Source organism: Gallinula chloropus, assembly GCF_964237585.1.
Source record: "Gallinula chloropus genome assembly, chromosome: 16".
Classification (NCBI taxonomy): Eukaryota; Metazoa; Chordata; class Aves; order Gruiformes; family Rallidae; genus Gallinula; species Gallinula chloropus.
In genome coordinates, this window is record NC_140101.1 from 11099358 (window position 1) to 11153682 (window position 54325).

General features: G+C 55.0%; 1 protein-coding gene across 1 annotated transcript; it reads right to left on the reverse strand.

Annotated features, from left to right (window-relative positions):
- Positions 1 to 7259: 7259 nt before the first annotated feature.
- On the reverse strand, positions 7260 to 53901 carry PLCG1 (phospholipase C gamma 1; the record flags this gene model as incomplete). The annotated part of the gene is made up of 32 exons (XM_084271525.1): positions 7260 to 7827; positions 8175 to 8362; positions 9024 to 9112; positions 9431 to 9592; positions 9771 to 9885; positions 11746 to 11894; positions 12634 to 12858; positions 13280 to 13376; positions 13912 to 14069; positions 14820 to 14889; positions 15005 to 15101; positions 15349 to 15452; positions 15839 to 15916; positions 16273 to 16453; positions 16720 to 16839; positions 17270 to 17470; positions 17766 to 17953; positions 18178 to 18279; positions 19478 to 19600; positions 20030 to 20198; positions 20616 to 20736; positions 21053 to 21138; positions 21917 to 22035; positions 22742 to 22843; positions 23884 to 23956; positions 24687 to 24709; positions 25040 to 25123; positions 25988 to 26072; positions 30622 to 30669; positions 31250 to 31343; positions 32462 to 32614; positions 53700 to 53901. The coding sequence occupies 32 exons, from the start codon at positions 53899 to 53901 to the stop codon at positions 7785 to 7787; spliced, it is 3849 nt and encodes a 1282-aa protein (XP_084127651.1). The 3' UTR covers positions 7260 to 7784.
- Between the last annotated feature and the right edge of the window lie 424 nt (positions 53902 to 54325).

Sequence of the window (54325 nt, forward strand, 5' to 3'; positions counted from 1 at the left end):
GTGCCGGGCAGCTGGGATCATCTCCATCCCCACTTTACTTTGGAGCCTCCCACACACCTCTGCTACAGCTGCAGGCCTTAAAATAAATAAAACCCACTACAGTTCATTGCTCCCCTCCCCTGTCAAACTTGGAGGAGATGGAGCCCTGCCGTTCTTGCCGCTGAGGCCTGGATATGCATTGCCCAGAGTGCTTTGTTGGGCAGCAGCTGTGGCTGCAGGAGTGGGCTGGGGGGTGCTTCAGAGGGAGCGGTTTGGGGAAGGGTGGTGGACTGCATTTCAGGCATGCACCGGGGACATGGCTGTGCCCCTGTTAGCACCCTCTGAGCATGGCTTTATGCCACCCAGGTGAAGCAGTCCTATCACTCCTTATGGCTCAGAGGCTGCCTTCCCGCCCAGGTGGGGAACCTTCCTTCCCACCCAGCACCTCACCTGGATTGCAGGCCCTTGCAGTGAGCTGGAGCATCTCTGACACCTCTGTTCTTTTTCAGAAACAGACTGAACTCAAACCACCAGCCCTGGAGGATCTGCTCTTACCCTTGAGAAGAAATTTTCAGTCTTTAAGAAACCCATGGGGCCGGCCTGATCCAAACCTCAGGAGCAGGACATGGTGATAAAGCACTGCCAGAACTGAGACCTTGAGTCCAGCACACGAGAGAGCACGCATGCAAAAACTGGGCGCTTAGTGCAGAGCTCTTGGTGGCCCGGCCCAAGGAGATGGCTGAGAGCTGGCAGAGGTGTGGGGCCTCAGCTCGCACCCAGGAAATAGGATGCTCTTGTTGGCTTTCCAGTGGACAGACTTTCAGATTTCATATTCATATACCGATGCCTACAGCTGCCTATACAAGCGTAACAAATCTCAGACATTTTGTAAACAAGGTCATTGCTTCGATATGGACTATCATGGCACAGTACTTTGGCTTTTTTTTTCCTTCATCTGTCCGTTAAGGTGTTTGTTCTCTAAAGGTTGGCATGGCTGCATATATCCTCTCTGCCCGTTCTGGGCCTCAAGCTCTGGCAGTGAAGGGCTTTTTGGACACACAAGTGTGTATGTGTGTGTTAGGAAAGGTATCTGAGAAGGAAACTGCCAGTCTTGCCTTAGAGTCCAGTGGGAGTTGAGTGAGATTTTCATCCCCACGGGTGAGGTTAGATTTAGCATTGCATACTCTCCAAAAAGTAGCAGGTCCCAGACCCAGACAACACAGGAGATGGTGTCATTTGTCCCTTGCTGGCTAGAATATTTCCCCCTTGCACTCCTGGAGACTCGCTGTAGCAGGCTGTTAAATCTCTGAGTCTCCCTTTAATCACACAGAACTAGCACATCATAATTTTTCCATCCTGACCTGGAATCCTTTTCATTGTTCGGTGAGAACAAGCTGTTCTTCAGAGAACAAACGCAGAGAATATGCGGCGTTGCTGTGAGTGGTTCAAGTCATTGTTGTCTCCAAGGGATCCACGAGGCAGCAGCTCTTCTGCAATTGGGAAGTTTCCCTCTTGCAGCCCTACATGACAGATCCTCCTGCAGCAGCACTCATAATTTCAAGTGTTTGCTCCAGTCTGTCTTCTTTTGTTTCTTCTTCTTTTTCCCCAGTTCAGCCCCAATAATTCTGGCAAAACAGCAAAATAAATTACCCAGCTATCCTTCCTGCTCACTGGTACCTGTACGCTTTTAACGTGCCCATGTTGTTTTGAGTGGTTGCTGACTGATGCAACTACTTGATGATTATTATTATTTTATTTTTAAATATACTTTTCTAATAGAAAACAAGGTCTAGAAGGGAAACTCTTGAGCCAAATGCTGTGTCAGACCGGTCTGTCACCAACTAATCAAATCTCAGTTCGAAATTGGTTCCATGTCTTACCTTCACTTTCACTCCTGGAAGGCTTTTCCAGAACTTCCCGTTTTTGAATTGTTAGAAACTTTATTTAAATTTCTAGTTTGAATTAATTCATGGCTGGTTCATTCCTGGTTTGTTTTGGAGCCAACATTGTCCTTTAACTTAAATCGTTTTGGGTGTTTATCCACTGATGTATTTATGGAGAGTAGTCATAGCTCCTTATTTTTGCCAAGCTAACTCGGCCAAGCTTTTTCAGTAGAAGGTTTTTATTTAGTGAGACCTTTTTAATGTGGGAGACACTATTGTTGGTGGGAAATGATATTTATTAGAAGGGTGGGTAGCAAGCCCCAAAGGGTTGGATCCAGAGATTTAGAAAAAAATCTCATTTAAAACCAAAAAAGGTCTTTCAGAACCTCTTCCAAAGCTGGTGTGTGCTCTCTACCTTTAACGCCCCTTGCTTTTCCAGTTCTTTCTTTGTCCCTTCTTTATGAGGCCGCCTTGCTGAGCTGTGAGGAAGGATTTTATGTGCTCAGTGCTCTGCAGAAGAGAGGAGGCTTCTTCTTGCCCGGCAGGACGTGCCTACGTGGTTGATGCCTTACTCCTGAGCTCACGTAGCTCTGGTGAGTTCATGGTGTAATCCCAGAGCCCAGCCTGAGCAGCTGCTTCAGAAGGAGATGACCTGCACCCTAAAGAGACCTGGAGCACCCTGCTGACACTAGGCTCCCTAAATTTCTTTCTCTTTTGAAGCACTATTGCTGCTCATGCCGTGGTTGGAGGCACAACCAGCTGTCATCCCACCTCAGCCTCGTGCCTGCTCAGTCGGGCAGCATCCCCACAGCTCTCCTCTCACAGAGCAGGGGCGGCTGCGCTATGAAGACAGCCAGAGCCTCAAGGGGTTCAACCCTCACGGGTGCAATCCCACTCACCCCGAAATGTCACAGGTGAGGGGAGAATCTGGGTGGTTCTAGAGCTGGAGGTGGTTGATCTGGGAGTCATGTGGCTCGAGAGTGTGGGTGTATGTACGGTGTTACCTTCAGAGAACAAATACAGGTAGGTCATTTACTCTCTAGTGTCTATGTACGTGCAGGTTTATTTAAGTACACATATATACAGTTCAGATACGCCGTTGATTCTTTATTGCATTAAGAGGTACATTACAAATGTACACTTTTACTAACTACTTGCTATATAATTATGTTGGAAGTGTAGTTTGCCCATTCGAGGTGATTTTCTGTGGGATTTTTTTGGTGTACACTTAAAGGCCAATGGCTGTTTGGAAGAGTGATCCCCACTCCATCTACAGAAATGCTTAAGGACTACGTTATGAACCGGTCCCTTCGAACCATTTTTCCATGCACTAGCTGAATTGTTTTGCACTTGGATGGTATTCGGCCAGTTTTCCAGAAAAAAATTGAAGTCTTGTGAGCTTGAGGGAGAATTTCCCGGTGTACACAGAAAAACCAGCCTTGAGGGCTGGAAGCTGCTGAGGTTTCTGAGCTTTGTCTCCACGCATTCATACAAGCACAGCAGGAGTTTTCTTTCTTTTGGGTCGGAGGAATTTTCAAAAGTGGTTCCATGCAGACTCCCCTCAGATGCAGCGACCGGGCTGGCAATCCCCATTGCGTGGGGAGGGGAAGATTTAGAGACAAAAAAAAGTGAAAAAGAAATTGAGTTCCCTTTGTAACTCCCACATTCCCTGTTATCTGTGTTGGGTTTTTTTATTTTAAGTTGGCTTGAAATCTCCGTGGAAGTATAAACTGGAGATTTTTGAGGGTTTAGCTCCAAGGTCCTGTTTCCCTGTCCCATCGTTTTTGGAGCTGAGGAGGAGCAGGTGTCATCTCCAAACACTCAGGGTTTGGCGCAGGATGTTAAAATATGTTTGTATCTGAAACCGAAAGGAATAATGGAGAGGTGGCTTGACAGTCCCAGCAGCAGCTCTTCTGGTGTTAAGAGGAAGCGTCACCACAGCTCTACGCAGCGTGTGAATATTTATCATCAGCAAATGGAAGCTGACTGACTTGACTTGAAAGGAGGGGTGTAAGATAGAGGCCGCGTAGCCAGCCTAGGTAAGGAAGGGAAATTAAAGTCTTTGCCTCCATCCGCTGTGTGCGAGCCTGGGCTTGACAGGCACAGCAGTAACCATCGTTTTTAATCCACGTGAATCTTGTTACTTGTGTCTCTGAGGCTGCTTAGATTAAGGGTACAATCCAATTGCTTAATAAACTGAAACCCTGAGCTGGGCTGTATCTGGCTGCTGGTTCTCCCGATGCAGGGAACAGAGTTACTGTATTCATTATGAGCAGGCCCTGCCGTGAGGTTTTGGGGCACGGCTCTGTGTTTCATTTGGGTAGCTTATTTTTCAGCTCCTTAATTAGCATCCTGGAAATAATTCTTTTTATTTAATTAATTACTTTTTTAAAGCCGAACACTAAACAAACCGGGAATGACAGGCTCCGATTTCCACTCGAGCGCTGCCGCACGTCAGGTGCGCTGCCGCGGCGAGAGGAACGGGGCACGAGGGCTCGCTTGGATGCATGGCACAGAGCTCCAGCTGCAGGTATGGAGCACGGCTGCACGTCCCCTTCCTGCCTGGGGCTTGCACTTGTCACCGTGAGAAGTCACCAGCAACAGCAGGAGCTGCGATGAGACACCTCGTAGTCAGCCCACGCAGAACCTTCACCTGCCCGGGCGATGCTCGCACAGAGCCTGGAGCTGTAAGATACCCGTTTGGTTCATTTTCTAGGTGTTCCCTGTCTGTTCAGGAGGAAAAGGAGGATGCAGAAGGCTGGTGTTCCATTTAGGGTTTTGTGTGTGTTTAGGTGTAATTTCTTTTTTTTTAAAGGAAAAGCAACAATTTTTGGTCACAGGTAGCAGTGGTGTACACTGTCTTCCCTGCAGCCCCTCTCTCAGAGATATTACAGAGGCAACCTGATTGGAAGGTGATGTTTGGAAGTTGGGTCACTGGGAATCAGAAGAGAGATGATGATTTTTTTTTTTTTCAGCACTTAGGCACAAATTAGAAAGTTAACATGATGCTGCACCTTCCTGACAAATTGTTTAGTGTTTAAAACGCTTGTAAATGTCTCTCTCTTGTTGCCCAGATAATTTTGGCTTTGCTCTTTTCAAATCAACCCGTGGCTTGATACAATTCAGCTCACTGCAGTATCCTCTGCTGTCATTTCTCAGTTGATCACAGAACCAGCCGGGTAAGATCAGGCAGCACAGTTGGAGGGGGATGAGACACTTGCAAGCTATACCTTTATTATTATTAGATTTTTTTTTTGCCAGTTTAGTTTCTGCTGTATGTTTTACTGCCAGATTGGCATTGCAAACCTTTAAAGCAGAGCGAGGGAGCTCTGTGTACCTGAGCAGTGATTTATTTTTCAGTTCTGTTATTGCCTGTTCCAGTAAGAACGCTCCGTTGGCTGATGCTGGCTGTATCTTGATGGCATAATTAAAGCCACTTTTTCCCCCCTGTACTGATGGAGGGTGATAATTAGGACTCTTGCTTACTGGTGCTAGAGAAGGTTGGGCTAGGAATCCATGGCATAGAAAACTTCTTGCTAAAAATTGCACTTTTCTCTCTGCCCCATCTGGCTCGTGGTGGTGTTATGGGTACGTGGCTGTGATTCCCCTTGCACATACTAACATTGCACTAAAAGAGAGACTTTGGGAACAGCGTGTTGATCACTTTGTTTCTCAGCAGACCACAAAGTCAGCCTAATGGGGTCTCTTTTTTTTTTTTTCTTTTTTTTTTTTAATTATTGTTATTTAGAAATCATGCTGGTGCTGAATGACCTGGAATTTTTGCTTGGATTTATCCAAAGGAAAATGTAATTGTAGCTGCAACGGGACCTTTCATAAGGGTTGGCCGTGCAGCTAGGGAGCAGAGCAAGGGCTCTGCTGTGTAAACTGTCTTTGTACCGGGGAGGTGTGGGGGGTTCCAGTGGGGTTATTACTGTGTTTTTTTTAAGACCACAATTTTAGATGGTCACCTTGGCAATCGTGTGAGACAGGAAATAGTTTTTACTTTTGGTAAAGGTTTTAAAGAGAAAAAAACAAACACAAACAAAGTGAAGCTGCCTGTGATTGTGGGCTGTGGCTATTACTAGGGCTAGGGTAGCTTGTACCTGCTATGGACCTTACCTGCTCTTATTCTGAGGGCAAGAACTCCCTGTAGCAACAATGCCACTTCTGAGAAGTGAACGGCAAGTTTCCCTTCCTTTTGTATATGTGGATGTGAGGGTGGGCGAGGGGAAGAGCTTGCTTGTACAGTTTGTTGAAATGAAACCAGACATTTTTGGTTGTTCCTAAATAAAGAGCGTAAAAGACGAACCTGAGTTTACTGGTGATTGATTGCACTCAGTGTTAGGGAAGCCCATGGTGGTTCCTGGTGCTACCAGGGCACAGTGGTGAGAACTGGGGGCAGGGGTGGCTGGGCACTGCACCCCACCTGCATGGTTGGGCATGAGGAGCACTCGCTCACATAGACTCATAGAATCAGACTGATCTGGGTTGGAAGGAACCCCAATGATCACAGAGTTCCAACCCCCTGCCACAGGCAGAGACACCAACCTCCAGGCCTGGAGCTACACAAGGTTGCCCAGGGCTCCATCCAACCTGGCCTTGAACACCCCCAGGGATGGGGCATCCACCCCCTCTCTGGGCAGCCCGTTCCAGCCACTCACTTCTCTCTCTGTAAAAAAACTTCCCCCTAATACCCCATCTAAACCTCTCCTCCTTTAGCTTCAATCCATTCCCCCATGTCCTGCCATTATCTACCCTTTTAAAAAGCTGATTCCCCTTCTGTTTTTATGCTCCCTTCAGGGACTGGAAGGCTGCAATGAGGTCTCCCCACAGCCTTCTCTTCTCCAGGCTGAGCAAGCCCAGCTCCCCCAGCCTCTCTTCGTAAGGGAAGCGCTCCAGCCCTCTGATCATCTTCATGGTGTCCTCTGAACCCTCTCCAACAGTTCTTGTATTGGGGGCCCCAGATCTGGACACAGGACTTAAGCTGGGGCCTCACAAAGGCAGAGTAGAAAGGGACAATCCCCTCCCTGTCCACGCTGGCCACCCCTCTTCTGACGGAAGAACCGCCTCTGCTTTAGAAGCACAATGACTTACCTGTGCAACCCAGCACCGTGCTGGAGCCAAATCTCCCCATCCCAGGATCCCTCCTGCAGCCTGGAGTTGCTGCTTGTCCCCAGGCAGGTTCAGAAAAGCACAGGCAGCTCGTTTCTGAGCGAACAACGTTAAACCTGGGGGCTGCTCCTGGTTATTTTTTTCCCCTGAGTAGCCACAACCTCCCTCCAAGGCAGGAGGGAGCAGCGCAGCCTGCAGCCGCACTCCTCAATGCAGCACTGGCTGCCGGTAGGGGTGGGGGGGAGGCCCCAAACAGGCAGACACCCCAGCCAAGACGCACTGTAATACTGATAGTTTTATTACTGTTTAAAGCTATACATGTACGTAGATGCAATGCTGCAAGGATGGAGGTACCTGCTGCCTCGGGTCACGTTAAGTCCCCGGTGCGCTGGGAAAGGGTACAGCAGAGGATGGCTGCAGAGGGCAGCCGGGCAGGAGCAGGATCTCCAGGAATACAGGCAGAGCAGCGATACAGAGGGCTGGCTGGGCGGTGTTTGGGTCTCGTTCCTCGCCTTTACAGACAGTTCATGTCCCACCTGGGCTGCTGGCAGGCTGGGCGCAGCGATGGGTGTCGTTAAGGGCTCGGCGGTGAAGGTTGATGGGTGTCTGAGGTTGGGTAGGAGGGTTTTTTCCCCCTCCTCACTGTTTGTGTTTGTTTTTTTTTTAGTTCTCCGCTGGAACACCCTTCAGCAGAGAAACTGGAAAAGCTGCCTGAAAGTAGGCCATAGCAGTGCCGTTTCCATAGAAACCAGTTCACAGCGTGCTGTGAGATTCACAAGCACTGGAGGTGCTTTCACCCACCGAGATGGGCTACAGCCGGTTGTCCCCGTTGACCCGGGTCCTCCGCAGTACCCTGCAGCGGGACACAGAGAGAGGGGACAAGGTCAGGGTCACCAGGCAATGCTCCACTGGCAAAACCGCCCCGGGGAGGAGAGATGGGGGGCGTGCTCAGCCTAGGGTGAAGTGCCACTGGCTGCAGGGCGGCAGCTCCTTGTCCCACCCTACTCCCACAGACCCCAAAGCAGTGAATTCCCCAAAGAGCAGCACAACTGTAATGCTGAAATTCAGGGTTTCCGTGCAGGGAACAAGGCTGCAGCGCTGCTCTGGGTCAGTGGAAGGCTGCATTTCCCTGCCTCCACCAAGGAAACTAAAACCAGGGGTGGTCTCATGCTGTGAAAAGCTCAACAAGCACTGGCCTACCTTCGGTCCCGGCTCTCAAAGTGGTCAGCTAGCTGCTCCTGAGACACACGGAAGTCCTCAAAGGGCTGCTGGTACCGTGAGTCGCAGGACCCCTCTCTGCCTCTGCTCGCCAGCAGCTGACTGGAAGCATCCCCAGCTCGGTCCCGTAGGGTTGAAGCACCGAAGAAGTTTATTTCACCATTTTCCTGCTTGCATCAGAAGAAAAAGTACAGTGGTAAAGGGCTGGGGCTTTCCAAGTGTGTGTCTTCTAGTAAAGCGTCCTGGTGCAGGGCCCGGCTCTCTTGGAAGCTGCTACACAGGGTGCTCAGGGCTCATGGGGTCTCAGGGTTTGCAAGGTGCAGCTGCTCTGTCTTTACCTAAACCATCACTGGTTCCCACCAGCATCCTTTCAAATGTGGAAATCAAAGAAATCAGCCCTGCCCTCGACTTATGCCAACAGGGATGGCCCTGAAGCAGCTGGGCTCCAGAATCCCAAGCTAAAATGTCCCTGGAGCCTGGACAGGAACTAGGATGGAGAAAATCTGCCTCCTTCAGCCTTTGCTAAAGGGATTTCCAAGCAAGTAAATATCACAGAGCCCAGGCAGGACCCTGCATGAAATGCCCTGAATCGCTGCAGGAGGCAAGCCCAGCACTTGCCATCCCAGCAGTCTGCTGTGCATCGCTCCAGAGCAGCACTGGAAACTCAGCTGTCCCGCAGATGATGCTGAGTGTCGCTGTACTGCCGCACTGGGGTGCAGAGCTGTGCCGCTGTGGGGGCGAGTGGAACAGGACAGCGGGCAGCACGGGGCAGAGCAGGCCTTTGCCCCTCAGCCCTGTGGCACAGCCACCCCCTGTGTGACCCAGCCTCACCTTGCTAGGAAAAATTTCTATCCTGACGAGCAAGGAAGCCAGCTCCAGGTTCTCACTGTAGTTGTTCTTCAGGGGTACAGCACGCAAACCTATGGCAGAGACAGTCCCGGCGTCACTCCTGGCACAGGCAGTGACACGTCAGTCCCCTGGCACAGACATCAAGGGGTCTTTTCCAACCCCCCCAGCTACCCTCACGTGGCAGTTGGCCCCAAGGGATGTCACCAAATGGCTTCTTCTTTCCTTTACCTGGTTAGGAATGGGACCTGCCATGGGAACAGGAAGGACTGAGCCATCCTGGGGACTGACGTGTCCTCCTGTGAGACGTCGTGCCTCCCTGGCCAGTGATGCGAAGAGCGAACTGGTGAGGACCACCCTGCCACCCCTCCCTGCTTCTCCATGACCTTTACCTGTCTTCAAGCCTTTCACCAGGAAGGTGGCCTGAGCCAGGAAGTTCTCATCACTGAACATGTCCTCCTCATATACCACGAAGCGGAGGAAGGCGAAGTCAGGGTTGCTGACCTGAAAGCGTAATGGCTTCGGGGTCCAGAGGGGGTTCAGGCCGTTGTCCGCTAGTCACAAAACAGCTCTGTCAGCAGGCAGCCCCCACTGCACCCTGTGTCCTGTCGCCACCCCTCACAGCTGATGCTGGTAGCCAGCATCCCAGGCAGCCCCCACCCAGGGCCAGGCTCGCACCACAGTCAGGAGCGGCCGAGTGACTCTCTCCCTTCCCTTCACTACCCCACTCACCCACGATCTCGGTTTTCTGCTTGGCGTTGTCATACTCAGCCCCAGACAGCTCCACCTCCACAAAAGGACAAACAATCCCTCTTCCATTTTTGGGGAGGTGCCGGGCCCCCAGAACCTGGGCAGAGAGCAGGAGACACTTGGTAAGAGGTGGGAGCAAAGGAAAAAATGATGTGGTGGCATACAAAGCCATTTTCATCCCAAGTAAATCACCCTGGCTCTACAAATTGGAGAGAGAAGAGACCCTGACAGCCAGCCCAGCCCACCCTGCCTCTGAGCTCCCACCCCTGGAAGCTGCTGTGGTGTTACCCATCACCAGTTTGACTTGTAAACCATGAAAAAAAGGCAGCTGAACTGCCTCAGGTTCCTGCCTGCCACCCACACAGCCAGGCCTGGGACCACAGCATCCCTCATCCAGCTGGCCACAGCAGAGCTGGGCTGCCGAGCCGAGCTGCTCACCCTGCCTGGAGAGCTACGCTGGATCCCCCCCCCCTTCTTTCCCAAACTTCTCAGCACACCCAGCTTGTCATGAGGAAGGAAAGGAGCTGCTCTCCGCTGCTGCTCTGCTCTGTTCGTAGCACAGCCTGTCCTCAAGTGACAACCTGCTTCCTTGCAGGAGAAAGAAATCCCAGCTCCCCCTTGCCAGTGGCCATATGTCCCTCCAGCGTGCTGTCGGCACGCTGCTGCTGCAGGGGAAGGATGCGCTGCCAACGCTGGATCATGTGCTTTGAGTCATGCTGGGTTCGAGGCGGCTTCTCCATCCGTGAAAGCTGCCTTTGGTGGGGACATCGGGCAGTTTGGCCAGAGGACAAAAGGCTGAGCCCATCTCTTAAAGGAGACGGTGACAGACTATGGCACAGCGACTCTTGATGCCTGGTGGCTGCAGCTGCACCTTGGGATGCAGGGAGAGTTTGGAAAACAGATGGTGCAGGGAAACGGTGCCAGGGATTTTTAGGGAGACAGTGGATATGGGGTTGATGGTGCAGATGGGACATGATGGGGGGGTGTCCCCCCTGCCCCGAGCAAGGCAGTGGCTGGCTGAGGTGGGATCACTCCGAAACGGAGGTGACCTCAGAGGAGCTGCAGTTTGTGAATGTTGTGAGAAATCTGTGAGGACCTAAAAGCTGGATCCCTGCTGCCTCCTCCTCAAGGTCTGCTTGAGACCAAGGGACTTGCAGAGGATGCTGCTGATCCACAGATGCTCCGCTCAGCTCCAAGACCACTAGGCATGCCTGTACCAGCTAGTGGGACAGTCACAGCTCCAAACATGAGAGCCATCTGGCTTGACACAGCCGTGCCCTCCCCATCCCTCCAGAAGCTTTGTCTGTTGAGTTGTCCCATAACCCTGTAGAGCTGCTGATGTGCAGCTCCAGGAGCTGACTTGAGAAAGGTCCAGCCCCAGTCTCCCCCATCCAGGAAGAAAGTGATTCAACAAGCATCTACAGTCCATCCACTGATGCCCCCCACCAGCAGACCCCCATCTTGTCATCACCAACAGTGCAACACAGAAATGCTCTGACCTTGAGCATCTTCCTGAGAGGGAAAGGGCCACACAAGGTTGGTGATGTTGAGCCTGGAGCAACTTGGGGACAAGGCAGAACTCTTGTGTTACCCCACTGGGAACCATCCTGGGCCCCAGCAGTGTCGGGCAAACTCTAGGGTCAGGGATGCCACCTGCCAGCACTGGGCCCTGGACAGGAGAGGTCCTGGGGGGGAGCATCCAGGGATGCTCCTGCTACCCCTCTCCAGGTGCCCAGGGAGGTCGGTGGTGCTTTCCTCACCAGCACCCATGGGTCTCCCCCTTTGGCAAGGTCTCTCAAGCCCACACTGCAGGACAGCTATTACACAAGGGCTGAGGAACTCCTGCTGATGAAGAGCAGCTGCAGACACAGACCAGAAACCCAGAAAAAAACATGCCATCACCCCAAGGTGGGTTTGAAAGCCTGGGTCTGACTCCAGGCTGGGAGGAGATACTGACCTCAACGGAGATAGTGAGCGGCTCCACCCCCCGCAGCGTGCTCTTGTCGAAGGGGTCAAAGATGTCATCCCTCATGTTGGTCGGCTGCAAGACGTACCCACACTGGCCACTGGACATGAACAAGGCCTGGTTCATCTGCATGGGCTTGTCTGGAGAGCACAGGCAGGAGATGGAAGGGAGAACACCCTGTGCCCTTTCCACAAACCACCTGCGTTACCAGTGCCTTGTGTGCAGCCCTTTGCAAGGGGAGCTGGCCCATCCCTTGGCAACACCTCGTGTGCCATGGCCTCAACACAGCCCGTGCACATGCTGGGGCCACGGGGTGACCTTCTCACGCACAACCTGCCCACCTCCCCAGTGCTTCATGGGACACCCCTTTCTTTTCCTCCCTCTACTTTCCACTTTCCTTGTACTGGCTCTGGCATTTGCCAAACCACCCAGTAAGATGCTTGAATTCACCAAAGGAATGAAAAAACCCCCAGCAGGTACTTTTCTGGTGGGTTGGTGAGCTGAGTGGGCTCACAGAGGGGTTTGGCAAGGGCCAGGGAACGTGATCAGAGCAGTGAGATTGATGCTGCATCTGGCTGGTGTTCCGAGACTGGGGCTGCACTGTGGTACCTCCCTCCCCTGCCCACCCTGCGTCCAACTCTGTCTCATCCTGTCCCCATGGCACCACAGTCTCCTGGCCTGGCCCAATCGAGGCCCCCAGAGCACATTACCCCCACAGCAACCACATGCCCGGACATGAACATCAGGTCCTGCTCCCTGCACTGGGTGCAGAGGCTGCGGAGCCCCTCCTAGACCCCCATCTGCCAGGACCAGGCATGGGTAGTACCCAGGCAGGGGGTACCCAGGAGCCTGCCCTCCTTCCCTGCACCCTGCCCTCACCTGGGGTTTGGAAGTTGAGTGCTACCAGCTGGCTGCCACAGATCCACATGGGCAGGGGGTCGTAGTTGGAGGAGTCCAGGCGCTGCCCCTTGGGGTAGATGCGGGAGAGCTGCAGGCGGTTGTACTGCAGGAACTTCTTGCCTTTGATCTTGTTGACATACTTCTCCGCCTTGGTCTCGGGGAAGGAGGACATGTCTCGGTAACAAGCCCTCTCTGTGCCGATCTCTGTGGGGAGAGAGCACAGTTTAAGCCAGGAGCACATTCCCTTTCCAGACACTTCAACCATCCTGAGCCCCCTTCTGGGGCCATGCTCTCAGCTCAGCCACCCTCTGCTTGTGCAGACCCTGCTCTGCCTGATGCCTCTGCTGGGTGCCCAACACAGATGGCTGAAAGGACCAAAACTGCCCGATGACTGGGCATGGTGCTCCCCAGCCCCACTGCTTTGGCAGCTGCTTTGGATGGTGACACATTCCAGCAACAGCAGGATGGGGAAAGGAACGTCCATCTCTCTGGAGAAGGACGTTTCCAGAGCTCCAATGCTCCAGCTCGCTTGGAGATCCAGCCAGGCAGCACCTCGGGGCACAGTGTGGGCTCTGTAATGCCACGGTGACTGCTGGCAGTGGCCACCAGCCTGGCAGATGCTCACTCTCTTCATCGAAGGGCACAGGTCGGCAATATACCACCAGCTCCGAAAGCTCCAGGGCAATCTTCTTCCTCCTCTCCATCATCTTCCCTTCGGAAAGCTGCCACAAGAGGGACAAAGAGGCATCAGGGCCAGGTGGGAACAGTGGAATTGGATAGTTCAGCTCACCAATTGCAGTCATCGGCCACGCTGGCCTGATGTTGCCACTCCTACCCATGCCATGGGAACCACTAGCAGGTCTGCATGGAGGGACACCACAAAAGTGCTCATGGGTGGGGCCCTACCTTCTGCCTGCAGCTGGACTGGCACTGGTACCAGCACAGTGCAGCTGTGGCCTTGTAGCTGAGCCTTGCCACCCTCCATGGATGAAGATCCCCCACCTCCCGAGGCTGCAACACCCTCCTGATGGACCGATCTTCTCAGATGTCCATCTTGAACCTCTCAAGCCACCATGCACGGCCACCACCCCTTGCTAAATTGCCAAAAGTTTACTCTGGGGCTTCATCACCTGCTGTGGCAGTCATCACAGGCTGCCATCTCACCACCCATCCCCAGCCTCCACCTACTCCCTGGCTCCTGGAAAGTCCGGGACTCAGAAGGAGAGGTCTCCCTTGCCAAGGGCTCTCCAGACTCACCCGTGCGTCAGCCGTCTGTGCTGCCTCCCGGATCTTCTTCACCCAGTCCAGCATGTCCTCCTCTGTGTCTGCAGCCACGTCAAGGGAGAAGCGTGACACCGAGGCCATGCTAATGGAGAAGACGAAGGGGCGGTTGTTCTTCCTCTCGGGGCGGACGGCTGCGTGGAGAGGGAGCAGAGGGCAAGGTCACAAGCAGATGCTGAGCCAAGTCCTTCACACCTCAGAGGGAGGAAGGGAGAGGACAGGTGCTGAGGGAATCTCAAGGCTGCCCTGGGACTTCTCAGCTAAGAGGAGAAGCTCCGTTTCTGCTCATTGGAGGCAACAGATGGAGCCCAGGAAGTGATAGGTGAGGATGCAGAGTGTATCCTGAGGGGGCCTGGAAGCCTCTTGGGGCCTTTGTAATCCCCTCTTTCCCCCATTCCTACATCTGGCACCCTGGAGTGTCCAGGTGGGAACAGCCACCTGGGTCACAGCATCCTCTGGGCACTGCGGAGCTGAGGGGGAAGCAAAGAGCTGCAGATCGGATTCAGCTCAGCCGGTGCCCAGGAACCCCAGAACCTGGGGCTGTCCTCCCTTCACAAAGGAGGACAAATCCTTATGGAAAAGGACTCTACAAAATCGGCCTGAGCTCCCTTGTCTGAGCGCAGGTTCAAGGAGGGCTGGAGCAGCTCCTTGCCACGACCTCAGCTGTACTCGGGATGCAGGAATGTCCCCAAACCCCTGGCATCCTGTGCTGGGACCAGCAGCGGAGCGTGTCACCGCATGGCCAGCACACACCGCCGATACACACCCACTCACGGCAGGCACAGGGGTGCCTACAGACAGATGGACACCGAAGCCCTTTGGCCCAGAAGACCTGCAAGCAGCTGTAAGACCCCCTCACTCCCCCATCCCTCCCTGGCACTCACCAATCTGACAGGAGGGCACATCCAGGACACCTCCAAGCAGGTCTCCCAGGGGGCTGTTCTCATCCAGCTGCTGCTGGGAATGAAGCACAGGAATGAAGCTGGGCATGGCCCTGGGCAGAGGGGCTGAGCATGGGGGGCTGCACACATGCACCACCCCTTCTTGCTCTGCTCGGGCACAAGCTCACCTCCCGCTCTGGCTCCAGACTGACAGGACAAGTATATTCCTCAACATAGTTGGAAGGGAACCACAGTTGCTTCTTGCCACCATAATCTCCTCTCCACCTGGAAGAGAGGGAAGAGGCAGCATCAGTACCCACCATAGGATCCCAGAAGATCCTCTCTGGGGGTCACGGGCAACAGGCAGCTCCTCCACCGGCTGCTTTTAAAGTTCATGAGGCTTCAGGGCTGCGCAGTTTGCGGACAATCCCAGAAAGGACCCAACCCTAGAAGGACACCCCTTTGTACAGATGATGACACCATGGTTTGACTGTGTCCCTGAGGGAAAAAAGGGGCTCGGGGACATACTCACCAGCCTCCTTCCTGTTTCTCCACATTCTGGATGATGGCATTTTTGGTGAAGGTGAGCTCGTCCTCCCGCTGTGCCTTGTAGTCAAACAGGGCTTTGACTGCACACTGCAATGAGGAGGGGTCCCGTGAGGCTGGACAGTGGAAGGTCACACGGACAACAAGCCCAGGGACATGACAGGTCACCTCCCACTGCAGATGTGTGTGCTGGGGGGGCTGTGAGGCACATTGTGTGCAGGCAGCCTCCACCCCTGCAGCCAGAAGCTGCCAGACCCTAGTGACCCTTGAAGAATGAACGAAGGTCCCTGTTTACACCAAAGCAGAGGTCACCAGTCTGGTATGACCCCGCACAGGCACCCTCCTCTGGGCCAGAGTCATGGCTGAGTTTGGTTTGGAGAGCTCAGGACAAGAGGCAGCCCAGGCTGGGAAGGCTTAGAGCATGTCTTCCTGCCCCGAGGCCCTGTGGTTCTTCGTTTCAAGCAGTGAGAGCGTACCTTGAAGGTGGGCATGGGGTTGGCTTCCACGTAGAACCCGGGGTGTCGTCCCTCATAAAGGGCTCCGTAGTCTGGCTCCTACAGAAACAAAGGTGAAGTTTGTGGTGACCACAGTGGTGACAAGTGTGGCTCCGCAGGAGAACAGTGCCCCACCTTGGGGGAGGTAGGGAGAATGCCCCAGGGAAGACACGGGGCCAAAGATGATGCTGCATACAGCAAAGATGCCCAAGCCCAGGCTCCCCGCTGACCTGGGTCAGTGGGACTGCAATAAATCTCACTCAAGCCAGTGAGTGTTCCCAACAGGGCACGAAGCCCTGCGAGGTGTGACCTGTGAAGTAGAGATGACTCACACGCCACCACTTCAGGGCACCAGCTTAAAACAGACCTGTCCATCATCCTTTGGCTTAGCTCTTCCAACGGCCGTCCACACTCACCGCTGTCCCTATCTTCTCAAGTGTCTCCTCGTTGATGGGGTACCTCAGCTTCATCTTGCGGTACAGTGGGTGCTTTTCATAGTAGCTGATCAAGTCCACGAGGCTCTCGAAGTCAGTGTTGCCGAGCAGCAGGGTCTGGCCCTCCTGCTGCACTCGGCAGTGTTTGATCTTCCCTTCGGCCCTGGCAGGTGGAAAGACAGAGAGAAGCCACTTGGTACCTGGGTCTCCACCAAGATAAAGACAAAAGGTGTCCCCTGGGCTGGCTGCTGAGCACAGCCATCTCCTGTCAGGAGATGGGAGGAGGCTGTCCTAAAGGATCTCAGGGACTGAAGGTTTATCCAGGGCCTCCCAGGATGGAGAAAAGCTCTGGGAGGGCTCACGTCAGGCTCACAGCCCCTCTTCTGCTCTGCAGCACCCCAGGCCACCACCCTTCTCCCAGGGACGTACCGGAAGGAGATGGCATAGGAGCTGGGCTCGCTCCTCTTGCGCACCAGGAAGGCTCCGTCGCGTGGCACCCTCATCAGCATGTGCTCGGCTTGGGTCCGGGTGAGGTTGGCGTGGTACCACCTTTCAGGAAAGACATGTCACCCTGTACATCCAGCCCGCCCCACGCCTCTGCCACACAGTTTCCCCTCCAGCTCATAAAAGACTGCCTGAGTCCTCAGGAGGAGGACAAGGAGCAGAGGCCATCATATACATAACACTGCAACAGGGCTGTTTTCTCCTTCCCATGGGACAGGGGGTAACAGAGCTGTTTGGTGACATGCAGCATGGGTGAGGGCAGCCCAGCCAAGCCCAGTACCTCCTTTCTCAGCTTCCAAGACAACCAGCTCCACCAGCAATGACGCTGGCCAGCATGACTGCTGTGACACAGAGAGCAAGAAGGGACTGGAGAGCCACAGGAGGGAAGGAACGACTGCAGAGAGACCTGGGAGAGTTTCCCATGGGGACCCAACTGCCAGTGGACATCACCCACCCATCCCAAACACGCACTCACTCTTTGCTCTCATGGGCATTGGTCTGCGGCACTGGCTCTGTCAACCTCATCTCAAACTCGTTGCACCTCAGCGGCACATCCTGGTAGTGGGTGATGAGGTCGTAGAGGCTGTCGAACACCAGGTTATCCGTCAGGAAGAACTTGGGGCTGCCGGCATCCTGCCGGGAGTGTATCCGGCAGTGCTGCACCTTCCCATTGCGCCTGTGGAAGAGGGAGGGGATAAACCAGCGTCACCTGTGGAGGGTTTGGATCTGCCTCAGGCACAGCTCCTGGACACAGCATTCCTCCCCCACAGGACACACATCGTGCAAGGGTACCAAGTACTTGACCCTTCCGCTCTGGGACAGTGAGTTGACATGATGCTGGGGCAAAGAGAAATGGGGGAAACCCACTGGCTGAGCATTGGGGAAAGGGACTCCACTACTAAAGACAGTGCCAGGATGAGGACCACCCCAGGAGCGACACCGAGCAGTGGGCTGGTGCCTGTGGCCCTCACCAGAAGGAGAGGGTGTAGTCTCCAACGAAGGTCTCGCTCTCTCTGACAAGGAAGGAGCCGTCGGGGGCTCCTGTCTCGATGCAGTACTCCGTCAGCAGCCGCTCCGCGATGTGCCGCCCGTCGCGTCCCGCGCCCAGCTTGCCGTGAAACCACTTCTCCGTGGAGTGAAGCTCAGTGCTGTTGCTCACCTGGCAGGGAGAAAGCCCCCCGTCTCGAGTTACTGGCGTGTGGTACCAGTCTGTGCTGCTCAAGGGTCTTCCAATCAGGACCAGGGAGTTTCCAAAGCAGCTCCCATCCTTCCCACCACAGGATCTCCCCCGGAGGTCAGCTGGCACTGGAGATGCTCAGCACCTTGGGCAGTCAAGTCTTTTCTCTATGGGACAGCTCACTGTCATACAAGGTGACAACTCACCTCCTTCTGTTCTTCCTCATCCTCATTTCCTTGGTCATTGGTTGTCTCCCCGGAGTAATAGATCTTGCTGCTGGTCAGGACAAAGTAATGTGGGTTCCACTCCTGCAAGGAAACAAACTCTGGGCAAAGGGACCCCCTGAGGAAGCCCCAAGCTGGCCCACCACCCATCTGTGGGATCTTCCCTTCTTGATCAGCACAAGCAGGTTTGCAAAGGACAATCACCAGCAACTCAGATTTCAGCAGAGTCGCAGAAACTTCCGAGACATCTCCCAGATTCCAAGCACAGTGTATGAGCAGCAAAAAAAAAATCCAGCATGCGATTAAGTCTGACATCCTACGGGACTGCAAAGTACTGCAAGCACCCCAAAGCACGTCTCCAGAGGAGAAGACCAAACCAAGAGCAAATCAACGCAAAAAAACCCGAATCACTCTGCATGGATCCAGCACGGGGACTGTCAGAGATGAGGGTATCAGGGCTGGTTATGCAGCTCTACCATTGAACTTCCCTAGTTTCCAGAGAAACCCTGTTTAATTTGCACGTGACACTTGGCCCGCCCAAGCAAAGCGAAGCGGCTGCAGGAGTGGCCATTCCACACAGGGTGAAAGGAAGGCTGGGCGCTTAACGAAGCGGAATGCTCGTTTAGGTGTGTTAAGCGTGTAGGCGCTTGGCAGGAGGCAGGCAGGTCTACAGATGCAGGCCATCACTAGAACTTACTGCAGCAACAGATAACAGGCTATACGGATTACAGAAGCGCAGCTGCAGTGCATCAGCCCAGTGCTCCCTCTAGCTCAGCCTTCTGCTTCTAACAAGGGCCAACAGGAGATGCCTAGGGAAGAGTACACGGCACAGCCTATAAGAAAGCTGGGGAAGAACTGTTCACAAGGGCATGTAGCAGTAGGACAAGGGATGATGGTTTTCAGCTAGAAAAGGGGGGAGATTTAGGTTGGGTATTAGGAAAAAGCTCTTCAATATGAGGGTGGTGGGTCACTGGAACAGGTTGCCCAGAGAGGTGATGGAGGCCCCATCCCTGGAGACATTCAAGGCCAGGCTTGATGGGGCTCTGAGCAACCTGTTCTAGTGAAGATGCAGGGGTTTGGACTAGATGGCCTTTAAAAGTCCCTTCCAACCCAACACATTCAATGATTCTATGATTCAGAGACTCCTGAAAAACAGGATAGCCCAACAGTCTCTTAGATCGTTTGCACCACACCCCTTCCAGCACTACACAGCTCCTGACAATTATCACGTCATTTATGGGGCTCAGAGAGTGGGGACAGGGTGACAGCAGCAAAGACTTACGTGATTAATGGGGTCTTCCAGGTAGAGGATCCCGTTCTTGATGGAGTTGCTGATGTCATTCTCTGAGTACATTACAGATGAGGGCAACTCCTCGTAAGCGCTGCCCTCTGCCAGCTTCTTGTGCTGTGGGATGAGAGCGGGGGTCAGGCACCTTGAGGGGAGCAGGCACCCAAAAAGCAGCACGGATTTCCTGGTGAACAGGAAGCTAAAACTCCAGGGCTGCTGCAGTGGGTTCCTCCAGACTAAAAGGACTGAGGTAAGAACTATGCCACAGAGATCATCAAAAGGCACTGAAGTCCCACCCTTTCTTCCTGCAGCAGAAATACCAACATCCCCCCAGCATTCAAAGAAAGCAGCACCCAGCTGCTGAGCTCACTTCCCAGCAGCTCCTCTGAAGGGAGGGAGTTCTTTGTCTCCAGTTTTTTTTAGCACCAGGTCTCCACTTCCAACTATCCCCCTCTAGGGGTAAGGAGCTGCCCTTGCTCCCACAGCCTCACCCCCACCTGCCCCCATTCCCTCCAGTCAGGAGCCCTGCTGGGGAAGGAATCTCACCTTGATGAGAATCTTCCTCTTGAGCTGGTTTGGAGAGGGAAGGCCATCGGCAGAAATATCTACTGGTTTGGTCAAGAGCATGTCCCCAAAGATCTTCTTGAAATTCTGGGCCATGTTCCTCTGCTGAGCAATGCTGCAGTGGTCCTCAATGGACAGAATGACGGGGAAACTGGGAGAGGGGAAAAGCCATCAGAACCAGGACAGTGTCAGGAAGGAACCATCTCCTTCTGAGCTCTGTTTCAAAACCTGGTCTCTGTATCCTCAAAGCACATTCACAGCAGTCTGTGCTGCCTTGAGCATTACATATCCACCCTACAGCAAGGTGTTCCCACTGCATGGAGTGGAGGACTGGCAAACTACTGGGGTTTACCCAAAGTCTTCCTCCCCACAACGTTTTTCTGGGAGAAATCTCCCCTTGGCTGGGAGACGTGATGACACACCACCTTCCCACCAGATCCCAGGCACGTGGTGTTGTGCCAGATCTCTGGATAAAGGTGGGCTTCACTTTGCCACAGCCTCAGCTTTACCCACTCTTTGCCTTCCTGGCAGCTCTGCTAGCTGAAGCCCAGGTCCCTGCAGCACTTACTCAGAGGTAACAAAGGCGTGTTCCTTGATAGTGACCAAGACGTCAGAGAACTTGATCTTGGTGGTTAAGGTGTGTCCATGGTAGATGACTGGCATGCCATCGGGACCGTCCCAGCAATCCACTGAAAGAGACCCACAGGGAGAACTTAGCCCAGAGGCTGGAATATAGGTGGGACGTGGACACGAGATGGACTGAACTAAGCAGGGAGCCACGCTGGATGGTAATAAAGGACCATCCAGATCTTTCTGAGGGACCAAAAGCTTGGGCAGGTACCGTCCAGTCCCATGAACCAAATGACCTCCACCCTTCCAGCACATCATGGTGACAGTGATGCCACTGGCACGTCACCCTCCAGCCCTGCCTCACACACGAAGCCTCCCCCGACCACTGCAAGTGATCGTGGTGACAGAGATGGAACCGCTGGCTCAGGGACTCACGTTCGATACAGCGGCATCCCATGCGCAAGCAGCGGGCGTACGCCTCCAGCGAGGACTCGCTCGAGAACTGATCCCCTGTCAGGTACCTTTCATGGAGAGAAGACATCAGCAAAGCAATGGCTCAGCGTGGGCACCTGCCTGGACATCACAGACCCACCTCCACCATGTAAAGGGTGGTGAGAGCGCCGCTCCCCCAGACCTGTCACCTTCCCAGGGCGGGGTGTTCTGCTCTGCCCCTGCTGCCAGCACTACTCTGAGGCCTAGCCCCTCGAGATGAGCCTCAGAGAGCGGCATCAGTGTTGGTGCCACAAAGAGCCAGTCAGGAGCAGCTGGAGAGCAGGGTTAGACCAGCTCTTGCAGCTGGAGAGCAGAGTTAGACCAGCTCTTGCAGGCTGACAAGAGCTCCCCACCTGCCCTCCCACTGCTCTGCTGAGCACATCTGTACCCGGCACCACTGCATCCCCCAAACAGGGAGCACAGGCACAGCCCGTCTGCACAGAGCAGAACTCCTGCAAGATTCCTCCAGCAGCAGAGAAGCAAAATGGCCAATTTCACCCTGTCAGGTTATCGTCACTCTGTCCTGCACAGAAGATGACATTGCTACCAGTAAGGAATCCCAGTGTGACCTGGGACCCCAAAGCACAGATGGGTGCTGCTGACAACACAAGGGCAAAACACTGGTGGATAAATGACAGAGGGAGACTGGGGCACAAAGAGGATGGTCTCTGATGTACTGACCCCAGGGTGGAAAAGTCTAATTGACCTGTCAGTGGGATCAGGCAGAATGAGGAGAATCCCACCCTGGAGCAGGGGAAGGGGATGCTGGGAGTGGCCGGATGGGGAGATCCGTCCCTTAGTCCTTACGTGTTGTGTGAGGAGGAGATCCAGTAATGGGAGAGGGGGTTGTTCATGTTCTCCAGACACACCATATCCAGTTGTGAGTTCCAGATGCTGTTCTCTTTGGAAAACAGGAAGGTGAGAAACTGCTCAAGGAGAAACAGAAGCGTGTTAGTGATGCAGAGGAGCCTGTTGCTGTGGTTCAGCTTCACACACATCTTGCCCTCCATATCAGCAGCTACCCAGCTGTTTTCTGAGTTCAGCACAGACCGACCAGGGGCAACCAAGACAGCACCCACTGTGCTCAAATAACCCCAGCTTCATGCATTGCCACCTTCCCTCCAAGCTCTGCCAGATATCCACTTAGAAATCCTTTGGCCCAGCTGGAGTCAAGCAACCAGCTCTGTGTTTTATTTTGCTGCTCACATGGCAGCAACAGCTCTCTAAGGCCATGTGGATCAAAGGACCCCCACATGGGCACAGACCGCACACGACATCATCATCTCCTATTGTTTTTCTTTTCTTTTCAGCTCTTCTTGCTTTGAAGAGGTCCTCACATGCCCTGAAGGGGCATTAAGCCAAATGCAGCCCCTTTCCTCTCTGAACTGAACTGCTGATGAGCACTCCCTGCTCCACGTGCTCAGCGCTGAGCCCAGAAATCACTCCCTTCACCAAACACCTCTTGTGCAATATGGTGACCCACCACGTTCACCTCATACAGCAATGCAGCACTGCCACCCCACAGAGGAGACAGCCAGCAGTGCTGTCACACCACAGCACACATCACACCATGGATGTCACACCCTACTCCCCCACCCTAGTCTGCACACACTAGCATTCATGGTGTCTTACTTCATCCAGAGAGAAGTAAGGCTCATCGATCTCCCTCAAAGGGTCTCTCAGGAAGTTGAGCATAAACTCATGTACCTTGGACTTGTCTGCAGCCCAGAGCTCCTGCAAATCCCAAAAGAGACATAGAAAAAAAACCCCATTACACAAAGAGTTACTCAAACCCACGTGCAGCTCATCCAGCTAGAAGCTTTAACCATTAAGGAGGCAGCTTTTAACTCAAGCCCATCTCTGCCAGGAATTCAACTGTCAGCACAAACGCTGGATAGCACGCAACTGCAGAGATCTGCCCTGCTCCTAAGTGGTCTTCCTTCTCTCAATGCCATGCATTTTTCTCTCTGACAGCCCCTTTGCACACATCTGCCATCCCACCTCCCTCAGAAGCAGAAGCCAACTCGGCTTCTTTCTGCTTCCTCTCCTTCCCTGGGCGTCTTTCATAACCCAACAAAACGTCTGTGTCTTATTCCTGGTCCCCTTCCCACTCGCTGCAGAGCCCGGGCAGGGGGGCTGTGGTGGGACATGGGCAGGATGGTGCAGAGCAGAGCGCTCCATGCTCTTGGGTGAGGCACGGCAGTGCTTTTGGGAGCCATCCCCTGCCCTCTTGGAGAAGGACACCAGCAATGAAGTGGGAGCCTGGCAAGAGCCAAATTAAAGGGTCTGCCCAGCCTACGAATGTGCTGCTTGTGCCTGCATGCCTGTCTGAGCATGTGTGCTGCGCCTGCTGAGTGCCAAGGATTGCTTTTAAATGGAAAGGTCAGCAACTGGATCAGTCAGCTGCTCCTCAGGAGCTGCTGGGACCTCCTGATGGGAATGACCAGGGCACTTCAGCTGCTCCAGACCTTCAGTACCAGCCAGGATTGAATCACTCTGGTTCCTCCCTTCTGGGACCTCCACCCCTTTCAGACCTTCTGCCCATGGTCTCCTTCCTGACCAGGGTGCCTGGCTGAGGCCAGGTTTACCCTCACCAGTGCTCCCCTCCATCACCTCCTGCTCCAGGAAGGGCACACTCAGCTGTAGCTGTGCCAAGCCGAGCACCCCATGACCAAATCACCCAGTGTCATGGCAAGGCTACCCTTGGAGCACCAGATCCCTACCAATAGCAGTGCCTACCCCCCATCCCTGCCCTGGGCCCGTGTTGAGCTCACCCTCTGGGATTTCAGCAAGAAGTCTTGCAACTCCATTAGTGACACCCTGAAGTGCTCAGACCTTTCTCCACCCCTGAAAGCAGAGAGAGAGAGAAGCTTCGGTCACTCATGCAGCACATCACAACCGCTACCGGCATCATGCGAGCTGCCATCCACAGCCACCACGGTGCATGCAAGCGAGACGTGCCCCGAGCAAGCAGCACTGCAAGAGCAGAGCAGGATGTGCAGAGAGAGGCAAAAGGGGCACGACAGCAAACACACAGCAGCTGAGATTCTATGTCCACATCTTGGAGCCAGGGACTGCTCCAGGAGTCATGCTGCCGAGGGTACAACCATGTGAAACTCCTGTGAAGGGCAGCAAAAACCACCAGAGGGACTGATTTGTCCAAAAATAGCAGGGCTGGCTTGTATGAGAGTGGAAAGAACTGAGGAGGTAAGGGCAGCCACGGGGTGACTGTAGACTGCCCAGTGCTGTGGGTACCCAGGGGACAGGGACTTGGCACCAACCCTGAGGGTAAGAGAGGGCTCAAGGTCAATTATTTCACATAGACAGACTGACTGGATTTGGAGGTGGCTGACCCGAGCTGGATCACAGTGGGATGTCTTGGGGGGAAGAGAGCCTTTACTGACCCCAGCTGAAGCGTCTACAGCAAAGATACTTATTCAGAGGGCAAAAATACAAGCAACACGGTGGCAAGCAAGAGGTGTGCAGCATGCCTCATCCCTGAGACGCTGCTGCAGGCACCAAAGCACAGTGCATAAGAAAACAAGCCCTTCCCCAGCAAATGCAGAGGATTATCCACCTTTCTAGGAACGGGACACCCATCTGCAAAGAGAAGAAGCACAAGCATTAGGTTTGCACTCAATCTCACCCATGTATGTGAAAGCACAAATCGATCAGGGACAGCAAACCCACACTGTGCAGCCCAGCCTTCCTACAGCCATCGCTCACACACCGCCTTCCCCGTCCCCAGCAGCCCAAGCAGCACCGTGATAACCATCCTAAAGCATATAACTCCTTTACTCCCCGTCATCCCTGGCCCAGAGGTAAAAGAAGGCAGCAGGGTTAAAAAGGCAATTAAGAGGGGATGCCCCATAAAAAACATCGGGTCCCTCCCTCCCTGCACTTCCCAGCCCTGGAGGAGTCATGTCTTACCGTCTTCTGGGCGCTGAACATCAGGCTGCGGTAGAGCTGTGCAAACTGCCCATATGTGATATCCCCGTTCCTCTGCTCCACGTCCTGTGGGGAAAAAAAATCCCAATCCCAGAGGTGTTACAGGGGGCACAGGCAACTCTGAACCACCTAAGCAGTGTCCCCTCCAACCACAATTCCTGGGGGAAAAAAGGAGGAGGGGAAAGCTAAAACCTGGCCAGACTTTGTCTCTCATTTTTCCCATCTCTGCTAGGGCCAATGGGACCTGGCAGTGCCCAGGACATGGGCACATCTTAATCCGAGCTATACCATTCCTAGGGTGACCCACATAAAGGCATCACAGCACTGACAAAGTGTTACTGCTTACTCGAAGAGCTACAGAAGGACTGGTTTAATTTCTGGTTTGCAGAGAGCATCTGAAGTGTTGGGGAACTGCAAGACCTGAGGTGTACGCTCTCCTTGGGAGCATAGTGCTGGTGGAAGTGGCCCATCATCACGAGAAGACCCTTTGCTCCTGGGTCTGCAGTGATGCTGGCAGAGCTGGCTGCTTGGCACTTGGTGGCAGTGGGTTGCAGGACCTGGGATGCAGGATGTGGGATGCAGGATGTGGGATGCAGGACCAGCTGGCCTCACTGCCTGTCCTCCTGCACTCTGCCCCACCATGGCAAAGCCCTAATCCAGAGCCAAGAGCAATGTGGGGAGCGGGGGAGGCAGGGTGGGGCGAAGAGAAGGTGCTGGCCACAAACGGGTCAGGGTGCGGCACTCAGTGGGAGCTGGCACCTCTTCAGTCACCGCCGTGGGTGGGGGCCCTCCCAGGAAAGGCTGGGAGCCTCTGAAATATGCAAACGTTCCATGGGAGTTTAACCACCACTGGGTTTTGCTCAAAGGCAGGCAGCAGGCTGCTGAGGGTCCCTGGCGTGAAGGAGGAGAGCAGAGGGGTCACACACTTACCGTGAGTCTCTCCCGCAGGAACCTCATGTTGGGGACCCGGTAGTTGACCTGAGACAGCATGTTCTTCAGGTCCTTGGCAGAGATCCTGGCTCGGTGAGGGAGAGAGGGAAAATGTGATCAGGAGGTCTGGGATGGAGGGGTCTCACCTGGGACTGGGACACCACATGCACTGAGCTGCTGTGCCCAACGGGGCATCGGCCATGACACACAAGGGTGGATGATCCCTTCAAGGATGCCCGGCTTGGGACCAAAGGCAGGAGAATGTTTTCCATCCTGATGGACTCTGCATCGTGGAGAGTGGAGAGAGGTGACTGTGTCCCACTGGGAACTGCAAACGGCTCCTGCAAGCTGCCAGCACTGCAGGGCGAGTTCCAACACTCTCATCCCACTACAGCTGATGCTGCAACCAGTGCTTATCGCCTGCTGTGTTACAGGAGGGACCAGGGAGAAGCACTTCCCAAATATCTGTGCCCCAACAGGGATGCTGGGTGACCAAATCCCGCCTAAAACCCGCTCCCTGGCCTGCATGGTGAGCTGGAGGAGGGCAGGCTTTGCAAGTGGTTTGGACCCTGCTAATTTTATCCTTAAAGAGAGGGGAAAAAAAGGCCATTTTCAGCATCTAGCCACAGGCAGGGCGCTGCCCCAGCCATTGCCACACACAGCTGGCAGCCAGCACTGCTCTTCTCCCCCCCGAGGCTCCTCACACCAAACGTGCCAGTTCCCAGACTGGGGAGGGCTTCGATGCCAGCCCCGAGCAGGATCCCGCTCCCAGGCAGGCAGAGACAGGCAGCAAGGAGCCCTGGGCTGCCCCTGCCTGCTCCAGCACGGTTCCTTCATGGGGCTGTGGCCCTGCAGCGAGAACAAACACAGATGTCTCCCATCTGAGGGATTTAAGAAGCCGAGAGGTCTGCGTGCCATGCCCTTCTGGCAGCTCCTGCCTTAAAACTAAGTCCTCTGAGTCCACCCCAGCAACTGCAGGTGCTGGTTCTGCTCCCCATAGAGCAAGCGGGGTCCAGGACCCTGCAGTACGCTCCTGCAGCCCATAGAGCGTAGGGCTGGTCTGACCCTGGGAACGCTCACGGCTTTGGGCTACAAACATAAATACATCAGGGAAGATGTCCTGTGCAGGGACTGTCACCTGTAGCCATGGGGACGGGCGTCATGAACTGCTGCATCCCTTTTATGCTTTCTCCTAGGGAGAAAATGCACAAATGACACAGAGGAGAGGGGATGGGGGGAGCCCCGCGGAGAGGGAGAAACTGGCTGGTGTCAGGCGCTGCAGAGACGAGGACCTCGGCAGCTGGCAGGACACAGAGAGCCCTTTTTTCTGGGCTCAGGGCTGCAGGGGACTGGCACGCTCACAGAGCCAGAGCAAGACTTGGCCTGGCTCCCACGTCGTGCCCAGGACCAGCACCCGGCTGGCCAAGGGCCGCACAGGCAGCGTCCTGCCGCTCGCTGGCACGAGGGGAGGAAACAAAAAAGCTGGTGAGCGGCACGAGCATCCCCTTCCCTCACAGTTGTGTGAGCTACAGAGCCAGCATCACGCTCTCAGCACAAGCAGCAGCTTTGGTATCTCCTCCCTGCACTCCCATCTCCTCCCTCAGCAGAAGGATCCACCCCAGGGGGCGCAGGGTGGGTGTTTTGGGGAGGGGAGCCTGCCCTTTTCCTTCTCTAAGGTACACAACATCTTTGGTGAGACTTCAAGAGAGTTCTGGGAAGGGCAGGAGGGGCTGAGCAGCAGGACCAGCAGCAGGCATCGGGCTGAAGCCAGCACCCTACGCTGGTGATGCTGGACTGTTTCGGGGGCGGGGTGCTGGACCCCAGCACTGCTCATCAGCGTGATGGCACCAAGAGAGGCTACAGCAAACCCTGTACAAGCTGTGACCAGCATTTTCCTGTCTGCTCTGGTAGGAGGATGGGATACTATTCACTGTGTGTTGCTAATAAAGTATCAGAGACCTTGCATAAACAGCGTGGTGCTATTTTGAGACTAGAAAGTAAAATCCAAATAAACAAACTAATTTCTTCTACGGAAGTTTTTATGACAAACAGGCCAAAGGACAGATTCAGCCCTCTCACAGGGGATGAAACCAGCCTGCAGTGCCTTAGCTCTGCTCTCAGCTCTCCTGGCCAGAGGTGAAACAGTCTCCTCCACAGCAGCTAGGAAAAAACCCCAGCATCCTGTTATCCTCCTCTTTCCACCTAACCTCCCTTGGAAAAACAAATACCCAAAGGCCCAGCAGCCCGTGAAAACAGCCAACATCTGCTAGCGTGCTGGAAGGTATGCACAGGCACCCAGCAGGGAGAAGGCGGAAAGGAAAGGGCTCCAGAGGGGCAGGCTGGGGGGGCATGGGGAGAGTATGGGGTACACGAACCCCAGGGATGACTTCTTCAGCTGCCAAAAACCTGCCAGGTCTAGAAAGAAGCAGGGATGTTGACGGTTTGCAGGAGAAATGCTTTAAAAAAAACCCAAACAAAACCAAACCACAACTCACTGTTGCCTTTTCAAACCTGTTTCCAGGTGGAAAAGCAAAAGCAAAGAGCCCCGAGACACCGGAGTTCACGCTGAAACGCCTCGCAAGGCCAGAGATTTCATCCGAGGGATGCACGTGCCCCTCAACTGCTGCCTCTGCTCTGCACAAAACACGTCTGTTCCTACGGATGCCTGCAAAATGGGGAAGCCCCAACCCTCTCTGCTTTCCCCCTGTATTGCTGTTTTGCTCCTTTACTGCCTGGGCTGGAGCAGCAGCTCTCCCAAGGAAGCGGTTTGTGTTGAACTCCCTTCCCCTGACTGACAGGTCAGGAACGTGCTGGATTTTGCTGCCTCAATTCTAACCACAAGTAGAAATATTGTATGAAGCAAAGCAACAGGAGGGCTGCAATGGGCTGGCTGTTGGCTGAGTGGGATGTGCCCTGGGCACACCAATCCATACATTCAATTGTGTTTGCCCTGCCTGTGTGTCACTTTGTCAGTTTTACTGTATAAACCGGTAAGAAAAAGGACCAAAGTTTTCCATCTCTCCCACACTCACGCTCCAAACCCCCCAGGCAGCCACCCCAGCACCTGCCTCAGTGCTCTCCCTTGCTGAATTAGGAAATATCACGACCAGTCACCACTGCAAACCAGTACATCATGTACAAAACCCAAGCTTGGATTTGAAAGGTGTGTGGCATATGCAGAGAATCTGCAAGAGATTAAAGGTGCCTCTCCTTCCTTTTCTGCCTCTGTCAGGATTTATCCCTCCTCCGCAAAATCCCCGGGCACCCAACAGTGCTCTCACCATGCCACGATATAAATCATCACAAAGAGTCCAACACAGTGGGACTTCCCCCATGCAACACACTCCCACAACTCTGAGATGGTGAGGGGTTGCATTTAACCCTTGGCAGCACGACACTGGGGCCATCCGTCCATCTGTCCTGGCTGCCACAGGGACAAAAAGCAGGACAAGAGGACCTGCTCACTTCTCCTGGTGAGTACAGAGCTGTGATTTTCACCTGCTGATCCACGGGACTGACCTTTCTGTGGTCACCCATGGTTCCCCCCTGGCACACACAGCGGGGTTTGTGGGGTGAGTTTTTTAGCAGGAGCTTGCTCCAAGGATGAGGACTCAAGGGCTTGGGGTGAAGCATGGGAATCAGTAGCAGTGTGAGATTGATGGCATTGTTGGGGACCATGTGGACAGTGCTCTGGAGCCCAGGGATCTGCTCTGTGCTCTGCAGCCAGTCCTGCCTGGCACCCAGGCACACAAAGGGGGAGATGGGGCTGAGTGCTCCACCACAGTTGTGGGATGTGAGCTGATGTGTGAGTGATGGCTCCATCACTGTCCTCTCTGGAGCAGGACCAGAGGAATCCCCTGCCCCAGGGGAGCACAGTGACATGGAAATCAATGCTGAAAGGTTAATGGGCTGAGTTAAAATCACCAGGGAAAAGCCCAGCGTCCCAGGGATGAAAGCAGGCAGATAACAGCACCTCAGGAAGAGGAGGCTGGCAGCCAGGAAAAGCAGGTGACAGCAGAGGTGGCAGAAAGCCAAGTGAGGTGGAACTTGCTTCCTTGACAGGCAAATGTCCCTTCCCTTATCTCCTCATGATGGATCATGACCTAATTCCTCTCCCTTACCTTGTCATACAGGTTCAAGCATGACACTTCACCTGCAGGACATCACTAAGCATTCACCCAAGAAGCCCACAAGCAGTGGCTCTGCTGCAGCCCACCAGCCTAGAAGCCAAACAGTGGGATGATCCATGGCCTCACGGACCTCAGAGTAGGCAAACAAACCAAACAGGATGGAAAGTAATGAACACAACCCAGCTCAGCCCTGACGGGGTGGCACAGCCGCTTGCTGGGTCGCTGGTGCCTGCTTCCTTGGGTGAAGGGCTCTCAAGGTGTCACTGGGGCTGAACAGCTGGGAAATACATCAGGGACACAAGAGAGTTTTGGGATGTGTTTTTCTTAATTCAGTGAAAATCAGCCAGAGGAGAATTGGGAATGAAAATGAAAAACCTAAAGAACCCAACAGAAAAAAAAAAAATCTAAAGCAAAGGCTGGTATTTCAGGTCGAAGGGAAACCTTTCCAGCTCAAACCCTCCCACGAGTGTGCACACCTTGTGCAAGTGACACCTTCTCTCTTACCTGTCTTCCCGGTTGCGATCCAGCGAGTAGAACTGCTTCCGGAGCCACCTAAGTGGAAAGGCACAAACACACACCCACGCTCAGCCCCAGCTCCTCCAGCCCATTCCATCTGGTGCTACCTCTGGAAGATGCTCAGCACCTTGCCATCCATCCCACTGCCCTCCTTCCCATCACAGAACTTGGCTCTGCTCTCCTTCCAGAGGCAGGCAGCCTACCCTATTTTCACACAGACAACCTGCCCCCACTTTAAAACTGTCGCTGTTTGAAAGCAAGTCCACAGGTAAGACACAAAAGAGAAAGAAAATCAAAGATATTCTCTTCTGAGAGTCTGAGAACATTCTGAGCCTCTACACTGAGCTGCTACAGATTACACAGGCTGCCCACACATAAAAACATCTGGTTTGTGGTAAAGCTTCTTGGTCCCTGCATGTAAGATCAAACTCTGGCCATAGATGACGTAGCATCAATGGGATGAAGCCTCTCGAGTGCAGAGGCAGCAGCACCAGGTCAGCGTGGCTCAGAGACGGAATCAGATGTTGTCACCAGCATCACCTTTTTCTGTCAAAAAAGGACAGAAAAGGGAAAAAAAAAAAAGAAAACAAGTGCAGGACAAGGACAAGTTCCTCACCTTTCAATCTGCAGGGGGGTAGCAGCCCGCAGAGTGTCTGCTACCAGCCAGTTCAGCCCCTGGATCCACATACTGACCTCGTCCTCGGAAGTGGCTGTGGAAAGCGCACAGGGGAAATGGGAGGAAGGGACGTAGGAGCTGATCACCAACCCAAACCTCTCGGGACTATCCCAAATATCTCACACCCACATTCCTTCCTCCATCCCCTTTTTGCTAACAACCCCCTCCCGTGCAGATGCTCCAGTGGGCTCCTCTCCCCGCTGAGCTCCCACTCCCCTCCCATGGGCTGTACACAGCTGGCTGCACCCCTGGCCGCTGCATGTCACTCTCCCTGCAGCTCCGAGGGGTTATCTTTGTCCCCAAGCAGTAACGCTCCAGTCGGCCTGGATGACAGGCCAGCACCTGCTTGGCAATGCGTGCCAGCTCCCCCACAGCCTCCCCATGAGCAGCTCCATCCTTTCTGAGGGCACAAGCGCCGTCTCCGTCCCCGTGTCCGGCAGCAGGAGCCAGAAGGCAGATGTGCCGTGGACATGAGGCACGTCTGCCTCCATCAGTGCTCGCCTACATAGGCTGAAATGAGGCACAGGATCACGAGGCACAGGATCACGTACTATTAGCCAACAAAGATGTGGTGCACCAGCTGCTCTTTGTTTGAACAGGAGGAGGCCCAGCAGCACAATCCTCCCTCCTTCCAGAGAAAGCGCAAGGCTGGGTGCTCCGAGTCCTGCTCAGGCCAGCTGAGGAGGCGCTGAGGCAGGCTGAGGCCAGCACCACCGAGGCACCACAGCTTCAGGAGCTGCCCTTTGCCACCATCAGTGTTTTCAGAGCTGCAAGGCAGAGGCCAGAGAGATTTGACCACTTCACGCGTGGGCCACTGGCCACGGCACAGCTGGCCAGCACCACCGTGCCAAGCTGAGATAAACCCCTTGATTTCAAGCAGAGTGTGGAGCTAGGGGCTTCACTTCACCCAACGTTTGGGCTTACTGGGCAAACTGACTGACTTCCCTAGGGACTGGACGTGTACCCTTCAGGCATCAATGTCACCTTCTTCCAAAGACACCCCGTCAGTGTGGCAGGAAGAGCATCTGCCACACTGACATGGTACGTGCTGCTTGCTTGTGGAAGGGTGCATGGGAAGTTTGGGTCCTGTGTGGTGATGAGGTGAGTCCCCAAACCTGCCCTGGCACAGCCCCAGGGCCATGAGTGCTTTACCTTGCAAGCTGAGGGTCTTCAGCCTGAATTCTGTGCCATAGAGGACAACGAAGCAGTGAGACGGGTCCAGCCGGAAACATGGATCCTCCTGGTACCGGTCAAAGTCACGTGAATTTTTTCCTGGACGAATCTCTTTGATTTCACGAATATCCACTAAGAGAGAAAGGGGAAACAAAAGGGGAGTTCAGTGAACAGCTTGAAACTCCCATGAAGCCGGAGGAGAAGGAAGGGCACAGATAAAACAGTTTAGCCATCTGAAGAGCAGGCTTACTACCCAGCAGGTGATGGCAGACCCAGGTGTGCCCACAGCACCGCAGTGCAGGGCTCTGAAAAGCTCAGCCTCAGGAAACGTGTTTCCCTGGCTGCGCTGGAGAGCAAGGATGGGATGGCTGCTGGGGATGGCACCTTCTGCAGTGACTTACTGCCTTCAGCCACCAAGTGAGCCATTACAGCAGTGTCCCAGCCCTCTCCTGCCACCACCAACAGCATGGACTGAAGAGGGGAGCTGCACGCAGAGCTCTAGCACAGTCCAGTCCAGCCCTCAGCATGGCCGCAGGTGCCCAGGTCCTCCCAGAGTAGCTGCCCACACCTCTCACCTCAGACAAGCCCTTCAAGGGCCCCAGCTCGCTCCTCAGCCTCTCAAAGCGGCACACAGATCTTACTGGTTATCTCGCACATCTCTTGCCATGCACACGTGGTTGTGCATGCACACAAACCTGTGGGTACAGCCCCTTCTTACTGGTTCCCTAGGAACCCTCCACAGCCCCCCCTATTTACCCGTGTCCCCCAAGAATGGCTGGACACCTCATGCACAGCAACCCCCAGGCAGGATGAGCAGAGGGCAGTGCTGCTGCTGCTGCAAGCTCCTTTGCCCTTTAGCTTCACACCTCACACGTTCCTCTTCCTCCACCCCACACACCTCTGCAAGCTGCACTTCTTTGTGTCTTTTCAAGGCAGTAACTGTTGTTTTTTTTTTCTTAAGACAGCTTATCTACAGAGGTGAACCCTCTGAGGGTGCTGGACAACATCCTCCTTGCAGCTACTGCACCTTACAAACACCACAGGCTCAACATCTGCTGCTCTCCAATGTGCTTCCTCCAGGGAATGGCTGGAGAGGGCAAGATGAACTGTAAGCAACCGAGCCGCAGCCAAATGGACCCTCAGATGGTGCCCAGCAGATGACAGCAGGGCAGGAAGCACCATCATCACATCAGGTTTCTGGGACATGAGGACAGCATCAGGGCTGGTGTCACACCTCAGCAGCTGTCCCTGGTGGGCCAACCCAAAGGTGACCAAGTGTGGGAGCACAAGGGACAGCCTAGAGTGGGGACAGCCCACCGGGGACATCCTGGCAGAGAACAGCAGGACAACTGCAGGCATGGTGCTGGTGAGGAGGCAAACCTGCATGGCTACGTGTGGGTGCTCAATCTGATGGTGTGGCTGTGATGCTCTTCTGGCAGCTTCAGCTCGGGGAGAAGAGGAGCAGGTAACTCCAACCAGCTACTTCAGAGCCGTGCCCCTCCTCGAAGGGCAGCTGTGAGCATGCTGGAGCATCAAACACCAAGCAAGGAGAAGGAACTGAAGAGATGCTGGTAAGGGATCATTTCCCAGCCACCCTCCCTGGAGGAAATTCTGGGAAAGGACTCACATTGCCATAAAACAAAGAGAAAACAACAACAGCAACAAGAAAAAAAAAATCACCCAAAAAACCAAACCAAACCCAAGAATCTTTGCTTCCTGGAAAAATAGTTCCTTAAATGCTCCAGGGAATCAAATAACAATGTTTCTGAGTCACATTTCCAAAGCAGATGATGCTTCTGAGCAATGCAGGACAGAGATTACTGCAAACCCAGCGTGTAATTCATCCCAATTAAACTCCACTTACTGCACTCACCATGGATCGACTTTTGCCTTTCATTTCAATTTACTGCAGTTTAAAACTAGACAGAAACCCGACCTGCTCGTCACCAGCAGCAGCAGCCGGCAGCACCGAGCTGCATCGCGAGAGGCGATGCTCGCTCCAAAGGAACACCACAGGCCTGGCTTTGGGGAGACTCAGAAAGCCCACGTGAGGGACCTGGGATGCTCTTGTGGCAGGATACAGGGTGCAGCACCCTGGGTGTGTGCCTGGAGATGACGGCAGCCTGCTCATTGCCTGACACGGGGCACATCCTGACTGACCAAGGCAATAACCACCGGAGCTCAGCAAGCCAGGACAAGAGCACAGAAAGACCCAGGTACTTGGGGCTGCAAAGTGGGGTGACCAAAAAGCTCCCTAAAATAAGGGTATGAATGTTTAAGGCTCCGTCTACCCTTCGGAAATGAGCTGTCTGGAAGTTCACAGGTTAGCGTGCCATGCCGTAACCTGCCCCCGTGCTCACATCCTTAGTGACAGAGCATGTCATTTCAGCCCTTAAAAAACTGTGTCACCATTCAGGTCCCTCCACTCAGGACACGCAGCCCCAGCCCTGCCTTTGCAGGATGCAGGGCTTGACCAACGCGGTTGGAAAGAACTGGCAGCTGGATTCCAGGCAGTAACTACTGAAGGATGGTGCTAAAACATGAAGGTCCTTCCCCTGCATCACACTGCAAGCATCTCCCCTCCTCCTCAGGATGCTGTGGCGTGCTAACTATGCCCGGCACTCACCTCTCGCTGTGAGGAGCACCCGTGGGTTAGTAAGAAAATAGTAAGACAGAGCTATTGTTACAGACTGTGTATTGAGGTGCTTATCGGAGAGAAGCACGCAGGGAATTCCCTGGGCAGCCTGTGGGAAGGCCGCACGCCTGGAGGGAGGGGGGTAAAACCCTCCAGCCCACGCGTGCTTGCAGCTGCTTGCTCATCTCTCTCATCCTCCCAAACATGCCTGCATGTGCCGGGGAGAAGGCGGTTTTTAGGGTTTGGTTGTCATCAGCCCTCGCCTTGCTGCAGAGGAGCCTCTCAGACCCTGCTGTGCGTACACTGACTCAAACACCTTCCCGGCCCCCTTGCAGCGTGGAAGGAAATGACTCTCAGCAGAAAGCACACACTCAGCAAGCACAAATGCCACCGTCCCAACCGTGCAAGCACCACAACGTCGCTTCCCTGCGCAGCACCTGCCTCCATCCCAGCCCAGGGCCATCCTCCAGCACCCCGCTGCCAGAGATGGAGTTATCTCGCTGTGCCCCAAGCCTCACAGGGGTTTTTCCTCTTGCTGCTGTAGCTGGTGTCAGCTTGGCGAGTTGCTGCAGCCCCGGGGGCGTAACCCCAGTTTTGCACAGCACAAGCCAGGACCCGCTGCCGCAGGAGCGCACAGCTCGGGGTGGGTTTTACAGCCTGGGCTGAGCACTGCTCAACCTCAGCTTTGCGACAGGCCGAAAGGCTGCAGGCAACCTTGCGCCGGGCTCGCAGGCCCGCTGGCAACGAAGGCAGAGCCTACAAGCCCCATCTCGACCTGCACACGCCCGGGTGCCACTCTGCCCATCCTCCTGCCTGTCCCCACAGCCAGGCACGTTATTCCAGACAATAAACCAAACTCCAACCTGTAACTATTTCCACCATAGTGCACAAGAGGCCCGAGTCAAACGCAGCCGTCTCCGTGCACCCAGCCACCCTCCTGACAGTAAACAGGAAACCCAGCGCCCGCAGCAGCCTCCCTGCCCGCCCAGACTTGGGCTACCTTTGTCTTTTGATCCCCCCCACAAGCCTGATCCCACCATGGTTGACACAGAAAGCGCTGCTGGCTGCTGATCCCACACACTTGGATCTGCTTGCCAGCACCTGCGTTTACCTGGACAGAGCCCTGTGCCTTTGCAAACCTGCAGCGAGGGTTGGGAGGGTGGGAGCTGGGCTCCCCCACCAAGGGCAGGCAGGAGAACCTGGCAGCCAGCCCTGAGCAGGGAGTGGGAATTAAAAAGGAGAGGGCAGATGAGTAGAGGTGAGCTGGAGGCACAGCAGAGGCTCTTCATGAGTGCAACAAATGGAAAAGTGCCAAGCATGTGCTGGAAACAACATCTAACCGCTGCTTCGACACCCTCAGCACCAGCAAGCCCCCAGCTGAGCGGTGCCCTGGGCTCCTTGACAGCTGCCCACGTGTCCTGCTGTGGGTCCTTCCTGTGAAAGACCTACCAGGGATGTGGCCAAAGACCAGGGGATGAGTGTCCAGTGGGGCCCCAGCACTGCAGGTCATACGTGTGCCTGGGCAGGGGGGCAAGCGGCAGGTAATCCATGATGAACCCTTCAAAGAGAAGCACCTTGTCACCAAGGTGAGCCACATCTCCTCAGTCCCAAGCCACTCTCTCCCAGAGCACGCTGTGGAAGGCAGCAGCCACTGCACAAGGCAGGAACTGGTGTTCACCCCACGGGGACAGTGGCAAGAGGAGGAAGAACTCGGTGCCACGGCGCTAGCAGAGGTGGAGGGAAGCTCTCTGCTGCAATATGAACCCCACTGCAGTCTGGCACAGCTGAGATGTCTCCGAACAGGGACCAGCAACAAACAGGGCCAGATAAGCAGCGGATGAGATGGAAGGGCTGGATCTTGCTGGCCACCCTCCAGCACTCCCAGGCGGACGTGCAGGCAGCAGCCAGGAGAGGCTCTGTGAGGGAGGCAGCAAAGCCCATCCAGCCCGGAGATGCTCTAAGCAACTCACATGGTTCCAGGTCACACACTGAGCCATGCTGTGGGTGTGCCAACAGGTTATGTCCTTCGCAGCCCCCCAAACTCTCTCCCTACCAGCTCACCATCAGCAGGAAGACCTGCATCCCTCCCCACTTGCCTTCAGAAAGGACACAGTCACGTTTCTGAGCAAAGAGCCTCCCCTTCAGCAGGAGCGGGTTGCATCAGTAAGAAAAAGCTGGCTCCACATCCACCACTGAAGAATAAAAACCAACCAACATATTACCCGCTGATTATATAAAGATCCACCCTAAAAGTCATTTAAACCCAAACTTAGTCCAAGCCTCCTTGAACCGCTGATGGATGGGGTGTTGTAATGCATAAGGGTAAGGACACCCTGGAACCAGCTCCGAGGGTTGCAAAATCTCCACCTCCAGAGGATTTTTGGAAAGTTGTAAAAGTGATTAAATAAAGAAGAAGAAAAAAAGAAGCTGACAAAAAGAGGGCTTAGTCTGGATTACCTTCCAGCATGGATTTAACTGGAACAGCCTCCAAGAAAACGCCCACCCCCTCGACTAGTATCGCTCAGTGCAGGGTGTCTCTCCCTAGGCACGCCTGGAGCAGTAACAGCCACATGGTCACCCCTAATCCAGCATGATCTTTGCTGATTCTGCCCTGACCCACCAAAAACCTCCAGGCTACTCGCTCTGGGAAAGAAAAACAGATATTTTTTTTTTCAAAAACTCAAAGTTTTCCTGCTATTTGTCATTGTGGATCCTACTGAGCACAACAGTGTGGACATCCCACAGCTTCCCATCGCTGCAGGGGGGCACTGGGCAATCAGGGAAAGGCTGCTGAGGAAGAAAGAGTTAAAAAAGGCACGACTCATATGTACATGTGGTTAAAAATAAGAGAAATCTATTATGCAGCAGCACAGAGGATGAAGTAGTGCCCCCTCCCCTCCTAATGTTTCAGTGGGAGCCCCCTGCAATGGGTATTCAGCCAGCATGGGATATCAAGAGCTGCAGAAACTGGGGGGGACTGCAGCCCCCCTTTCCTGCCTGGAGGGGGACTGCAGTTGGTTTATCACCCCACCAGCAAAACCCTGCCCATCCCGGGGCTGCTCCGCACCCACCCTGCGTGCTGGATTTGCTGACTGTAACCAAACACCACTCTGCAAATAAAAAAAACCACACACCAAAAAAAACCAACCCCCAACCCGACAGAACCAAAAATCCCCTATGATTTCAGGGGAACGGTCGAGCACACACTAAGTGCTTTGCTGGACGGGGGCCAGAGCCTTCAGCACCTCGCAGTCTGCAGCCCATCGCCTGCCCTTTGCTATTTATCAAGCCCCTTCCGCCTGCAACGCTCCAGCTCTCGGCCCACACGGGCCCATCCCCACGTGCCCTCGGGATGCTGGAGAATCCGGCAGGCGGTAACTATCCCAGCTGGAGTTTGGCTGGATTGCAGAATTAAAGGTGGCTCTTACAAAAGGCACATCGCACCCCAGAACCAATGCAGAGAAACGGGGTCCTGCCCTTCACCGCGAGCAGCCGTGGTAACCCCGATCGCTTAGAAAGGTATTGCAGAGGAGGGAGCCATGCATCTCCCATCAGTAGAGTGATGGCTGCTCCATCTCCCTACCCCCACCAGCCCCCCCTCAGCAGAGGGGACTGCTGCGGACAGTGGGGTGGTGAATTACACGTCTCTGCACAGAGACGCAGCGATTGGGGTTACTGCCTCCTCCTCCTCCTCCTCCTCCTGCCTGCACTCCCGGCCGCGTCTGCCATCAGCGTTGCTGTGCATCAGCTATCAGGTTTCGGAAGGACAATCTCAGGCCATTAACAGATGGCATATCCAGACAGGACGACAAGAAACCAGCTGAGGTCTCTAATTTGACCTTACTAATTTTTTGGAGGGCGGGAGGCTGAGGCATCTGCAGAGGCTAATGCAAACACCAAACCAGCAGCACCCTGCGCCCCAGCAAATCCCTCGTCCTCGAGGAACTACAAACAGCCCTGTGGCCCTTTCAGTGGGGCACCAGAACCCCTGCAAAAAGCTCTCTCACCACCACTAACTGCCCCATGCAGGGACACCACCAGCCCACTGCTTGGGGTTGAAGTTCCCAGTGCTTTCCTTGCTGCAACGTTCAGGGACTTCTCCTGCCCCAGGAGAAGATGCTGGTGGAGCTGTTCTCCTCTCCAGCTGGGTCTCAGGTTGCTCCATCTCACCCGGTACCTGCACCAGCAGCACCAGCACCTTTTGCTCCAAGCCACTGCACTCTGCTATGAAGGGAGGGTTGCATTAGCTCTACCCCAGCAGCAGAGAGCACCTTAGGAGAGAACACACAGGAAACAAACAGCTCAGTGGGCTGGAGAGGGGATGATGGGGAGCTCCCATTAACCCAGGATGACGGGAAGGGAACTAGCCTGGATCCCAAGGCAGATCCTGGCTCACCTCTCAACGATCTCCGTCAATCAGTGTGGAGCAGGAGGATTTGGCAGGAAGCTTAAATGCCGCCCAGGGAGCCGGCAGCTCTACCCAGGCACCGGCGCTGCACGGCGGGCAGCCCACACAGGGCACGCTGGGACCTGCCAGCTGCTCCACGCAGCTGCTCTGCAGGCACCGGTGCTTCCTGCCCTCGCCTCCGGCAGCCGCTGCCTCCGCTGTGCCCCTGGGCCACGTGTCCCACAGCTTCTGAGCTCTGGTACCCTCCCTGTACCCCCCAAAAATCCTTATCAACTACAGAGGAAACTAGAGGAGATGCGCAGGGAGATTAGGAGATGCTGCGCGGCTGCATCGCTCTACAGGAACCACCCTTCTCTCCTCCATCCCACAGCCTGGAATGGGGAGGGATAAAGGTCCGTCTCAGACATGCCCACAGGGCACTGTGGACCTCTCCCCAGGCTGACCCAGACCTTGCTGCTCCACCAGCTTCTGCCTCACGCAGGTGGCCTTCACAAGGTCACGAACATCCTCCCAGTGCTAGAAGCAGACGTCGCTGCGGGCTGGCAGCTGCCGATCCTGTAGCGTCAGCACATCTCTCCCTGACTGCAAGAAAATATGAGTTAAAAACCCAAAGCTGATCACCCAAGTGAGCAAAGCAGGACGCTGGTCTCTCACAGCCTCTGCCCATAGCCCTGCGCAGATTTGGGACACAAAGGCTGTCAGTCCCCTCTCTGGTGGTCTCAGCCTTCCCCCCTGCCAGTGTGGACACCACATCCATCACTACTGTTTGGCCTCAGCATGGCTCAGAAGGTGGTGATGGACCCAGCTCTACGCCTGGTGGGCTGCACGGCCTCTGCCTCCCCAGTCCCTTGGAACTGCAGGGATGGGGAGAGAGTGCTACCCCTGAGCACCTGCTGCCAACACCACCTCAGTATGGCCGTCCCCAGGCCAGACAAGAAACCACAGCAGCAAATAACTTGAAGGAGTCGAAGTGGGACACTGATCCTGAGACCCAGTCACGCATTGCTGTTGTAGCCTAAGTCCCTGAAGAAGCACCAGCAGCCACCAGTCCCAAAATCCTTTCAGGTCCCATGAGCACGCCTTCCTCCAGACACCTGCAGCCAACACCTCTCCAACAGAGAGCTGGAGAAATGGGGGTCTGAGACATTCCCCAGTACATCCTGTCCTGTTGTGGGCTAATGGCCAGCAGCTAATTAGCAGGGTTATTACAGGGGATGCCTCCACACACACCCCCACCCAAGGAACCGGATCTCCCTCAGGCTGAGCGCTGCCAGCAGGACCTTTGCAGGGTTATTGGCAGGATGCAGAAAGCAAGTACTGCCCTAGCCCATGGCCAGGCTCTGCTCCCCAAGCACACTCATATGGGATGCTGCACTCCCGATGGCCCTCCAACCTCCCCCAGGCTGTTTCCCATGTCACTGGAAATTGAATACCCCAGGCAAACTGGTCATCATTGGGCAGTCCAAGGAAGGACCATCACTTCAGTCCAACCCTACACAAGCATGCAGGTGGGAAGAAACCACTCAGGAAGTTTCATCTCTTCCAGCACGTCTGGCCCCTCCCTGGGGCAATCAGCAGACAACACCAGGAGAAGAGCAAAGAACAGGGCAAGCCTGTTTGCTCTGTCCCCCCGATACCTTCCCACCATCCAACTGTCTGTGATTTGGGGTGACTCTCAGGGGTTCTCCCTTCTACAGCAAGGTGCAGGCACCCAACATTAGGACAGTTGCCATGAGGAGGAGTGAACCCTGAGCAGCAGTCTGTAAAGCACAAAAGCAGAGCTCAAAGTGCAGAATTCACCCAGCCCAGCACCAGGGCTGGGAAGCACGAACATCCTCCTTGCTGGAAGCCAGCATCCCAGGGGAAGGAATGACATGTCACCCTGTCCCTCCACACAGCCCTGTGAGGGCAGTGGTGGGATGTTCATGGAGACAGGCAGCTAGATGGCAAGCACCAGGCGAGAGCCCCAGCAAGCCCCCTCCTTGGAAGCTTCAGTGCTCCTGCTTGTCCTCCATGGAAATTTTGTCTGTGTGAAGTTGTGAGGTTTTATACCAAATCCCAAGCTGGGCATCCAGGGCTGCTGGTTGTATCCACTCCCAGGCACCCATGAGAGCCCTGGACTTGTTTTCCCCATCATCACAGAGGACATGGGAGCACGTTTCCACCCCAAATACAAGCAGAGTGACTCCAGCTAGAGTAAAGCCCTGCCTTTTGCTTGCATGGTTGCTGCTCTGAAGTTGGTGTCCCTTCCCCAGATGAAACCAGACCAGTGGCAGACTGCAGAGCCACCCTTCAGTCATCACCCTGGTCTGTTTGAGAAGCACAAGTTTCCCCTGACTCACATGGAAAAAGGAAGCTTCAGAGCAGACCGTCTGTCTAGCAATGGCTCTGTAAGCCTCCCCCAAGGTGACCTTTTTCCTGCGTGGTATGGAGGCCTCCATCCCCCCTCAGCTCTGCCTGGGCAAGAAACCTTAGAGCAGCACAAAAAAACAGAGGGAGGATGGGGAGAGCTCCAGATCTGCGAACATGGCTATTCCAGCCTGCTTCTCCCTCCCTCCTGGGTGGATGCACAGTGATGAGGAGAGCCGAGGGGTTCAGCAGGGATGGATCAGTGGGGACACTGGCACAGTGCTGTGTCTCAGCATGGGAAGGGGTGAGAAGCTCCAGAAAGCTGCTCCCTGTGCAGGTGTCTCCCATGGGAGGATCTGAAAGGGAGCACTTCAGTGTGACATCCCTCCATCCCTCTCCTTGAGCTTACGGGGTGGCCAATATCCCCAGGCTCTCGGGCAGCTGGAGGACCCCAGCCCACTGCCAGCGCTGCCTGGGTGGGGAAGGGGATGGGACCAAGCAGACTGGCAAAAAACAAGCAGAAAAGAGGGACAGACACGGCAACCCATTGGTTCCCAAGCACACAAGCCAGGAGCTTGGCAGGGCCGATGAGGAAGCCCTGGCAGAGGTGGATCTGCAGGACCTGAGTCTAACAGCAGCAAACTCTCCTTTGGAGATTTCTGCTCCAAACAGAGGTGTCTCTTTCATGCCCGGGCAGTCATACCCCACCACAGAGACAAATGTCTGTCTCCAGGACAGGGCACGAGGGCGAGGAGTGAAAACTGAAAGACAGGAAAGATTTGTCAGCCCAGCAGCAAACGCCAGCGAAGTTCAGATGCTGTGACTCAGTCTTCATCCACCCCACCAGTCGATGCAATCAAGTTTCCGTGACAGTGACTTAACTGCAAAGACGACACTCAGCTAGGACATGCAGGTGAGATGGTTCGTCCCTGTCCCTCCCAGGGCTTGAGCTCTTTGGTGTCAGGTTGGGAAGAGAGCAGGGTAAAGATCCCATCTGCTGCTGAGCCACTCAAGGTCACCACAACAGCCCGACCCCTTCCCCCACCATGCTCAAAAAGCTGTTTTGAGACAGCAAGGACTGAGTCTTCACCAGAGCACAGATGTGGTTTCCAGATGTGTGCCCTCCCCGAGATCTCCCCACATGCTGTTATCCATGGGAGAGGCCCCGGAGGGCTCTATGTCTGTACTGATACACAGGGAGCAGCCAAGGCACCTCCTCCAACTCAGACTCACATTGTGAGTCCCTTCCACCCACCGCACCAGGAACCAGAGAAAGAGGCAGAGTTACCGGAACGGCTGCTGGTGACATCAAACCTGCTCTGTCCCAAAGTGGTTAAACCCAGAAACAATTACTCCTCTGCATTCTTCACCAGTTTTCCTCTATCTGCACTAACCACAGCCAGTGCTGGCTTCACCTTCCATTGTCCAGGCAAGAGTACGGTTGATAACCAGCCAATGGCTTCTTGTTACAGCACCATCCAACTGAAGATCTCCAGGCTCAGTACCTGAGCCACATGCTTCTCTAGCAGGAAACATTACCCTCAGTTTATGTGGGAGAAGCCAAAGCTTCTGGTGATGGTCTTCACACCAGGCTCCTCTACCACTTAGGTCTGTTTTTCTTCTCAACAACCTCACCTGGGATTTAATTGATCTCCCCAACTGGAGACCTCCTCCTGCTTGCACACTGACCTGCTCCATGGTTCATACCAAACCCAACATGCCAGCACTCCAAAACATCATGCCCTCATCTCCAGGCCTTTTCATAACATGTCTCAGAGCCCGAGCTGCTGGGGATTATGGGGACCATACTCCAACCAGCAGCGAGACCTTGAGAGCAAGCTGACACAAGGCATTCAATGACATATGAGGCACTGAAGAGGAAAGGAAAAGAAAAAAACCCAAGGAGAAAAACCCTAAACCACAATTTCTGCTGCTTCTCTGGGATGTAGAGCCAAGATGTGTCTCTGCAGAACCAACTCCCTGCTGCCCAGAAAGACTGGGGAGCCTGGCACCACTCGGGCTCTGCTCTAGGATTCCAGACAACTATTTGGTCCTCTGAAGCTGAGGAGGCCTGTGAGCTGGCTGCAGGCTTGGGGGGTATCCAAAGTACCCCAGGATCCTGGCCAGAGGAACCAGAGGTGGATGAGGGACAGCAGTGGGACAGGCATTGGCAGAGGTACCTGAGCATGGCAGCTGGGAGAGACGAGAGCAGGCGCTCGGTTTCTCCTCTGATGTGGCACAAGAGCCTTCCCTTTACTGGTGCTGAGGAGGATCATATCAAGCAGCACCCAAATGCTCAGCAAACAAACTGAGCCAGACGCCACCCCCACCCCACTGCTCTAACAGCTGGAAAGCTGATTTACAGGGTGCAGGTGATCTACCAGGCAGGGTGTGAAGGGGGCTGAAGACCTCTTGGACATCTCGTGTGAAGGGGGCTGAAGTCCTCTTGGACATCCCATGCTCCCAACACAGCCAAGCCCACAGCTGCAGCCACACCAGTTTTGCAACCAGCTTACAGGCTGGGAACCACACGTGTGAGGACACCTCCTAGAGAGGGTGAGGAGGAGGGATGAAGGACATACCGGCACACGCAGGAGGGATGTCCTTTAATCACTACATTGCCTGGCGCTTCTGGGAGCAAGTAAACAGGAAAACGACTCTCAAGCAGCTGCTCTACCCAGCATCCCTGCAGGCTGCCATGACAGCCTTCCCTGACGTCCCCCCTCGGTGATGACGGTTTCCAACCCTGGCCGGTCTGGCCCCAGTACGGATGGGAGCTCAGCTGGAGCAGGACGGGGCCCCGCACAGCACAAGCCTGGGAGGAGCAGAGCAAAGCACGCTGCAGTCTGAGCCAGGGCAGCTCCCGCAGAGATGGGGAGCGGGGGCCCCTCTGCGCTGGAGCAGCTCGCTGTGCCAGGAGGCAGCAGAGCAGCTGCAGCATCGCTGTGTGCCCCTGAGACAGCAGTAGCCTTCCTGCTGCCGTCCCTCCAGGCACCACGGCCCTGGCAGCGCAGCAGGACAGAGCGCAGCACGATGACCATGCACCCAGCTCCCAGGAGATGGGTTTCAAAGCTAGAGGGAACAGGCAATGGGATGCAACCTTGGTCCCTGAGGACAATTCGGTGTGTCAAGGCAGCGAAAAAAGAAATCACGTTCCAAGAAAAAGAAAATAAATGTGTTTGTGATGGGTTGGGGAGCAAAAACCAACCTGCAAGACACAGTCCTGCCCCTTCTGCCGTGGCTGTCAGCCGTTGCCTCTCAAGGCCAGCAGACAGAGTTAGCTCAGCAAAGCATCCTGTTCATGGAAGCTCACGTGCTGGACCACAGCCTTCGCCGCGACAATTTGGGTTTGCCTGCCTGCAGGTGTGCACTGGGCCACCATATCAACAGCATGAGAAGCCACTGAGAAGCCACGATGGCCCAAAAGCTCAGCCTCACAAGTGTTTTGCAAACAGAAGGTAGAAGCTGCAGAGGAGATAAAGGGAGAGGTCTGTTATGGACTCTAGAAAGCTTTCCACATACTCCAGCCAGCACAGTTCAGAACCCCCAGCTCATACGGAGCTGAAGGGCCTCCAGACCACACAGGCAGCAGCGATGGAGCTGAAAAGCAGTTTGAAAGACTTTCAAGAGTATGGGCCATCAGCATCGCCAAGCTCTGCTGACCTGTGCAGGTCCAGTGTTGCCAGCTCCTGCCAGAGACACCAGCCCTGGCCTACTGGGTGTTCAGGGTGCTTCACAATCGCATGTCCCCTTGCTGTCCTATCTATCAGGGTGCTTGATACGTGACAGGGACAGACGAAGAGGCAGCAAGGTGCTCAGAGTCAAAGAGAGCTGGGACAAGAGGCCATCCCACTGACACAGCCGTCAGGCAGAAGCCAGCAGCCCTTCCTGCAGCTCCAAATGCTGGGGATCTTCAGACCAGCAGCAAAGAAATGAGGAAGTTTCTCATCTGAATCAATGTCAAAAAGCCTTTTCCATGTAAAGCAGCTCTGTGTGCAACGTAAAAAGCCTCAAAACAGAATCAGAGAATTGCAGGGGTTGGAAGGGCCCTCAAGAGATCATCAAGTCCACTCCCCAAAACGTAAAAGATTAAAACCATTTCGAAGGAAAGCTTTCTCCAGCACTGCAGCATCCCTTCTGGAATGGCTGCTGTCACCGTGTCCCCCTCCTGAGGGCTCTCCCCAGCCTGCAGACACCCTCCTGCACTGCCTGATGCAACGCCTCCGGCAGAGAAACCACCCGCAGCGGAACAGATGAGCAGGGACGTCGGAGCGGAGGAAAAGCCATGAGCTCAGCCACCCCCGTGCACGGCAGGGTACAGTCACGGCACAGGGGATGCTCTAGGTACTAAATATATGTGACCCTGGCAGGGGAGATCCAGCAGCAGCACACACAGTGACCGAGGCAGCTAACAAGCCTCACTAGCACGTGTTTGCTGGGACGGTCGCAGGTTTCCATGCACATCCCTGGCTGCTCCATATTTCTCCATACAGCAGCATGTGTCTGTTGAGCATGTGAATGTTCCTTCTTTTATCCTCCTCTAGATAGGTGTCCTTCCAATTATTTCATTTCAGCATCATCTTCCACCATCTGTTCTCCAAGCCCGTTTGGCCAAGGGGAAGAAGGGAGGATGTGGGGGGTAACTTTTCAAAAGCATTTAAGCCCCAGATTTCTGATTTCTACTGCCCTTAAACCTCTGAGCACACTAGAAAAGAATTTTCTTATTAAAAAAAAAAAGGTCTTCTCCACTGACTTCAGATGTTTCCTTATTGTATTAACAAGGTTCAGCCAATGGTTTAAACTCAGAGCTGCACGGGGTTTTTGATCGAAGCCCCACACCTCCTCACCACACGCTGCAAGCTCTTCCTGGAGTCCCCACACCCCTCCTGTACCGTGTGCTTTACATCAGGTCCTACCAAACTAGCCACAGTTTGGGAAGGGGGACACACCACAGGGGGCTTGCTGCAGCCCCAGCTAGGCTATACAGCCCTGAGAAGCACTGTCACACACCTCCAAACTCAAACTGCCAGCGCAGCTTTTGGTTGACCTGCCGTGAAGCAGAGACTATTGCTGTTGGCCCCTTCACCTAACAGGCTACGGTTCACCAGCAGCACAGTCCTGCTGTATTTCTCCAGCCATGGGACTGGCAAGCACCGTGCTTGATGATGAGCTGATCTGGAGTCTCGCACCTCCTGCCAGCCAGGTACAGAGCCTGGGTGAGATAGATGCTTAGCACAGACTGTTTGCAACACCAACCCTGGCACAATCCCACTGCAGCAGAGAGGAAGGAGATGGACACCATGAAACGTGCTCTGCTTCCAGCAGCTTCAGAAGCTGCTACCCATAGGCTGAGCTGCTGGAGCTGGTCAGGGCAGGATGCAAGCAGAAGCTTGTGTGAAGCACCAAAAACCGCAAGGCTGTCTCAGCTGAGCCCCTGTAGTCACAGAGCTCCTGCTCCATCCCAGGCATTGTCACGTTCTGCATCCCGGCCAGTCTGCCCATCACAGTGCAGCAGCATCACTCAACTCCCTTCCCAAGGGACACAACAGCCCCAGCACTGTCTGGAGGGGAAGGTCCCAGCCCAAGAGCAGTGCCCAAGCTCCTGGGACCCCAAAAATGAAATGAACGCTGCATCCTGAGGGCAACTCAGTGGTCAGGCCTCCTCCCCCACACCCAACGGGGGGGGGCCCTTGGCACTGCTCAGGATGGGGACTCCAGCACCCACCGCCCCAGACTCCTGCCGAGCCTGCAGAGGAGCCTCTTCTCCTCACACTGCCATCTAAGAGATATGCAGAGGGTCACGTGGCTGCTCGCACGGGGACAGGCGATGGGCATCGCCAGCAGCTGGTGCCGGCCATTGATTAGATAAGTGAGCAAACACTTCCCGGATACAAATGACCCCCACCCCCCCGCCGTGCCGGCAAGGGAGTTAAAACAAAGAGTAGTAAAAAAGATCACAGATTGGGCTCGGGGACTGCTGGCTCAGCCCCAGAATGGGCTCGTTGAAAGTCCTGTCTGAAACCCCTGGACAAAGCTGCCCCTGGAGATGGGAGGTGACGGCACCAAGCACGCGAGGGGCTGTTCTGCAGAGCCAGATGTTCAGCTCCAGCTCCTCTCACCACACGTGGTGTCCAGCCAGCACGGCTGCCAGCAGCCAGGGAGGAAGCCAAGCCACAGCGTTTCTGCCCTGAAAAACCTGGAGCACCCCAGCCCTCGGCATCAGAGAGGAGCTATCAGTCTGACACCATGCTAAACCTCTCCAGCAGGTTTTAATTAATGGACTTAAGACCCACCAGCCAATATCTTCCAAGGGGCTGACTGGCAAATGAAGGGACCTGACGGATGGACAACATGAGTGCAGGTATCACAGCGGGGCACGGGTCTCCCAGCCCACTAACCTCTAACTGCTCTCCGGGTTGCAGAGATGCTTTTGAGATGCCAAGGGAGGAGTTAATTTGTGCTGTGTGTCTTACTACTGCGTGTGCTGGGGTCTTCTAGCCTGTTCCTCCTGGAAGAAGCTACTGAGAAGAGAGAAAGGAGGTGACAGAGGGATGTAAAGAGGATGTCTCCGAAGGAGTTGGAGCTTGTTTGCTTCCCCCAATTCCACATAACTATCCTAGCGAGAAGGAGGCCGGTAACAACACAAAAAACCTCCTTCCCTGAAGAAACCCCTGCAGCAGAGCTTCAGCAGGGGAAGCTTGAACCGTTACGAGGGGGGCGAGCCGTGCTCTCACCTTCCCACACCAGCGGTTTCTGCACCCCACAGCTCAAGAAGCCCAGTCCTGTGGCTGGGGCTGTGGAGCAGGACGGGGACCCACCGGTGCAGGAGCCCTGCTGCTCTCCAAGAGGATCTGACTCCCAAGTCTGTTTACCCACAAAAGCTGCTTCTGGATTGCTCACTTACCAAGGGCTCCAAGCCCCTCAGCTTATAGGGGGTGAACCACCCCCCCAAACTGTTCCTCTGTGGACTAAGGAGAGAGGCAGGTAGCTGGGAAGAGTGAAGTGAGTGTGAGCCACGCTCCAGAGTCCCGTTGGATTAATATTTTACAGTTCCTGCCTTTTTGTTTTACACGAGCGACGGCGTTTCTCCACCTCCACGGGACCTGAGCTCGTTTCACCCAGAGCAAGAATGCAACCAGGGTTTTTTCGAGGTGGTTTCTTTTCTTTCTTGTCTCTCCCCTCCTCTCTCTCTCTCACTCTCTCTCCGCCCCCCCCCCCCCCCCATAAAACAAACATCTGCTCCAAATTTTCAGCTCGCTCTCGGAGCAAACTCTCTTGAATTTTCTGGCGTGTTTCAAGGCAAACAGATCAATTAGGAGCTGGCCTCTAACCCCCCAGCAGGCGAAGTTACCAACATGAGACCCTTTTATATTAAAAAAAGGATTATGTAACACAGGAAGTTAAAAAAAAAAAACCCACCCCAAAAAAAAAAACCCCAAACGAAGGTCTAAAAAGCCCAAAAAGCCCACGAAAGACAACTGGAAAGACAACTGACTCGAGGGATTAACTCGGCTTTGCTCTGGGTGATTAAGAAAAAGAAAAGAAAAGAAATTATTAGAGCTCTTCCCACCGTCACAGCCAGGCCCTCTGCGGGGTTGATTAGCGAGAAAGCGATGCCTCGGTAATTAGAGCTGGCTGGGACCCTTTGGGAGAAAAGCAAATAGTACTTGGGGAAGGAAGAAAATAGAGACTTTTATTTCCCCCTCAACCCAGGATTGCTTTTTGCCCAGTTTCATTTTGCAAAGCACCGGGGAAGGAGGGGACTGCTGGCCCCCTCCTCCCCGTTCCTCAGCGGATGCTGTAGCGAGCTGAAGAGCGTAAGGGCGGGCAGGAGATGGGTCCTTTCCAACGGAAGAGCTTCTTCATCTGGGAGCCCAGCTGGCCGGAGCCCCTGCTCTGCCCGCTGCTGAGTCAGAGCTGCTCCCGGCGGGGGGAGCAGGGGACACACGCTGGCAATTAACACACAAGGTCACTCTTTAGGCAGTGATGATAAAGCGCCGCAAGGGTCATTGAGCGAGGGGACGAAGGAGAGGGCTGGCACACCAGCAAGGGCTCCCCTCTCTTCTCGGCACCGAGGTACCACAACCCCATCACTGGCCGGCTTGCGGGCAGGAGGGAGGTGAGGCTGGGCACTTTGATGGTGGCCACCAAGGCTGGCTGGTTGTCTGTGCAGTGATGCCACCCACCTCATCAAACACAGCTACTCCCTGGTCAGCATCCCCCCTGAACACACCACTGTTAAAGCGATGCTGTTTGACACAAAGTGCTCTGTTGTTACACGCCAAAAGCTCCTTCCAGCTCAGGACCAGCTCACGTCCTGCTCATATCCGTGAGTAACATGAAAAGAAGATGTCCCATCACCTCCCAGCACAAGCAGCATGGCCAGCACAGCTGGCAGCCATGCGCCCGTTCGGTCAGGGAGAAGCTTGTCAGACCAACAGCTCTCCACTGGTGAGGCATCAAAGGCACGGAGGATGGGGGTCCCCTTGGACCTCCAGTGGTGGGGTAGCCTAAAGCCTGCTGAGACTCAGCTCCAGGTCAGCATGCAGCAGAAAGCCAAGCACCACCAAAATATAGCTCTTTGTGAAGGTGAAGGCAAACTGGTTGACTGCAGCAACCACCCGGAGTTCAGACAAGCACCCACAGATCCTAGGGAGACAGCAGCTCCATGACACCACCCACAGTGGTGTTGAAGCTCAGGAACGAGTACCACCACACTGAGGAATGATGACTGTGACTGTGCCCTGAAGACATCGCATCCCAGCATGCTGCAGCTGTAGCCTGGGTACCTGAGGCCACCTGGAGATGAGCCAACTGACCCTCTGTCACTGCACGTGCTGCCTAATACACAACAGGAGGCTTCCTGAGCTGCTGCCTCTGGAGCTGTGCCCTTCCCAATGGAGCCAGGTCCCCCAGCACTGCTCACCCCTCCTTGGCACAAATACACATCTTGTTTCTGCAAAAACCTCTGGGTGCAGAGAAAGGAGCACAGGTCCTCCATGTTGGGGTGTTCATGGGGATAGATACCTCTCCAAGACACAAACATCTACAAAGACATTACCTGAGTTCAAGTCCTTTGTACATGATACCCTGAGGGCATTCACCTGTTCTCAAATGGCCAAAAACCCAGGATCATTCCTACTTAGACAACTAACTTGTGTCCAGGAGGTCTGAAGCTCCTTTCTGGTCTCCGTATCTCAAGAACATTCATAATGGACCCATGAACAGAGCAGTCTTTGACCTGCAGACCCCCAGGCATTGTCCAGGGGAGATGCTGTTCTATGTGAAGGAGCATCTCACCTCCTGACAGCTGGCTGCTCTCCATCGCTCATGGCCTCCTGTACACTGCAAGTTACAGCCAAGCCAGCACTACCATGAAAAGCCACCCCCAATCTTCCTGCCAGCCCCAACTTCCTGCTCCCAGTACAGCATGGCTTCTCTTCATGGGGAGAACTGGGTCAGTCATTGCTCATGGTGAAATCTACCCTGCACTCACAGTAATTAGCTTCACTCCAGATCACTTCCTCCCCTGGTTCACAAAAAGGGTGCTCTGCAAGGGGGGATGAGCCAGGAGGCGAACACATCAGTGTATTTGCTGCATGGAGCCATCATACACCTGGGTTTTCCCAGGCAGGAACCCAGAAAAACACAGGAAGTTGGCCAACAACCTACCATCTCCGGCCTCACCTGCCTAGATACACAGTAACAGATCGTGTACACAAGCTGGTGTTTCCATCTGGAGCTCAGGGCTTCCGTGCTGGAAGTGCTGAAACAAAGCTCTGGTCCCGGGCACTTCGAGGAACGGGTGCTGCACGGGGTGCTGGGTGACACCAGGGGAGGGGACTGAGGCCAGGGTGGGATACTGGGGTGCAGAGAGGAGGCCATGCTGGGAAATCACCTGGCGTCAGAGAGGTGAGGGTGAAGAAATAGCAGCTCTTCAGGCTAATGTCCTCTCTCTCCAACACAGCCCATCTTGCCCCTCGGGAGGGTCACACACACTGCGGGGGCATCACGGGTAGTGGGAGGAATGTGCCAGGGAACATGGAGCCCACGACCTCCAGCCATCCAACCCCCTGGAGAACAGCAGAGGAGCCCCAAGTAATGTTCTGCTGTGACATTCAAAGGAACACAAGGGAACTGGCTGTCCTGCGTTCCCCAGCTCTTGTTCTTTCACAGGAAACCTGGGGATTTTATTATCTTCTTTTTTCTTTTAATTTGATCACCTCAGGCCCTGGGACACGCTCTTGGCTTTTACCGATCTGCCCTCAGCTGCCTGCACAGCACAAGAAGTCCTCACAGCCACGACATTATCATCAGTGTCACCTTTCCCACACCACACTGCCGGTACAGCAGTGGGAGTTCTCCACCTTTCCCTGAAGGAAAGGGCTCTTACAAGGAGTGCAGCAGGCACTTAGTCCTGCCCACGGGAACAACTGCCCACGCAAACATCGGTGGAGACCTCCATCCCATGACGAGCCAGGGCCCACATGGTCTGCAGATGCTGACCAAAAACCAGTGCCTCACCAGCCAAGCCAGCGGGTGCTCTGCCTTAGCTCAAGAGCAGCTTAAGCCCAGGCCAGCAGAGTGCTGCACTCTCCTCCTGCTCCCACTGCCCCAGGGCTCCTGAGACCACTCTGGGAAAGATGTGGGGGAGCTTTGCAGCCAGGTGATGCTGATGGAGCCCAAGGCTCTCACCAGATCTGCCTGGAGACATGGCTGGGCTGAAGCCAGAGGACTCTGAGGTCCTTAAGGCAGAGCAAAGCCCTGAACGGGAAGCACCAGCATTCTAAGGTCCTACCACAGAGGCACAACCATCACCACCACCTCTTTTCTTGATCCGAGCCCCTTCACAATACTAAAAGCACCCAACCCTGGAACAGCAGCGCTTGCTGTTGGACAACCCATCCATGGCCTCGCTGTGCCCCAGCCGCGTCCCTTGGTGAGGGAAGGCTGGTGCTAACGTGCCACCATGCCAAGGCCAGCACCAGGACTTCTGTCACATTGCCTTCATGTGTCCCCTCTTCCTCACCTCCAGCATCAAAAAGAGCCCCTGTCCTCACATGGGTGTGTGTGTGGGGAGGCGGGAAAGGTAATTTTAAGAGAACCAGCAGCAGCCTGGGAAACCAGCGCCCAGGTTAAAGGTTCCTCTCACCCCCTTCCCACCCATCTTTGCACTCCTACGCTCACTTTGCTTTCTCCCTGCCTCCTCGTGCTCCAAGCCCACATCCCACACAGGAAGCCAAAGCCAGTGGGATGCTCTGGCTGAAACCCACCACTGCAAACTGGGTGTGTGGGACCCGGCCCTGTGCTCAGCCGGACCCTGGGTCAAGGTCCCCGGGCAGATGCACGAAGGGGAGAAGGAAGGCGGGAGAAACCTCCTAGTATTTTGGGTTGGTTTCCCTGCTCTTTGCCCTTTCCGTTCCATCCCATCTGTTGCTCCAGGACGCGACCCCAGAAAAGGCTCAAGACTTAATCCCGCCTCCGTTCTGGCTCTTTACGGCTTTTAAGTGCCGTACGCCCGGGGGAAGGCCCCCGGTTCATCCCTGAGGTAGGTTACAACTCTACCGGGAAGCAGCGCTGGGGGCGGCCATGGCGGTGCCCGGCCCCCGCATCCCCGCGGCCCCAGCCGGCCCCGGGCAGAGACACCGGACGCCCTCGGGCTGCTGCGCGGGGCGGTGCCGGGCACACAGAGGTTGGGGGCAATTTCCCTTCCTTCCCCCCGGGACGGCTTCCCCCCGGGATGGCTCCCCCCGGAGCCGTTCCCCCCCACACAGACCGCGTCCCCGGGGCCGCCCCGCTCCCCCCGGGGCAGGACCCTCACTCACCGGCCCCCTCGATCTTTTCGGAGCCCCGGCTCCATGTCATTTGGCGCGTTTCCAGCTTCACCTGGAAAGTTTTCCTTTCGGGCCGCTGTGACTTTTTGGAGTAAAAGAGGGTCATGACGGTGCCCACCTCCAGGCTGCGGCAGAGCTGCGTCGCCTCCGCCTCGCTGGGCAGCCCGGGGCCGTTCCCCGGCCCGGCCGCCATCAGCGCGGTGAACAAAGGGGAGCCGGAGCGCTCCCACCGCCGTCACTCTCCCGACACCATACTCCGCAGCTGCGGGGAGGAGGAAGAGGAGACGGATGAGAGGACGGAGGGAAGCGGAGGGGAAGGAGGCGAGCGCGGGTGGGCGGCGAGGGGCGGAGCGGGGGGGGGGGGGGGGGGGGGCGGGCGCGGACACGTCGGCTCTGCGCGCCTGGGGCCCGCGTGGGGTCCCACGGCGGGGCTCTGCTGGCGCCGGGGTCTCGGGGTGCTGGGTACGCGGCCGTCATCGCGTCCCGGCGGTGTGACGCGGGGAGAGTGGGGGCGGGGGGCGGCACTCGGCCCCGCGGGTGCCGGAGCCGCGAACCCCCGGCCCAGCACGGTGCTGAGCGCGCCCCGCACCCCGCACGGAGGTCCCAGCTGTGCCAGC